Source organism: Sinocyclocheilus grahami, unplaced genomic scaffold (assembly GCF_001515645.1).
Source record: "Sinocyclocheilus grahami isolate Dianchi unplaced genomic scaffold, SAMN03320097.WGS_v1.1 scaffold21.1, whole genome shotgun sequence".
In the NCBI taxonomy this organism is placed as follows: Eukaryota; Metazoa; Chordata; class Actinopteri; order Cypriniformes; family Cyprinidae; genus Sinocyclocheilus; species Sinocyclocheilus grahami.
In genome coordinates, this window is record NW_015505200.1 from 5,592,563 (window position 1) to 5,664,401 (window position 71,839).

General features: G+C 36.7%; 5 protein-coding genes and 1 pseudogene across 12 annotated transcripts in view; 3 read left to right on the forward strand and 3 right to left on the reverse strand.

Moving 5' to 3' along the window:
- The window catches only part of LOC107559219 (NEDD8), an 8,500-nt gene extending 3,751 nt beyond the window's left edge, over positions 1 to 4,749 (forward strand). Inside the window, exons 1-4 of one of the 3 annotated variants that reach the window (XM_016242971.1) lie at positions 3,443 to 3,651; positions 3,856 to 3,903; positions 3,984 to 4,066; positions 4,148 to 4,740. In XM_016242971.1, coding sequence (XP_016098457.1) covers positions 3,634 to 3,651; positions 3,856 to 3,903; positions 3,984 to 4,066; positions 4,148 to 4,241 — 243 coding nt within the window. In that variant the 5' untranslated portion in view covers positions 3,443 to 3,633 and the 3' untranslated portion in view covers positions 4,242 to 4,740. Of the gene's footprint in view, positions 1 to 3,442; positions 3,652 to 3,855; positions 3,904 to 3,983; positions 4,067 to 4,147 lie in introns of those variants that run through there. The other 2 variants (XM_016242976.1, XM_016242981.1) reach the window with 2 other exon arrangements.
- Positions 4,750 to 5,204: 455 nt separating this feature from the next.
- On the reverse strand, positions 5,205 to 17,502 carry LOC107558053 (AP-1 complex subunit gamma-1-like). 6 transcript variants are annotated; one of them, XM_016241700.1, is made up of 22 exons: positions 17,487 to 17,502; positions 14,891 to 15,099; positions 14,571 to 14,695; positions 13,815 to 13,956; positions 13,590 to 13,686; positions 13,409 to 13,485; positions 13,223 to 13,318; positions 13,029 to 13,109; positions 12,839 to 12,937; positions 12,662 to 12,717; positions 11,613 to 11,726; positions 11,373 to 11,513; positions 10,872 to 10,926; positions 10,127 to 10,249; positions 9,814 to 9,903; positions 9,194 to 9,321; positions 8,143 to 8,247; positions 7,911 to 8,055; positions 7,695 to 7,827; positions 7,262 to 7,413; positions 6,022 to 6,120; positions 5,205 to 5,926 (listed from the first exon to the last, which is right to left on the reverse strand). In XM_016241700.1, exons 2-22 carry the CDS (start codon positions 15,089 to 15,091, stop codon positions 5,807 to 5,809), a joined length of 2,379 nt encoding a protein of 792 aa, XP_016097186.1. In that variant the 5' UTR covers positions 15,092 to 15,099; positions 17,487 to 17,502; the 3' UTR covers positions 5,205 to 5,806. The 6 variants fall into 6 exon arrangements, with proteins under 6 accessions (XP_016097186.1, XP_016097151.1, XP_016097168.1 ...); XM_016241665.1 differs by lacking the exon at positions 17,487 to 17,502 and adding an exon at positions 16,904 to 17,408; XM_016241682.1 differs by lacking the exon at positions 17,487 to 17,502 and adding an exon at positions 16,198 to 16,360.
- Positions 17,503 to 18,612: 1,110 nt separating this feature from the next.
- On the reverse strand, positions 18,613 to 28,715 carry LOC107558913 (large neutral amino acids transporter small subunit 2-like; annotated as a pseudogene).
- Positions 28,716 to 29,772: 1,057 nt separating this feature from the next.
- LOC107558089 (protein arginine N-methyltransferase 5-like) lies at positions 29,773 to 40,297 on the reverse strand. The gene is made up of 16 exons (XM_016241713.1): positions 40,050 to 40,297; positions 39,175 to 39,293; positions 38,390 to 38,475; positions 37,909 to 38,043; positions 36,898 to 37,010; positions 36,649 to 36,698; positions 36,387 to 36,550; positions 36,153 to 36,314; positions 35,972 to 36,049; positions 35,097 to 35,155; positions 34,853 to 34,975; positions 32,627 to 32,802; positions 32,317 to 32,520; positions 32,101 to 32,211; positions 31,762 to 31,826; positions 29,773 to 30,600 (listed from the first exon to the last, which is right to left on the reverse strand). The coding sequence occupies exons 1-16, from the start codon at positions 40,145 to 40,147 to the stop codon at positions 30,448 to 30,450; spliced, it is 1,896 nt and encodes a 631-aa protein (XP_016097199.1). The 5' UTR covers positions 40,148 to 40,297; the 3' UTR covers positions 29,773 to 30,447.
- Positions 40,298 to 41,490: 1,193 nt separating this feature from the next.
- psmb11a (proteasome 20S subunit beta 11a) lies at positions 41,491 to 42,663 on the forward strand. Its single transcript, XM_016242993.1, has one exon. It carries the CDS (start codon positions 41,491 to 41,493, stop codon positions 42,661 to 42,663), a length of 1,173 nt encoding a protein of 390 aa, XP_016098479.1.
- A 1,974-nt stretch (positions 42,664 to 44,637) lies between these two features.
- Positions 44,638 to 55,094, forward strand: LOC107558100 (proteasome subunit beta type-5-like). Its single transcript, XM_016241721.1, has 3 exons — positions 44,638 to 44,894; positions 46,780 to 47,086; positions 54,104 to 55,094. Exons 1-3 carry the CDS (start codon positions 44,679 to 44,681, stop codon positions 54,388 to 54,390), a joined length of 810 nt encoding a protein of 269 aa, XP_016097207.1. The 5' UTR covers positions 44,638 to 44,678; the 3' UTR covers positions 54,391 to 55,094.
- The last annotated feature ends 16,745 nt before the right edge of the window (positions 55,095 to 71,839 follow it).

Consider the following 71,839-nt stretch of genomic DNA (forward strand, 5'->3'; position numbering starts at 1 on the left):
GGAAGGCTCAAGTTAAGAAGGAATTAGTAGTAGGTGTGTTTTTCGATATTGAAAAGGCATATGATATGTTGTGGAAGGAGTTTTTTTTTTTAATTGAAATTGGATATTATGGGAATTAAAGGTAAAATGTATAACTGCATATTACATTTTTGTTTGGAAGAACAATACAAGTGAGAGTGGGTTCTGCATACTCTCGGGTTCTTCCAATAGAGAACGGAACTCCTTAAGGTAGTGTAAGTAGTCCTATTCTTTTTAACTTAATGATAAATGAAATTTTTTCTAATATTGACGTCTGTGTGAGCAGGTCATTGTATGCAGATGATGGAGCGTTATGGTTTAGGGGGCGAAATGTTTTGTATGTGGAAAAGAAAATGCAAAAAGCTGTAAAGGAGTTTGAGGATTGGGCAAGGAAATGGGGTTTCAGATTTTCTGAGGCAAAAACGCAGGTAATATGTTTTTCGAATAAGAAAATGAATCCTTCTCTGAATATAAAAATGTATGGGCAACAGCTAGAACAAGTTAATGTAGTCAGATTTCTAGGAATGTGGATGGACTCAAAATTGAAATTCAGAATACATATTCAGAAGCTGATAGAAAAATGTAAGAAAGGGATACACATATTAAGATGCTTATCTGGAGTTGAATGGGGGGCTAGGCGTCAATCAATGGAAAGAATATATAAAGCAGTAATAAGAGCCAACATTTATGGTTGTATGGTGTATACTTCTGCAAATAAAACTTGGATTAAAAAGATTAAGAAGATACAAACACAGGCAATGCAAATTTGTTGCGGAGCATTCAGGTCATCTCCTGTGGTATCATTACAGGTTGAAATGGGAGAACTGCCCCTAGAGTTACACAGACTTCAGCTGATGATGACATACTGGACTAGCATTAAGGGTCACTCGGAAAGTCACCCAGTCAAGAATATTTTAAGAGAATGTTGGGAGTATGAATGTAAAGAATTTATAAGTTTTGGCTGGATTGTTGGGAAGGAAGCACAGAGAATGGGTCTTGATGAGATTGCACCATCAGTGACGACTCCGGCGATACCTCCCTGGTTGTTTCCAATGCAATTTGTTGATTTAAACATTCATAAAGAGATAAAAAGCATCTACATGAACATCCCAATAGTATAAACAATATATAAATCAAACATATTATTCAGTATTGCAGATATACACAGATGGATCTAAACGGACCTGTCACCATAACAACTTTTTGTTGTGCGATATATTGCCCCAGAAATAATTGCGATAAGCAATATTATTGTCATTTTAAAGACCATTTTATGCCACTGAATATATAATCATAATGTAACGGCATAATAATGAAAGAAGGCCTACACACTTCCAAATGACACACAAACTTTTAATTTTTAAGAATATTTAGATCATGGAAATGAATTATCAATCAGATGTCCGTATGCACAAAGGCACCGATCCTTAAACAAGGCCATATCTGCAGATTAAACTTTTTTTGTAGAAGCATTTTTTAAATTTGAACTAGCACCAACTACACCACGTTATGTACGAGAAGCTGCAAAAGACACAGGTGCATTTTTAAGTAAATATAATGGGCGATATATTGCGTCACTAAAAATTATTGAGGTCATATACATATATTGCGCGATAAGTCAATATATTGATTATTGCGACAGGCCTAGATCTAAAGACCTAGGGACTGGAAGAACAGCAGCTGCTATATATATATATATATATATATATATATATATATATATATATAGCCAAAAGTGGACATTTGGCTTTTCATAAATCACATGTTAGTGTGATCACAGTGAACATATGCATTCTGAACCGTTTACAACCTACATTTTAGTTCATGTTGAAGTTTGTTTCTGCCCTTTTCATTCTGCAGTATATATTCAGTATATATATATATTTGAATTTAGGTGTATATATATATATATTCAATATCAAAGTTGCTAGAAGAGTTTCTGATCATGTATCTGTATATACTTCTGAATTATTAGCTATATGTCTTGCACTGCAGTGGGTTGAAGAGGTTCAGCCTAACACAGGTGTGGTTTGTACAGATTCAATGGCGGCTCTGACATGTTTATGGAGTGGAAAATCAGAAGCACGACAGGACATATTATATGAAGTTCTATAGAGTATTTATAGGATAAGGCAGTTAAGGTTATTGGTTTATTTTCTTTGGGTGCCGGCTCATGTTGGAGTAGAGGGGAAAGAGAGAGTTGATCAGCTTGCAAAGAAGACCCTGGAACAACCACAAGTTGAATTCCAAATTACAATAAGTAAAGCTTAAATAAAGAGATTGATATATATAGAAGTTGAAAAGAAATGGCAAAAAAGTTGCGAAAATTAAAGAAAAGGGAGGCATGTATTTAAGATCCAGGAGTGTGTTGCTAAAGAGAGAGTAAGTTGTGGAAATAGAAGGAAGGAGGTTATCTTATCTAGATTGAGAATAGGACATGTAGCATTAAATAACAGTTTGCACATAATAGGGAAACATGAAACAGGTAATTGTGATAAATGTGGTCTACCAGAAACGGTTGAGCATGTTCTTTTAATATGTATAGCGTATGAAAGCGAAAGACATCAGATGTTCCAAGAACTGGAACTGATGGGAATTAATAGTATATGTATCTCTAAAGACACTATTAGGTTATGAGGTAATGCAATCAAGAATATATGGAGAATTGTTTAAGTATTTAAAAAAGACAAGATTAATGGAGTTTTAAGTTTGGAATTTTGTATTTATTTACGTAAAAAAAAGTAGTTTATTTTATTATTATTTTTTTTTTTAAAAAGCTTAAATAAAGAGATTGATATATATAGAAGTTGAAAAGAAATGGCAAAAAAGTTGCGAAAATTAAAGAAAAGGGAGGCATGTATTTAAGATCCAGGAGTGTGTTGCTAAAGAGAGAGTAAGTTGTGGAAATAGAAGGAAGGAGGCTATCTTATCTAGATTGAGAATAGGACATGTAGCATTAAATAACAGTTTGCACATAATAGGGAAACATGAAACAGGTAATTGTGATAAATGTGGTCTACCAGAAACGGTTGAGCATGTTCTTTTAATATGTATAGCGTATGAAAGCGAAAGACATCAGATGTTCCAAGAACTGGAACTGATGGGAATTAATAGTATATGTATCTCTAAAGACACTATTAGGTTATGAGGTAATGCAATCAAGAATATATGGAGAATTGTTTAAGTATTTAAAAAAGACAAGATTAATGGAGTTTTAAGTTTGGAATTTTGTATTTATTTACGTAAAAAAAAGTAGTTTATTTTATTATTATTTTTTTTTTTAATTATCTATAATAGTTGAATAATTCATAGCTGAACCGTGTACGTTTCACACTCCAGACATGCACCTTGGTTTGCCAATCCGCCAAAAAACTCGAGAAAAGAAGAAGAAGCTTCGTGAAGCCGAACGCGCCCATCAAAGACTTCGAAAAGCGGAACCATCGCGTTTCTACCAAAACACCCGGAGTTTATTTCAGATACACGGGAAGTTAAGGAGCTTTTTCCTGCAGAAGCATTTTAGCCGGTTCATTTGCACTAGGTTTTTAACAATTACTATTGTTAAAAATATTATCTAATTTCTGTTTAATCTGTATGAGCTAAAATACAGCCATCAATATGTTGATTAAAGTTAAGGTAAGTGATTTTTGTCTTAGCTTGTAGCGGCCGCTATGAGTTTCAATAATCTGTTTTAACCTGGTTTATTGTGTCCAGTGTTACCAACACTGTTGGTATTTGATGTGTTGAATTTAATGAAAGATTAACCGACTTGTCAAAGTGAATTAGTAGTTGAGTGAATCCGGTGTATCGGAAACAAAACAATTTTGTATCGTTTCTCAGACACTCACAGGCAAAGAAATCGAAATTGACATCGAGCCTACAGACAAGGTATGATTGTTGTGCTTAAAATGTGGATCGTATTTCTTCATCTTTGGAAGTATTTGGAAATTAATTTTTTTACCATCAAGGTGGAGAGAATCAAAGAGAGGGTGGAGGAAAAGGAGGGGATCCCACCACAACAGCAAAGACTCATTTACAGCGGAAAACAAATGTAAAGTTCCCCGTTAATAAAAGACGTCAGTTTGAATTCAGCTATTGAAAAATCATTCTCACCTGTCCTTCTTTATTTCAGGAATGATGAGAAGACTGCTGCTGACTACAAGATCCAGGGAGGATCTGTTCTGCATTTAGTTCTGGCTCTCCGAGGAGGCCAAAACCTGCACTAGCCCTAGAGACACCCAGTGTCTTTCCTCTAATCTATTCTGTTAAGATTGTAAATAGAAATAATCTGTGTTATCATGTACATCAAAACAAACAGCAGGATTGCCAGGAGGCTCTGGTGTTTACAGCCAAAAGTGGACATTTGGCTTTTCATAAATCACATGTTAGTGTGATCACAGTGAACATATGCATTCTGAACCGTTTACAACCTACATTTTAGTTCATGTTGAAGTTTGTTTCTGCCCTTTTCATTCTGCAGTATATGACCGTAAAAAAACTAGTGCACTTAAAGAAGTGTTTACTTAAGTTTTAAGATAGACACTGCTCCCTTATATAGGCTCATAAAGAAAATTAGTTTGCATTATCCCTTGCTATTTTAAAAAAATAAATTGGACTCATTCTCCTCATCCAGCTCTTGACATTGTTTAGTACTGATAAACTATTGTAGTTCTTTAGTAATATTTTGAATTTAAAAAATTTTTTTTTTTTTTTTTTCATTTAGTTTGTTGTATGTCTGTATATTTAGTTTAGTACATCAAGCTAAACCAGGGGTGCCCAAACTCGGTCCTGGAGGGCCGGTGTCCTGCAGAGTTTAGCTCCAACCCCAATTAAACACACCTGAAACAGCTAATCAAGCTCTTATAGGTATACTAGAAACTTACCAGCAGGTGTGTTGAGGCAAGTTGGAGCTAAACTCTGCAGGACACCGGCTCTCCAGGACTGAGTTTGGGCACCCCTGAGCTAAACTAAATGAAAATGAGAAATGTTGCTATGGCAACTGGTTCAAATATTTTTTTTAACAATTTTATTTCAGGTAACAAAAGTGTTTTAGTTAAGTATAATGGTTTTAATTGTGGTCATAAAGGTTTGTTAACTAAAACAACCATGGCTCTTTAAGCCATGTTGTATCATTAAAGAGATGCTGACTAAACCATCATCTTCCTAAAACTCAAACACAGTGCATTACACCGTATATATGATTTATTGTATTTTGTTTGGATGAAAGAAGAATAAACAATGGATATTTGTGGTTTCACACACACACAATGAGGTTGAGAAATTTGAATCGTACATTCTAAATATGTGAGTTCACATTCACTGTCAATAAAATGATACAATGGTGCGCTAGGAATATCTCGAGACTCAAGAGGAAAAGGTAAAATGGCAAAAAATGATGACGAGAAAGGCTTGATAACAGTAATGCAATTGGAGCTCAACTGACTTCACAGCTCATGTTTGTTCCCAGAATCAGTTACAGAGGTACACATGAAGGATATCAGTAATTCAAGTTCTTCAACTTATTTAGAGACGGTGCATAAAGGATCTTATCTAATGATAGTGTACATTTGTTTGACTGTTTAATCTTGCGCAGTAACGACAGCACATGAAACCACACTTTGTTCTAGACAATTCAAACCAAGATAACACTTCATAAAAACCAGTTGTATCGAATCTGTGGCGGGACAGCGTTTAGTCCATAATAAGAGAGGTTGACAGATAGCTGCCTATTTCCTTAAATCTCCATCTTAATGGAAAAGATAGTTATGGAGATGCTGGACTCGTGTAGGTGTCACAATGGGCTGATTGATGGCTGACAGGCTGGGCTAGGAAAGGAGTCAATTTGTACGGTGTCTTGATGCATTGCACCCTGATTTGAGTAAGACACTCGGATCCGTATCTTAAGGCTGACCTATAGGGGGGATATAAAAGTATAGTCGTGCATAAATAGTGCTGATTAGTTCAGTGAGAAAGACAGCTGCACAAGAATAAGCAGGGTAGACTTGCCTTGTTAGGATTGTTGAGTACAACAGTCTGTGTGACTTGACCAAGGCCATGTGCTGGAATCACATTACCACTCGGAGCCTTCATTTGCAGCTGAACACTCTAAAGGGGATATATTATAGTTTTTAAGAGATGACAGCATCCAAACGCTTCTGAAAAATGTAATTTCTTTCTCAAGTTAAACGTGTACATAGATTTAAAAAAAATGTCAGCTCTAGGCATGACGAAGCAGATATCGTCCTCTTTTGGAAGACCAAACAAAGTAGTTTCACTTTCACAACGGAAAAACACAGCGGCCTAGCGTGAGCGAAGGCCCCGGCTTAGCGTGAGCTGAAGCCGGGCAAGAGTGAGAGCGTCTTCAGGACATGGCTGCAGCGGCAACAATACTACAGCGAGAATAAAAGTTACACCTTCTTTCCTTGCGTGAACATTTGGGCGGCGTTATGCAAATCTTCCCACATAGTGAGGTAGATATGTGGGGGCGTGTTCGAACGAGCCGTTTTAGGGGGGTGTGGCTAACTCTTAAATTTTATAAAGAATATCTCTTTGGATTTGAGACTTCAGTCTTTGCAACTTTACAGATCTTCTTTATGCACCAAGAGCTTGTAACACTCCAAAGAGAAAGAAAAAATTTAAATCGCATCATATGACCCCTTTAATAGAAATAGTAAGGCCTGCTTAATAACAAAACATTAAGCAGTTTTTACAGGGTATTTGTATGTTAAAAGAAATTTAAAGCAAATTAAAAATAATTAATAATCAAAGACCAATTTTCTAAAGTAACGATGATAAAAATCATAAGTTATAAAAATAGTGTGGTTTTAAAAGGAAAAAATCTTCAAAGCTACAATGTGTTCAACTGAAGGTAACTAGACAATAACAGAGTACTTCATTTTAAGAAATGCCATAAATTATAAAATGGTTATCAGGAATGCCATTTAAATACATCTAAAACTTATTGGGAATTTTAATGTACATGTGGTGGAAAACCATATTACATCCATATAGTAATTAATCTACACAGAGCGTAACCAAAACTCTGAAGTACAGAATATAATCTACTTAAATAGTTTGGATTCAGTGAGTTTTCCTGAGTTCAAAGTGCAGCATGAAGCAAAAAAGTGTTCAATGCAGAACTAATATTCGTGAACGGTGTGAATGCTATGAATGAATGAATGAATGAATATCTGCTGCTTGTGTGTGCTAAAACAGGGCTAAGTTTAAAAGTGGAGCAGGTACAGACCTTTGGCACTGCTGCTTGAAGATTGAAGTTGGTGATGTCATTCTGAGCGGAGTTAGAGCCAATAAGGGTGACCATGACCTCGGTTTCTGTTTGTTTGTCACATTGGATCTTCAGCCTCAATCCATTCTTCTCATAGATGGTCTCAGTGAGAACTACATGCACATAAACACAACAATGTTTTGTGGAAACCATGACACATTTTTTTCCAGGATTCTTTGATTAATAGAAAGTTCAAATGAACAGCATTTATTTGAAATAGAGTTTTGTAACACTGTAAATGTCTTCTTTACTGCCATTATTTGATCAATTTAATGCATTTTTGCAGATAAAAAAAAAATATCTTTATGATCCCAAACTTGTATATCTTTCAGGGAAAAAAAGATAAAAATGCAGTTGGAGGAATGGTGAGTTCTTCAGGTATCTATGTTCCCACCTGGTGTCAGCTCCAGTCCTCCCAGCAGGTCAAGAAGATCTGCGCTAGAGGTAGTTGTTGGAGTGCTGTTTGGGCCAGGGTTGGGCTGAAGAGGTGTGTCCGTCCCACCCAAGAGATCCAAAAGGTCACACACCTTTAACAGAAGTTTAAATACAAAAAAGATTTCACTACTGTTTAACAGTTCTATGTCTAAATACAATATCCTATGATTATTACCTGGCTTGCTGGTTCTGAGAGCAAACCTGCCTCAACTGGTTTGGGTTTGGATGGGTCAGGCTCCTTATTCTCTCCTGATGTGTCTCCATTAGTGTGGCCAGGTGAGTTCTTATCCATCACAGGCATTCTCTCCAATACTGCAGCTCTGAAAAGAAAACATTGAAAAGCAGCACCATTCATGCATGATGTTTTTTAATGAACAATAATATGCTATGAAAACACACGGCGGTACCTCATGTGGTCATATTTCTTAAAGAGTGCATTATATTCGACCGCTCTCTGCTGAAGTTCTAGGTCAATGCAGCTGCCGTAGATACTGACAATACTTCTGATTCGGCTGATTGAGAAAAAAAACAAAGATGAGAAAGATGTAAGACCAAACAGATAAAGTACAAATAAAGTATGTTTGTGTGAGTGATTTATTTCCCCTAGGGATGTACGTATTCGATACCATAAAAGTTATCAGCCTTTTTTAGCTGTACACCAGTGCTGCATTTATTTGATGAAAAATACAGTTAAGATATTGAGATATTATTACAATTTAAAATAAAAGTTTTATTTTTTTATATATTTTAAAATGTTATTTATTCCTGTAATGGTAAAGCTAAATTTTTGAATAGTATGAACAGAATAGCATCTATTTGAAATTGATTTTTTTGTAACATTATAAAAGTCTTTACCGTCACATTTAATCAACTGATAGTTAATAAAATAAAAAAAGGTCAATGCAGCTGCCGTAGATACTGACAATACTTCTGATTCGGCTGATTGAGAAAAAAAACAAAGATGAGAAAGATGTAAGACCAAACAGATAAAGTACAAATAAAGTATGTTTGTGTGAGTGATTTATTTCCCATAGGGATGTACGTATTCGATACCATAAAAGTTATCAGCCTTTTTTAGCTGTACACCAGTGCTGCATTTATTTGATGAAAAATACAGTTAAGATATTGAGATATTATTACAATTTAAAATAAAAGTTTTATTTTTTTATATATTTTAAAATGTTATTTATTCCTGTAATGGTAAAGCTAAATTTGTGAATAGTATGAACAGAATAGCATCTATTTGAAATTGATTTTTTGTAACATTATAAAAGTCTTTACCGTCACATTTAATCAACTGATAGTTAATAAAATAAAAAAAACTAATACATTAATAACACCATTAAACGTAATCTTTAGCAGATCTCAAAATTAGATTTTTTGATGCCTAAACTCACTTTCAGCCATCATTTTTAAATTCTGTCTAACTTGCCAGTATTTCATAAAAGCATGTCTCACTCGACATTGTCTGTGATACGAGTGCTCAGCTTCATGGTAGCAGTGAGTGCGAAGCCTCTGGTTGCGGGCGATGACATGTGAGACTGTAGAACTGTTTCCAAGGCATCCAGGACGTCATCCTCAGTAACCTAGCGACAGAAAAAGCCCAAAACTCAGTTTACTCTCTCCTTACAAAACAGTCACTTTGGTGGTAAAGGGGTGGGATCAGCTATTAGTACCATGGTAATTTCATACAGAGTGTAAAGAAGTACAAAACTGACTAGTTGGTTTTAAGGATAATTATAATTGGGTAGGTTTGGGAGACACAACTTCTCAGAAGGTTTTTATCTTACATGCAAAAAGTAAAGCATGCTAGTCTATTGACTAGTTAACGGCTCAGCCCTACCACAGTAACTAGAATATTCATGTACAATGATATTTACATGATACTCCAAAAAGAGAACAACTTGGCACCATTATGGTACTTGTTCAAAAAGTCATTTTGGATAATTTTCTGTAAGCGACTTACAACATAAAATACACTATATGTATCAATTTATCTGTCAGATTCACACTGATTCTATAGTGACACTGATTGGTGCTCCACAAATGCCTTCTATATAATTTTTATATCTGTTTACCTGCACAGGCTCAATCTCCTCACACTCGCCCTTCAGCAGCAGGTCTCCATATTCTCCTATACACCAGCATGCAACTTGGACCAAGGGTTGCTGTGAAGATAAACTGTCTATTACACACAAGCACTTACAAAGGGCATATATAAATCAAAAATGCTTGAAAAAATGGGACAACATCCTAAAAATGTTGTATTCATGGTCCAGAGATGCTCAACAGCTAAAACACACAAGATTCCAGAATGCATCTCTTGTAAAAGAGCACTTACACATGTGTAATATTGTTTACAGACTAATAAGCAAATAAAAGTGTACTTACCTGTGAAATATCTTTTACAAGTGCTCTATAGAGTTTGTGAACAGTGTAACAGTGAAGCTCAGATGCAGTAGTGATGAGTTGGATTAGGTTGGGCACAGTCTCATCTCTTACATCGCCCCCCGCCTAAGAGAGGTGTACATCATTTAAATTTAAATAATTGATGGAATGAACGGCTTGAACGGAATGAATTATTGTTCAAACTCATTTTATAGAGCCCTGAACATGACATGCAGAGGAAAAATACATATTTTTTTTATTTGTGGCCATGATTTAACTGAAATGAGGGAACAATTTCTTTATTTGTGGTAACCATTTCCTAATTAGTGGCTATGGCGATATATTTTTGTCTGCATGTCATGTGCAGGGCTACGTACATTTGACGAGAAACATGAAAGTGAGTTTTCGGAGATTTTACCAAACAAGATTAGAGTCTGTTCCTCATACAAAGCTTCAGAAGACATGAAATAATGCACACCAATCGTATACTACCATTTACCAGTAAAATTTACCATTTATTTTCATTGCATGGAAATGTGAGTCAACATTGAGCCCAAGATGTCCAATTGTTTCATAGAAGAAAGAAAATAATACTGTGTTGACTGTTATTATGACATTTTTGGATGAACTATAACCAAACAATAAGGTTTTACCAGACTGAACATCAGTTTATTTGTCAATGGGATGACTTTTCATCATATTTTAGGAGGTATGTAACTGGTTTGGTTGCGTAGCAGTGGTTATTTACCGTGGTGAGTACATGCAGGATGGTATCAATGTGCCAGCGCTTAGAAGGGGAATACCTGTCCAAGACACAAAGACCAGTGCTGTTCAGTGCCTGTGACTTGCCACATACACAAAGATAGACAAGTTAACACAGAAAACAAAAAAGACAATGGCAATATATTGAGATTCCTACTTGATGCGTTTTAGAATGGGTGGGCCAATTACGGTGTGCTGAGATGTCACAAAATAGCAAAGACTGAGCTCATGAATTTTAATTAGCTTACACTGACATTGCCAGTTAATGAAATGATGGGGATGTGCATTAAACGTAGGCATGCCTTACAGAAACCAACTCACTGGGCATTGTCCTGTATGAGAGCAAACGTAACAGAGGTACTTGCTCAGATGTGAGTGTTCAATAGGAGAGACACATTGAAAAATGAACAGGGCCGAGCCACAGACAAATAGACATATAATGGATGAAACTAACAGGTAGATATGAAGTACAAAGGACTGCTGATACCTTTCAGCAGCGTTGAAGATGCCAGAAGTGGTTTGAGATCGAAGCTCTGGGGGACAGGTTGAAAGAAAAATTAGCAGCTCCTTCATCATTGAGCGAATGTTCACAGCAGACACAAGGGCAAGTGACAGTTCCAATGCACGACTGCAGTAGAAACAGAGCAGAATTAATAACTGTAATTACACAACCATTTGTATATGTCTGTAATTTCAATGCATCTTCACTTTTTAGAACTTACAGTACCGTTTCACTGAGGTGTCTTGATCTTTCAGACAGTCCACAATGGTGCCTCTGTGCCGCTGCACTGCATTGTGGTCCGACTGCACTATCTTCTGGAGAGATGTCATTGAAATATAGCTGTAATGGATGAGAGGAGACAGATAATGAGAGTGTACTGCAGTGAGGGTTGTGAGACTGAATTTACAATTGATATTTTCTGCTCCAAATTTACATTATACTTACATTATATTAGAAATATTAAAAACACATATTCTTTATCTAAAGCCACTACAGTCCACATATACCTATGTGAACTACAGACACCCAAATTTGATCTTAAAAATTACATAAAAATTCTGAAATAGATCTGCACTTATTCCAAAAGGACACTGCCTAAACTTGAAGATGCACTTCTGTTCAAAAGTTTGGGGTCAGTGAGAGTTTCAAAGAAATCTATTATGTTCACCGTGGGTGCATTTATTTGCTCAAAAATAAATAAAAACTGTCCTATAGTGAAATATTATTACAATTTCAAATAAATGTTTTCTATTTTAAAATGCAGTTTATTCATGTGATGGCAAAGCTACATTTTCAGCAGGCATCACTCTAGTCTTATAGAAATAATTCCAATATGCTGATTTGGTGGGCAAAAAAAAAAAATCTTATTATCAATGTTGAAAACAGTCATGCTGCTTAATATTTATGTGGAATCATTTTTTGTCAGGATTTGCTGATAAATAGAAAGTTCAAAAGAATAGTGTATTTGAAATAAATCTTTTGTAATACTACAAATGTCTTTACTCTCACTTTTGATCAATTGAATCCATCCTTGTTGAAAAGTAATTAAGTAATTTCTTAAAAAAATAAATAAATCTAGGCTAACCTTTTGCCTCTGCATAACATTCTGCTAAGCCAGCTCAAATATGACAAGAAAGTAGTGTTCAATCGGTTCACAGCAGTAGTGAACCAAAATATGTATGTGGTGTTAAATTATAAAATAAAATAACTTAGATCTAATTGAATTAAGATTTTAACTATTTTAAATATTGAAGCATTAAAATAAAGAAACTTACCGAATATTCCTGTCATTATTAAGTAGAAATCTGCCCAGAATATTTACAGCTAGCACCTTAAAAGACATAAATTAGATGCATTTAAAGACCCAAAATAAACTACAGTAACGCCAGTCCATGCTCCCATTTAAATCAATCCCTACTCAACATAAAACTGAATATGAAATTGTAACCAACCCTAAGCCCGCTCTCTGAGTTGATGTCCATGATAGTTAGGACTGTTTCATACAGCACAGCACTGCCTGCAGTCTTACTGCTGTCTGTATTTGTAGCCACCTGTGCATCAGAATCACCAAGATCAAGCATTATAAACTCTGCTTTAAATATACATAACTACATTACACAGGGTGTGTTTGTTCTGTTGTACCTGTGCCAACAAGTCATTCATGGCATCACTAGCGGTGTCATTATTGTGGCCCAGGATTCTTAGCAATCTAAGAATGCGAACCTGAGGGACAGAGAGAGACCAATCAAACCCTAATATTCAGAGAGTTTAGTATAAAATATAGAAAGTGTGTTGTAATAAAGAGTGATATTGAGTTTGACTGTAGCCAACAAGACCTGTAGAAAAGGGTCGCTGATACCAGCTACATTGTGCTCAGGAGAATAACTGGATGTCACAAGACCTTTCATAATCTGAACCAGTTCAGGAACAGCCTAATGAAATGGTAAGAAAAAAATAATAATAAAAGTCTGTGTAACTGAGTAATTAAACTAAAGGCTTTGGAGAAAATTCACTTGAATTACCTTGCGGAACTGATCAAGAGTGTCAGGATTATGCTCACACAATTCAGTGATAAGAACTACAGCCCCATGCAAAACCCCTGTGAAAAGAGTCAGGCAATTATTTAAAAAAATCATATTAAAAACACTGCACATAATATGATTTTTTTATGTTTATGCATAGGTTACAAAAAGAAACACTAACCATGGTTCTTTTCAGAGAGCAGAGACCTTGCTGAAGGAGTAAACAGCTCTGCAAGCTCTGGGACCTTTCTTATTATGTGGACAGCACACAGCGTGGCCTAAATCATTAATCATTATCAACAGTACACAGAAATAAAACATAATTTAACAGGAGTGTGTTAGTTTGGATGCTGACATGACATGACTTAAACTATATGTTTATTGACATAAAATGTCATGAACTGACCTTTTTCTTGATATAAGAATTAGAGGCCCTGAGGAGCCGTTCAATCTCTGGTGCCAGATCTCGACACATCTCAGCTGAACCCATGCAGGCCAGAGTGCATAGAGCCAGAGACTGAACATACTGACTGCTGTGGGAAAGGTCACTACAACATAGATAAAATGGCCAGTCAGAATAATGATTCAAAACTTGAATTACATTAAATAAAAGCAAATAAAAAAAATAAGTAAATAAATCAACGAAAATGTGTTTATATAAAATAAAAGCACATTTATTTAAATGGATTGTTCACTCAAAAAGTTTAATCTGCTGAAAACGTACTTACACTTAAGCCATCATATTTCTTCATCGGAACAGATTTGGAGAAATTTTGCATTACATTATTTGTTCACGAATGGATCCTCTGGAGTGAACAGATGCCGTCAGAATGAGAGTCCAAAAATAGGTTTTAAGTTTAAAAACATCATAAAAGACAAAGCTTTTTGCTTCACATGGTATTATTGATGGACTGGAGTCATGTGGATTATTGTGATGCTTTTATCAGCTGTTTGAACTCTCATTCTGACAGCACACATTCACTGCAGAGAATCCACTGGAGAGCGGGTGATGTAATGCTACATTTCTTTAAATCGGTTCTTATGAAGAAAGAAACTCATGTATATCTTGGATGGCTTGAGGGCGAGTACATTTTCATTTTTGGGCAAGCTATTCTTTGAAAAAAAAGAAGGCATTCTGCTTAAAAATATGTAAATTATTTACTTCTTGATTGAGTTGGTAATCAGTAAACTAGCATCCTGTTTCTCATCTAGGAGCATCATGGCTCCCAGGTAACCAATCCGCTTCTCGCTGTACCTGGGGCTGGCAATCAGACGTACACACTCCATCTGCAGGAGTCAATACTAAAGTTATCATCATATAAAGATATATAACAGGTGAAAAGACGATCAAAAAACATAATATGAGTACAGAAAGAGAAGGATGCACAGACAAGAAATAAATGAGGTGGTATGATGTGATGAATCCATAATCAGAGATCTCATTATCCATCGGTGCAATCGCACACACATGCTTACAGTTACCTGGCCGAAATGCGCAGGGTAGCCCAGCATGTGCACGTAAAGTAGTTTTGCCAGGCTGTGCGAACGCTCCCCATTGTCACTCTGGCGAAACTGTGCTCGGATATCCGCACACTCTTTTTGGATGATGCCCCTCTCCTCACCTTGCGTCCGGGCACTTCGGATGACCCGGATCATTTCCTGTAAACGCACTGAGGGAGTCATGACTGTATCTGTAATCAGAGAGATTGAGAGAGGCATTTCATAGAAATTGAAAGAGGAACCAGCACATACCCAGCACAAAGCAAGGACTTTGCATTGGCAGTTTCTTGGTACTTGATTCAATCGCATATATGTACATAAACTTGACTTCAATTATTTATTTATTTTTAATTAAAGGTGTCATATGATGCTATTTTAAAGATCATTATTTTGTGTATTTGGTGTAACAGAATATGCCTCTCTCAAACGCTTTGCTTTCTACAAAGTCCCCCCTTCCGACACGCGCAGTCTGCGCTGATTGGCCAGCTGACCCAGTGCATTGTGATTGGCCGAACACCACAAGCACGCATCGGAAATGTAACGCCCCTTACCATAATCGCGAGCTTCAAGCTTTCAAAGTAAATATCAAGACAGTTAATAATGTCGTTAGTTTTACCATCAGTTCAAGCCCGAAAGGGCAACAGAGTCGCGTGACAGACACAGTGATGATGCAGTACACAAGCCGCGGTTAAGACAGCTGACGTGCTATGATTTCTGACAGACAGTTCACTCTCCTGTGATATGACCGTTCCCCTCAAACACACACACACACACACGACGCGTTACTCTGCGCTGCGCAAAACTCCACATTTGAACAGTCAATAGCAAATACTTAAACTAATAACAAAACATAGCTACGCGGCCCTCAGTCGCTGACGTTCGTTCACATCAAAACGCATTCCACATCTCATTATCGTTTTGACATCTAACAATACAACCGTCATCATATATATTATTTACAGCGCAGTCCATGTGTTCATATATAGACAGTTTCCTCGATCCACCATCTTCAAACACAAACGCTGTGTGTGCAGCCAAATCAGATGCAATATAATACTGATGAAACGTCAACAGTCAGACGATAACGACAGGAAAGACATGAAACATGAAAACTGCGATAAATTAGCGCGGCATTTCTTGCTTTGTGGAACACTGCATCTGTTTGTGTTTAAATTGAGTATTACTTATACTTTTTCGGTGGCAAGTCGTTTGTTCAGGTCCCGAGTGTTGTCAACCTGTGTTTCTGTCCGCTGACGTTCCAGCATCTGATCTCCGGCTCGTCGTCTTACCTTTCGGCAGCGCAGTAATTACAATCGCCGAAGACTGCCGGCTGTTTAGTGCCTAATTCATCCGCTCCTCCTCTTCTGTTTAACCTTGCGATGTAACCGTTGGTAACCAGACGAGGTCTTTTACTGTGCGAGTAACTTTACGCTGTAAGAGTATTTACAAATGTGTCCAACGAGCCGTTTTAGGTAGTCGTGGTTGACTCTTAACTTTTATAAAGAATATCTCTTTGAATTCGAGACTTTAGTCTTTGCAACTTTACAGATCTTCTTTATGCACCAAGAGCTTGTAACACTCCAAAGAGAGAGGAAAACTTGAAATCGCATCATATGACCCCTTTAAATTGCAACTCTGTGGGTCTTACCTGGTTTCCCTTTAAATAAACAAAGAACTATTTGTAAGTAAATATGGACTAAGTGTTTGTTTTAAAGATGTATTTTATGCTCAGCAAGGTTGCATTTATTTGATAAAAATACAGTAAAACAGTAATTACTCCAGTCTTCAGTGTCATATGATTCTTCAGAAAACATTCTAATATGCTGAATTCGTGCTCAAGAAACATTTCGTATCATTATCAATGTTGAAAACAATTGTGCTGCCAAATATTTTTTGTAGAAACCGTAATACGTTTTTTCTTTTATGAATACAAAGTTTAAAAGAACAAAGAAAGAGATTTGATTTCTTTTGCAACATTATAAGTAAATGGCAAACCTTTTGAAGCGTGACAGCCTGTGGTCATTATATAACCTCATTGTATGAACAAAAACAGTGTTGTGTTCGAGAAATTTGTTTCATGTCTGCACTATTACTTTAAAAACTGTTCTGTAAGTAGTTTATAGATTATTTGGGGCTGTCACTTTACTTTCTCTTTGGCGCAGGTGAGGAACATACACCTGCTTTCACTTCAGATCTTCTCATGCTGATTACTACATTAATGCCCGCATGCGCACCGCGCGCGCTACGCGGCCCTCAGTCGCTGACGTTCGTTCACATCAAAACGCATTCCACATCTCATTATCGTTTTGACATCTAACAATACAACCGTCATCATATATATTATTTACAGCGCAGTCCATGTGTTCATATATAGACAGTTTCCTCGATCCACCATCTTCAAACACAAACGCTGTGTGTGCAGCCAAATCAGATGCAATATAATACTGATGAAACGTCAACAGTCAGACGATAACGACAGGAAAGACATGAAACATGAAAACTGCGATAAATTAGCGCGGCATTTCTTGCTTTGTGGAACACTGCATCTGTTTGTGTTTAAATTGAGTATTACTTATACTTTTTCGGTGGCAAGTCGTTTGTTCAGGTCCCGAGTGTTGTCAACCTGTGTTTCTGTCTAGACAGAACTGTGCAATGTGGGATTGAGGGAAGAACTCATTTGTTTTCCAAAGAATGGACATGACTGTAGTGAAATAAAGTCATACTGTTTGATCTGTAGAACAACAACACATTGTTTAATGTATTACAGTATATCATGTATTTTAACTGGTAGTTGTCACACATTTTGGTCAATTCTAACTACCAATAGTTGACCTAAATTTTTAACTTAGCTTTAGTTTTTTAATAATATGCTCAATATAAAAATACAAAATCATCCCAAATAGTGACAGTAACAATATTTATATTGCATCTAAAAATCTTGCCAATGGGTGGCAGTATTTCACCAAGAATGTGTAAGGCCAGTCTTTCAAATGAAAAATACTTTTTTAGTTATTAAATTATTCTCCACACTATGTGCATGTTGCCACTGAAATAGTGAATAGAAAAGAAAAAGTACTAATGAACCACTAGTGAAATTGTAACGGAAAAAAAAGAAGAAAACCTTGGATTACTTACAATAACAATATATAATATATAACTTACTTATATATATATATATATAGGTTAAAGGAATAGGAATAGTTAAAGGAATAAATATACAAATTTCATAATCGAGATCTTTTTATTTTCTCGGGACATTAATTTATCCATTGTTTGTTCAGGAGCTGAACTCTGCCAACTCTGCTTCTAGACAGAACTGTGCAATGTGGGATTGAGGGAAGAACTCATTTGTTTTCCAAAGAATGGACATGACTGTAGTGAAATAAAGTCATACTGTTTTAAACACTGTGTGATCTGTAGAACAACAACACATTGTTTAATGTATTACAGTATATCATGTATTTTAACTGGTAGTTGTCACACATTTTGGTCAATTCTAACTACCAATAGTTGACCTAAATTTTGAACTTAGCTTTAGTTTTTTAATAATATGCTCAATATAAAAATACAAAATAATCCCAAATAGTGACAGTAACAATATTTATATTGCATCTAAAAATCTTGCCAATGGGTGGCAGTATTTCACCAAGAATGTGTAAGGCAAGTCTTTCAAATGAAAAATACTTTTTTAGTTATTAAATTATTCTCCACACTATGTGCATGTTTTTTTTGCATTTTCAAAACCTACCGGACTCAAATTGCTTAAGTTTAGCTGATGAATAAATATCCATTAATGAATCAGGAAATGTACTTCCTGAAATCCTATCCAGCTTCCTCTTTATCTTCATTTCCATCTTTCACTGCCCTCAGAGGGATATACCACCATGAACAACTTCTGCCCCAAGTGATTCAGTTTAACTGTGTAGACAGACAACAGCAGATGGAATGTCTTTAGTAGCCTCTGTAGGCTTCATTCACAATCCGTTTAGTGCAAATATTGCAAATATAACTGACATTTGTACATCATTTTCATCCATCAATATTAATTGAGATTTAAGATATTATCATACCAACAAATGACTTGAAGCTCTTGGGCTTGTTTTCCCAATAGACGCCAAATAAATATACAGGAACACCTGACAACATGATGGCCAGACCTATGCCACACACCACAGGCTCCGAGTACAAAGAGAAGATCAGCAGGAATGTCCAGAAAACCAGGAAAATTACTGGCCATGCCAAGCTCACCTGTGAAGTGAAACCTGTTGATTACGTTAAAGGACTACAATTGCACAGTCCCCCTCCCCCCACCCAAAAAAGAAAATGTATAATTATACATCATTACTGTTCACAGCAAAGGCTGAGATCTGACAGCTCTTGAGGTTTAACACTGTAAAAACTACAAAATAAAGGATTCAGGACATTAGGATTCAGACTTACCTTGATTGGCCGATGTATGTTTGGTTCTTTAATGCGAAGCACAATCTGTCCAGCAACAGTGACCCCATAAAACAGGTAGTTTATGAAGCCAACATAGTTGATGAGGGTGTATATGTCACTGGTGCACAACATCAGCAGAGTTTATATACACTATCAAACAAAGCTGTATTTGATTTGAATATAAGCACCTACCAACACAGTGTATACCATTTACAAAAGCAAAGATTTTTAGATTATTTAAAGGAATAGTTCACACAAAAATGACAATTTTAGTAAAAATGTACTCAGCCTCAGGCCATCCAAGATGTAGATGAGTTTGTTTCTTTGTCAGAACAGATTCTGAGAAATTTAGCATTACATCACTTGCTCACCAATGGATCAACTGCAGTGAATGGGTGCCGTCAGAATGAGAGTCCAAACAGCTGATCAAAACATCATAATAATGCACAAGTAATCCGCATGACACATGTGAGAAACAAATCATTCAGGTATTTTAACTTTAAACAGTAGACTACGGCCAATACACCAGTCTATGGTCCATAATAATGCTTTCTCCAGTGAAAAAAATGTTACAATGCAGCTAAAAATGTCTTGATGATTTTGTTTATTACAGACAGGCAGCTTTTTGCTTCACAAGATGTTAACTGATGGACTGGAGTCGTGTGGATTACATGTGCATTACTCTGTTTTTATTAGCTGTTTGGATTTTCATTCTGACGGCACCCATTCACTGCAGAGGATCCATTGGTAAGCCAATTATGTATTACGAAATTTCTCCAAATTTGTTCTTATGAAAAAAATAAATAAAAATCATCTATAGTTAGAGTAAAATTTCAGCAAAATTTAATTTTTGGGCCAACTATTCCTTTAAGGAATGAAAGAAAGATCTCACAGTGAAAAGCAAAGCTGGGATGGGTGTACAGCGGTTCACATGAATCATTGCCAACAGACGGGGAAGATGCCCTTCCCTCGCACCTGCAAAGAATAACCTGAGAAAGAACAACTGTCAATCAACCTGATGATACAAAGAAATCCATTGACATTAAAATGTAATGCAAACTGAATGTGTAATTAAGCAATAACACGGCATAAAGACTGACCTAGATGACGTGAAAAGGGAACCATTAACCCCTCCGAAGTTGGACAGAGCCACAGAGATGGGCATGATCCATGACATCACCCCGAGCAGCTTTTCACCAAATGTCTGAAGGAGATTAAAGAGAAAAAGAAGGCAAAGTTTATACAGGTACACTCTTAAAAATAAAGTTTTTATTTATTTATTATTAATTGAAGCACCTTCCTGAGTCCCTTTACTTCATTTTTTTATTTTTGCAAAAAATAAGAAACAATCTTCTATTCTACTATTTTATCCTTTTTCTGCCTTTAACATCTGAAGAACCTTTCTGTTTGACAAAAGGTTCTTTGTGGCGAAAGAAGGTTCTTCAGATTATAAAAAGGTAAGAAAGAGATGGTTCTTTAAAGCACCTTTGACTAAATGGTTCTTTGTGGAACTAAAAATGGTTCTTTTATGGCATCGCTTGAGGAACCTTTTGAAGCACTTTTATTTTTAAGAGTGTAAGCAGACATTCAGCAAAAACGTCAGATGGGTCAGTCCGATCTACCTGATGAAGGAAGAACTCATTAAGCTTCTTAATGTGAGCAGGGCAACTCACCACAGCAACAGCATTGGAGGCCATCAGTTCCTGAGGGCTCATAGCTGTAACATATGCAATATTCGCACATACATAGACGAAAGTGGCTAGAGGGATTGAGATGAAGATTGCACGAGGCAGGTTCCTGTAAAGAGAGAACCTGGGCTGAATCTCGATTGTAAGTCTTGGGCAAACCTGTACTGCCCAGATCGGGAAAACTTTGGTATTTAAAATGATAACATTTATAGAATTTACAGCACCCCAGTAGTTGTACATAAATGATCGTTATACATAAATGATCTACTAACTTCTGCATATTCTCAGAAAAACAAAATGTTTGCCATTCACTTTTTTGTCTCAGATGTTTCTCAGGAGAAATAAAAACAGATACAAATGACTGATACACAATAAAAGCGAATAAAATGAATATGGACAGCATAATAACTTTCATTTTGGAAGAATTTGATGAGAAATATTTATGTAGGAATCTCTGTAGGACTTTTAATTTTTGGTATCTTGATAAACCTGAACAGTTTGATATACTTTTGAAACTCTATAGAGGACATACGTGAGTTTACTCATATGTAAAAAATTTTCCTCAGGAGAATAATCTGAATGGAAAATACTTGCCATTCTATTTCAATGCTGTCTAGGAGAAAAACTGAGACATTACGAATACTTTTTTCCCCGCAATTAATTTCAGTTGAACCAAGTAACCAGATAAAACAATGTGTATGTGGTTATGGTGTATGTTATACATGATAGTTTACATGACACTGTATTTATATTTATATTTATTATGGGGTTGGGAGAAATAATGTGTTATTTCTGCATTTTTAAAATGGGTTATTTAATGTGTTAAAATCTTGGCGTGAAAACCTTACATAAAGATACTGGTAATAAATGTTTATTTGTATTTTTTTATTTTTCACATATTTAGCAAGACAGTTATTGCATAAAATAATCTCAGAGAAACATCTGGAATTTCTCATTAAGATTTTTTATTTTGTGATAATGACTGTCTCTCGCTGTACATTTTCCCTGACAAATGGCAGTGTACCTGTAGGGGTCAATGAGCTCTTCTGTTACATAATTAAGAAAGTTCCAGCCTGCATAAGCGAAGGAGCCCTGGAGGAAAGCGAGTGCAATGCGGCCCATGTCATAGGGCTGGAGAGGATGAAATGCATGTTCTGGTTTCAACCAATAAAAATGACCTGGAGACACAGGACAGAGAAGCATTTTATGTGCTATGCCTGAATTAATATGTAGAGAGTATCTAAATGAATGGAAAAAGTTGTATTAACTACCGCATAATCAATTTAATTTATTTGAATTACATTTACTGCAGGAAAGCATAATATGCATTGTTAAGTACTCGTATTTAACCAAAGTATAGTTTCCATTATCAAAACCAATACTTCTTTCGTTGAGGCTTTTATAAAGAAGACATTCAACGTTCCTTTTTTGTCCTTGGGATATAAAAGCAAGCAGCAGACTACAAATAACCCAGCATGACAGTCAAATTCATATGTGAGCTTGAATGGATTTATGCTCTTTTGTTTATAGTGCAAAAATGTGTCAAATATGAAAAGTATGCCTACGTAATACTCTTAGCTTAATGCCCTCTTATATTCAAGCCCTTTATGTTCACATCTAAAACTGAGTTAAACAAGCCAAACACAGATTTCATTGTTTTCTTATACTGTATCTTTATGGCAGTAGTATAAAAGAATGATATTATAAGAACTATCTATCTATACGGATATACTGTATATGCTACCATTCAAATGTTTTTTAATACTTTTACTCAGCAAGGATGCAGTATGCAGTAAAGACATGTATAATGTTGCGTAAGATTTCTATTTCAAATAAATGCTGTTCTTTTGAACTTTTCATTCATCACGGCTTTCATGAGCTCTCTGAAAAATTGCACATATCTCACTCTCTATGAAATGCCAATATTTATATCAGCACATCTTCAAATGCCCACAATTCTATGCTGATAATGCAGAAAAAATTAAGGCACATGCTCTGGAAATGTCAAGAACGAAAACATTTTGGAATAAAACATTTGTGCTATTGTCATCAATTTTAAGGAAAAAACTCAACTTGAATGTTTGGTGATTTATGGTGAGGTTGATTTGAAAGAAGGAAAACAGATTTATTATTTATGACTGCAGCTAAGACGTGTAGTTTATATCAAAACATTTGGTAAACAGCAACTGAACAAAAGTAATGCTGGAATGAGTTATTGTCATATATGCAATCAAAATAAAAAATAAATAAAAGAGGCGACCTGACAAATCTGTTAAAGTATGGAAAACAATATCAGTGAAATATGAGTAAAATATGTTTATGAGTGATGTTAATGAATGTATGGATATAAATGCACTATGGACTGTACTGTTAGAAGTTACCCTTGCAAATCTGCACAATGCCCATGATGATGATGAAGCAGAGGGCGAGGAGTTTGCCTGTGGTGAACACATCCTGTACACGCGTCACCCAGTGGACACTGAAGCAGTAAATCCAAGTTAACAGTACTACAAGGAAAAGAACAAATTATAAGTTACACTGAATGAAGAATGAAGTCAGTCAAATGTTATAGGCTATGTACTCTCCGACTTAAAATTCAAACAAAACAAGCTGCTGTTTGAAAATACTTAATCAATACTGTTACGGCAACATTCACAAACATGAAAATAAGTGCTGTAGATTATGATGGAAAACAAAGCAAGAACAGCCAACAGGTTTAAGCTTCAACAATGATTAAAGTTGCCAGACAACATTGTTCCACGGCTTTGGAAAAAGTTAAGGACATGTGGTCTACAAACACTCTCAATACTGTATGTACAATCTGAGCTCTTGCAAGAGAACACCCTGCATGATTCAGATCTGTATGAACAAGCTCTTTGGAAACCCTCCCATCATGAGTCACAAAGCTGACATAATTCAGTTCATTAACTGCAATTATGTATTAATATAGTTTGTGTAGAGCTAACCTGTTCCTGAACAAAATGAGGTTATGAAAAGCTACGTTTCTGATTCAAAGTGCTTCCTGCGGTCAAGCCAAGGCATTTATGCATTTAGCAGACACTTAAAACGCAATGCTCTACCGCTGAGCCACAGGAATACTACACATAAACATATAATAACATTAATACAACATTACACATTTTAGATAACATAATCAGACTACTTTTTGATTACTTTTACTTTTGACCTAACTCATTTTTCACATTGATTTAAATAGGATAAGCTTGTACCATACTGAAGAAAAAATACAAGAGAAGGAAAATATATTCCATTCGTTGGTATTAACAACATGAACTGTATTAAACATAACATTACATCAAAGTTTTTAAGTGTAATGGAAGCCGAACAATTCATTAAATCGATTTAAGATAACAACAATCAAAATAAAAGACATACTAAAATAGATGAAATATTTTATTGTTCACCTACATGTCATGTGAAATCAGAGAACTGAGAGCATTCAACGTGACTTAACATGTGACTTAATTATTAAATCATTACCTTAAAATCTCAGGGGATACTGCAAGTAAATATACTGTGAAAGAGGTTTTGGCTGCCAAAAAAGTTTGAGGATCCCTGTGTTACATGTAAATAAGAAATAATGCATTTGAATGTGTCTGAAAGACAAAAGCCTTCCAAAGACATAGTAATACATGGTTAAATAACCCACTGAGTGTGTTTATAATCCTTACTTGGGCCCTTACCTGTGCTTCAACTCTATGCTGTGTTTGCTCTGCTAGGATGGAGTTAGCAATCATATGCTGTATTTCTCATTTATGTCATTTAAATATATAATATTTTACCCAGTATGATGATCTTTCTTCTGTGGAAGAGGATATTTTGAAAAATGTATTGGTGTTTGAAAAATATTGGACCCCTTTCATTTTTATTGTATGTACAAGTTCTTCAAAATATCATGAATATGCATCAACATCTCATCTTATATGAATTCAGAGGACACAAATTATAGGCCAGCTTTTTTATCAACTACATGCATTCTTCTACCATATAAAGTGCAAACAGAATAAAAAGAGGAAAAGTAAAGCATAAAACACAGACTTACCCACAATAATACCACATGCACTGAGGAATCCGATCTCTTTTTTTTAAGGCCACTGCTGGTTGTCTGTCGGTGTCTGTGTCCGGCACTGATGCAGCCCTGTCGGGCGCCACTGCCACTCATTTTAACAGACAGCAGCAACTCTGTGCTTAAGTGTTGATATTGAGAGTCTCCGTAACTTTATCCTCCCGCCCTAAACTTAATGTTATTCTGATAAACACAGTACTCTGGTTTGGTCTAGACTCTAGATTAATAGATGAGTGTAAAAGCGGCAATATTATGCAACTACAAAGAGATGTTGTATTTAGTAATTTGGTCTCCCAATGGAATCACAATAGTCTTTCAGCACAAAATCTCAATTTATGGTCAAAAGGAATAAATCTGGGTCATAATCAGGCAAATAAAATTATTACATTTGAATGTTTGTCCTCTTAAGCCACACTCACTGATATTAAAATTATAATAATAATATAAAAAAATTAAAACCTGTTGGGGTGAGGACAACTTTTTTTTCTATTAACAAAACAGGAGCAAAATATTATACAAAAATAATTTTGAAAAATATATTTAAAGGGGTCATATGCGATTTCATTTTTTCCTTGTTACAAGCTCTTGGTGCAGAAAGAAGATCTGTAAAGTTGCAAAGACTAAAGTCTCAAATCCAAAGAGATAGCCACACCTTCCTAAAACGGCTCGTTCTAACACGCCCCCACATATCTACCTCACTATGTGGGAAGATTTGCATAACGCCGCCCAAATGTTCACGCAAAGAAAGAAGGCGTAACTTTTATTCTCGCTGTAGTATTGTTGCCGCTGCCGCCATGTCCTGAAGACGCTGTGATTTTCGTTGTGAAAGCGAAACTACTTTGTTTGGTCTTCCAAAAGAGGACAATATCCGCTTCGTCATGCCTAGAGCTGATCCGTGCTGGTCGCTGAGAAAAAACTTCAACTTTATTGCTGTGGATCGCCGGCACATTTAATGAAAAAGCCTTCCAAAGACATAGTAATACATGGTTAAATAACCCACTGAGTGATAATTAAAATAAGAAGTGTTCAAATGCTTTGTGGCCTCTCAATTTTCCTGCGTAATTATAGCCACCTGACTAGTGACTGATCTTTGTGTAAATGTCCACAAAACTGGAAGACTTTCTGAATGTATATAAGGGTAGGCTATTTTAGAAAGGAAAACGTAAAAGATGAAAAAGAAGAATTAGTGAGAATCAATAAATTATGAATAAATTACAATTTATTGCTGTTGTGTGAACAATATGTAATAAAATAATAAAAAGAGTAACTGTAGTATGATCACGAGTATTATATGTAATTTAATCTAATTACAAGTACTTAATTTTTGGAATCTGATTACATAGTCCAGATTGCATGTAATCAGTTACTACCCATGTTCTTGGATAAAACGTTTTTGTCATGGACAATGCAACTTAGCCCCAAAGCATGTTTAAATTGTGAGCATTTACTTACACAGGCAGACGGCGGCGAGCAGACCCAGAGCTCTCTCTGGAGGGAAGCAGGAAGGGAAGAGAGGCTGCAATGCGTAATTGGCAAATGTGAGGGCAATCACAGCCTGGTTAGTTGGATAGATCACCAACACTGCAATCCACAGCCTTAGAAACCTATTCAGAAGACAAGTCCTGTCAGTCCTCACATTACATTACATCTAAATAAATGAGTCAGTCTTACCCAGCTAGCCTGCCAAAGATGTCCTTAACATAGGAATAGTCTCCGCCTGACTTTGGGATTGTGACTCCCAGTTCAGCATAGCACAGAACACTGATGGCAGTGATGACACCAGTGAGAGTCCACACTATGAGAGCCAGACCCACTGAGCTGGAATTTTCCAAAACACCCTTTGGACTTACAAAGATCCCAGACCCAATGATGTTACCTGGGAAAATGACAACAAACAGGCAAGAAGAGTTAATGGCAAATAAAGGAGCTCATTGATGATTGTGTCTGAAAGCAAGTAAATGCCCACTGCCATGTTTCAGTATTTAAAAGAAAGCCTTGCCAGATAAGTGGAAGCAATTAGTCCAACTCTCAATTAATGCACAACCCCGTGGTCCAGGGGGATTTCTACTGAGGGACCACTTGCTGAGGGCCCCCAAAACACTAAACACGCCCCTGTGAACAAGCACATGTGGGTTATTGGATGTTCATTGCACAACCATTCAAAAGTTTAGAGTCAGATTTATTGGGATTTATTATCCTTTTATTTGAAATAACTGAAAACTGATGCATTCACTGGACAGCTGGCCAATCACAGCACACCTCGCTTTTCAGACCGATGAGCTTTGTAAAAATCTACATGTTTCAAAAAGGCGGGGCATAGAGGAGAAACCATAATGTACAGTATGTGTTTTTTTAACTTTAAACCGCATAAACACATTTCATTACACCAAATACACAAAATAATGTTCTTTTTAGCAGCATTATATGACCCCTTTAAAGTAATGAATGATGAAATGTTAGTTCATAATATAGAACCCCATTTCCGCCACCTAAAAACCGCTTGCATTGATAAATCATTATTATGAAATCATTTTTATTCATAAAAAGTCATAATCATGACATAAGTCAAAATTATGATGTGAAAATTTGACGGCAACATTTTGACAAAAAGAGAAAAGTCAAAATTGAGATTCTGAATCATAAGACAAAAAGTCTAAATTATGAGACAAAAAGTCAGTCAAAAAAGTTGAATTATCATTTTCACTTTTGTCATAATTGACTTCTTTCATAATTGAATTGAATCTCATAATTCTGACATTGCATAGTTTTCTCAATTTCAACTTTTTTCATAATGGACACTTTTGTCAATTTTGACTTTGTTGTAATTATGACACTTCTCAATTTTGACTTTTTGTCATAATTATGACTTTGTCAATGACTTTCAAATTTGACTGACTTGGTACATCATAATTATGCTTTACCAAAGCATTTTTTTTCTCATGTGGTGGAAACGAGCCTCCATATAGTCTATAGAGATGAGAACAATTTAATTTGGAAGTCTGTGATACATTATGATCTGAACATTGATTTGTAAATATAGAGAGACACATAAACTTGCATAACAGGGCTGTAACTATTTTTTTCAGCACTTCAAAAGGCCACAATTATGTTTGCTATAGGGGCCAAGTGACAAAAATTAGCTCTCTGGCCAAAGAACAAAGTTTCTCAGTCAGCCATGCAAATCAATAAGCTTTTTCCTAAAGCTAAATTTTGATTTATTTGTATAATGCTTTTCACAATGCATACTATTCCAAAGCTGATTTACACAAAGCAATGTCTTACATGCACCCCAGTGAGCTGCCAAAGATATCAGTGCCAGTGAAGAAACTCCCTAAGATGTTCAAAGTAGCTCGGAGTAGAAGAAACCAAGACTCAGCAGGGGAAGCCCACCTCCTCAGACTGGCACATTTTAACAATGACCTAAACGATGCAATGGCTTGTAAAATTTAACTCCAAAGAAATTTGTGCTTCAGAATAACTGAATAAAATACGAAGCAATCACCTTCTGTAGTGTCTTCCAAAGTTGCTCACCAAGAAGACCAGGATCACAATCATTGGTGCTTGAACGGATATTTGTGAAAATTCCCTGCATGATAGGTTCAGATGTCTTGGCAGAAACTGCTGGAGAAATCTTGTTTAAGCTGTGCTCTCTTAATGAGTGTTCAGGAGTAAACAGAGAGAACAAAATCAGCGCTGATGGTTTCCCTGCCTAATTATTTAGCTACAAATTACTTCTGTCTCTTAAATACATTCAACAGCTAATGTGACTGTTCTTTGCCTATAAGACATTTGGATGTTTATCTACATTTTATATAATTTATTCAGCATCAAAATGTTCATGTAAACACAGTGGCTCTGTTTGAGCATCCTGACCAGCCCCACACAGCAATATTGGCTCAACTACGGCTGTCACAATATAAGATGTCATAATGCATATAGAATATGAAATAATTATGACAAAAAGTCATAATTGAAAGATAAAAAGTTTAAATCATGAGATACAAAATCATAATTGAGATAAAAGGTCAAAATTATAACAAAAATGTAGACAAAAGTAAATTGTCATATAAGGCAGAATTTAACAATTTAATTTTTCATGTCATTTTATCTCATAATTTTGACTTGGGTCAATTATGACTTTGTTTCACGAGTTTTGATGATCTTTTAAGACTTATTATGAAATTATGATTTACAATAATTCACTATAATGATAAAAAACTATTTAAATGATTCTTTAACTTTGCGTTTTCTCTTTTTTTGGCCAATGAATTACACGCAACTGTACATAAAAATAATCAAATTAATGTTTTGTGTTTATCGGCAATTCCTGCAGACAGAATGAGTGTTAAGGTGCAATACTGTCACCTACTATGGTGGAGTGTCGACTAGAAATAATAATTATGACAAAAAGTAATAATTATGAGACCAAAAGTTAAAACTGAGACAAGTCCATTTTCATGTAATAATTGTCTTTTTATCATCACGTCATAATTGTGACTGTATAACATTAAATTTTTTTTATTTCATAATCTGCTTCATAGCAGGTGCAATACTACCACCTACGATACTGGAGTGTCAAATAGATTTACGGACACTGGATTATTTACGATATAATTGTGTGTGTGTGTGTGTAATATTAACACAACATCCACCTTTAATTCATTTATTTTTTAAATATCATGGTCATCATTAATAACTGTATATTGCAACACCCCTAGACTCATAGATTAATTAAATGGAGTGAGTTTGTCCTGGGGCATTTTATAAAATATAGCAGAGAGAAAGATCACATAATTTTGTACCTTTTTTTATTCACGTTATATGACAACACAGGGGGAAAAAAAAAACAGTATAAAAGTATGGAATATGTTTCCTAACTGGGGAAATTATACTATGATTATTCTCATCATGGGGCATTGCAGGGCACTGGTGGACAATTGGAAAATAAGGCTGATGCATTATGTAGAGTGACAAAAATAAACTGCCGGATTCACAATAATTTCTAGAAATAATAGTATTAAAAAACGAACAGCTTTTGCGTTAATATATTTTTTAAATATCAGAGGAGTTTGAACTAAGAAAGAGCACCAGGGCATCGCGCATTGCTTTAAATTATACCTCATAAGTGCGGTTTTAATTTCCATCCTTATGAACATTACAGAAATGGCTAAAGATACATAGCTGTCATAGTGAATGATCTCCTTGAGTGTAGTTGAAACAAGATATTTAAACCTGCCGCTTGACTGAATATCTGATTGTTTATTAAAAAAAAAAATAAGTCAGTGTAACCCCATGTGTCAGTAGATGTCAGCATGTGAGTCTTGCTACAGGCCGATGGTGTAAGAGCGCCCAGCAGGGTTGTGAATGGCGGAGCATACAGGCTCAGTCACAGCCCATTCATACCAGACCTTCTTTCCATTGTTACACCTCCAGAACCTCACACTCACGTTATCGCCACAGGACAGCGAGATCGGCTGCTGCATTGGGGAAGAGAGAGAGGGGGGGAAAAAAAGGTGTTAGGATTACACTCCCAACGTGACTGTACACTTCAGCGCATTAACTGTGGAGTCGATAAACTGCCACGCTTTGACAGTGCTTAGCTGGCTCCTTTCAAATGGAAAGTGCTAACTGTATTTATGTCCATGGCAGACGTTCACACCAAATGGTTTTACAAGAAAGTGCATACATTGTGTGATGGATAGCAATCAAGTACTGAGATAAAACACAGCAGCATTAACAACATAGTATCAGTGGAACTGCACTGTTTGATAGAAGTCAAATATAAAGATAAGCTGAGAGCTAAAATGAAGCATACTAGCACTCACTGAGAAGGCATTCCCGGAATACACAAAAATGCACTCCTAACTTCTAAGTAAAAAAAAAATTAATTCCAAAAATGGCTAGTTATGAACAGTGAAATCATCCAAGGTGGAGGAACTACTATTATAAACAATAAAAATTTAATTATAATATGGGATCATTCAGGTTTGTTTTTTAAATAAATATCTTACGTCATCAAGGCTAAATTTTTTATCAAATAAAATACAGTAAAAACAGTAATATGGTAAAAACAATTATAACAATCTAAAACAACTGTTTTCTATTTTTATATTAATTTGAATAGTTTAAAATTTTAATTTATTTCAGTGATGGAAAAACTGAATTTTTAGTAGCATTTCTCTAGTCTTCAGTGTCACTTGATCCTTCAGATATCATTTTAATATGCTGATTTGCTGCTCAAGAAACATAGCTAATTATCATCAATGTTGAAAAAGCAGCAGTTCTGCTTAATATTTTAATGGAAACAAAGATAATTTTTTTCAGGAATCTACGATTAATAGAAAGTTCAAAGAACAGCATTTATTTTAAATAGATTTTTTTGTAGCAAATGTAAGTCTTTGTCACTTTTGATTAATGCAACCTAATATTCATTACTTTTATTAGTAGTGTATGCTTTTATTTCATTCAGTACACAAATATAGTAGTAGTAAAGATTTTAATGCCATGTCAGCATCTGAAGCTATCTTTAAAAGCAGATTTACAAAAACAACAAAGTATAGAGAGAGAGAGAGAGAGAGAGAGAGAGAGAGAGAGAAAAAAAAAAAAAAAAAAGAGTTCTACTTCTTTCATGAACTTACTTTCAACGGGAATAGAATGGGGAACCAGGAGAACATCCCAGGAGAGTGTGTTTCTGGTTTTATACCTGCAAGATGAAAGTGCCACACAAAGCAAGACACAATACTCAATACAGATAATTTCAACACTTAGTCTACTATTTGGATGGAAATTTAATTGTTTTCTTTGTGTACATGATTTTCAATTGCCCTCTCCTGATAACAATGCAATTTGTGGCCATTATTACAGAATACACTCAATGTGGTAACCCAGAAATTTATGAACATTGCAAGCCTTACATTGTGAAACAGGCTTAAAACTGACATTGTGTGTCACAAACGCTGCTACTACAAAAGACTTACTGAGCGTGACATCTTTGTAGAGTGTGGCCTCGAAGTATCCAGCAAAGCCGTGAAGCACTGAATTACATCCAATGGAGAATCGTAGACATTGATACCGGTTATTATTCATATCTGTACAGGGTAAAGATCAAAAGTTAATGGCTTCATAGAAAGGGATTTTTGCAGTACATATGGTCTTTTTGGCATCTATGTGTCTGTCTCTGCATGATCTTGTACCTGTGGTGGGATGTACAAAGGTGAAGCAGGGTTTGGGGTCTGCAAGTTGGTGGAAGTTGTGTAGTCTGACAACATACGGTGTCTCAAAATGGCACTCGGGGTCTTTGTCTCGCTCCCGACACCCACGCACTTCATTATAAAGTTTAGAGGAGGACAGCGGAGCCAGGAAAGACGTGTAAGAGCAGGGAATGCTTATGCCATCATCTAAGAGAAAACAAACATCCATGAGCTGATCAAAAGATGTAAAACAGGGCAAATCAAAAAATCATAGAATTTTGAAAGAAAAGACAAAGATGATTTCATATCAAACCTTTGAGGAAGTGCTGCGCTCCATCAAGGCACTCGGGTGAAAGCTCATTGTCTCCAAATGACCCTAAAAGCTCGCTCACAATGATATCTGCTTTCTCTGGAGCCGTCCATTCCCTCATGTCACATGACACAACAGTCACCTGATCACCCCACTCCTCAAATTTCCAGTTCTCCAGCCTTAGAAAGAGAAGGGGAACACCAAAGGGCTGCTGATTTACATAAAAAATTACTACACCTGAAAACAAATTACACACTTCATCTTTAAAGCAGACATCACATCATTTACTTATTCAAAAAGTTTAATGTATTCAAGAAATATATATATATATATATATTAGGGATGTGCATCTCATGACTGAGGCCGATACGATACGCATCTTGATGCAAAGCCAACGATACGATACATTAAAGATACATATGAAGCAGCTACCGATGCGATTCACCCCTATTATGATGCAGTGGGATCGGATTTCGATTCGATTCAACACAATGCGATTCGATGCAATATGATGCAATGGAGAAAATATGATCACTTTTAATGCCTCAAGGCCTGTTTCATAAAACAAGTTAACCAAATAAGCCAGGCTTATTTCAATTAGTCTTCCATAAAGCAAATTTAACATAGATCAACTTCAGTCACCGTGGCAACTTATGCTGGGAAACTAACCTGGTCTAAAGCAGGTTAACTATCAGACTAACCTGAGTTCCTCTAACACTGACCAATAGGAACGCTATTATTTGACTTTTTTTTTTTTTTTTTTACAGTAGCCAAGCAGAAAGGCTTTCTCTGCTTTTATGACAGCTGTAAGCTACCTTTGCAGAACAGATAGCAGAACAGAACATTACAATCAAAAATTGCTCTTTAAAGCATTAAAATTATTGAATTAAAAGTTACCCTTTACAGTTACTGCTATCATAAAAATACACTTATATGAAGGTTTAAAATTCTACAAAAGGCACATTTAATGTCTAACAACAAATATTTGAGCAAAATGTATATTTTACTCAGAATTATTGCGCTCCTATTCGATTGCGCTCCTTCTGTTTAGCGTGCATGCGCGCAGCAGTGCTCGTTCACTCGCGTGCCTCGCCCACTCCTGACAGCAAAATGGCTATGTTTGCATGACTTTCTAACATTTACAGATGAAAAATATACCTGTGACATGTCAGTTATGCACTGAGGAAAACACAACGTCTCAAATGCATTAAACAGCACAGATATATTCACTGTTTGTCATTGTGGATCGATTTGATCCATGATCGACATTAAGGTCTGCTTAAGAATAAGCGTGCACATATTAGTGAGATTGTGTGAACTTAATTTGTCGTTTATGGCACTGCTTTAGCCCCGATTGATTTGTTAGGTTATTTCAAGTCCGGTTTTGGACTTCAATCCCAGTTTTTTCTCGGGTCTCCGTGGTGTTGTGATTCGTCATATTCACGCAGCAGCAGCGGTGATGAGAAAACGTGCTTGACAAACAAATACATAGATCACAGATTATTGGTCACTTTCTAAATAATAAAAGTATAGTGCATCCACTAGTAATTATATATAAATAAATCAGTTTTTACCAGTGCAAATATGTTAGAAACGATGCAACACGATATAAATGCCGACTTGTAGCCGATATACACTTTTTATGCCGATGCACCGAGCGAATCGGGGAATCTTCCCATCCCTAATATATACACACACATATAAATATTCATATACGCTTTAAACGTTTGGGGTCAGTAAGATTTTTAAAAGAAATTACTTAAATAATTTTCAAATAAATGCTGTTGTTTCTACTGCTAATCTATTCATTCATCAATGAATCCGGAATAAATAAGCACAACGGTTTTCAACATAAGAAATGTAATAAGAAGATAATAATCAGACAAAATGTTTCTTGTGCACCAAAATAGCATATTAGAATGATTTCTGAAGGATCATGTGACACTAAAGACTGGGGTAATGGCTGCTGAAAATTTAGCATTGCCATCACATGAATAAATTAAATTTTCGAAATTACATTAATACATTTTAAAATAAGAAAGTGTTTTTAAATTGAAAAAACACTTCACACAATTTTTGCTGTATTTTGGTGAGCATAAGAGACTTCTTTCAAAAACATAAAAAAATCTGCAATTATAGTATTGTATTATCAAGAAAAGGGGAAAAAAGAAAGAAAGAAAGGAAAAAATAAAAAAAATTTAATTCGCACTCCAACGTTAAGTTACTTACGTGACAACAGCATTTGGGTTCTTCTCGACGGCATACACGCGCAGTTTCCTCTTAGCCTGTTTTGCAGCGCGAAGCGAGGCGTTTACCAGTGGACCACGGCCTGCACCTAACACCATCAAAACCCTGAAAAGAAAACTCAGTGTTGACATAGTCTGCCAAGCAAACAGCATATCACTGCAATCTCTAGTTCATTAATAACTGACAATGGGACAATGGCACCTTGGAAGTGTGTGAAGTCACTTACTGCACATTGGTTTCCATCTGTTCTTCAGGAACTCGGTCCAGCAGACATCTATATACAGCCTGTTGGGAAAGATAATTCAAGATAATTTTTTTTTGTTTTCTCAAGTGGTGGCTTTCCTTCACTACAGTGATGGGTATTGCTACACTACCATTTACTAGTTATGAGTCCGTAAGATGCTTTTATTTGATAAAAAATACAGTTAAAACAGCAATATTGTGAAATATTGTTACAATTTAAAGAACTGGTTTATATTTTAATATGCAATTTATTTATGTGATGGCAAAGCTGAATACTCAGCAACCATTACGCCATTCTTCGGTGTGAAGTCTTCAATGATTTTGTGCTCAAGAAATATTTACCATCATTATATATATATTATTATCAAGGTTGTGCTGGTTAATTTTTTAGAATCCTTCAATGAATAAAAAGTACAGAACAGAATAAAACAGAGATTTTTGTACATGTAAGTCTTAACTGTCACTTTTGATCAATTTAATGTGTCCTTGCTGAATAGAAGTTAATTTCTTTTGGAGTAAAAAATCTTACTGACCCCAAGCTCTTGAACAGTAATGTATATGAATCCTAAGGTGCTCAAACGCTTGCTTAAGTGTTTTTAACACATTTCTATGTGGTTGCTAGGGTATTTCCTAGCTAAATGAACAAATTAAATACTAAATTAATAAATGTAAATGTAAAAGAGAACCCCCAACACTGTCATATTGTGACCCCTAGATATGCCTCAGTTTCCCCCTTTTGCCTATTTTACCATTTAACATAACATTTAATGATGCAACAAACACCACCAATGAGCATGAATAACTGTTGACCAAATAATGATAGATTCTGCTTTCCATTAGCAAATCGTTTTAACTCACCTGTTGGTACTGTGAATATTTGATGGGATCCTTTTCGAAAACTTCATACGTCTGTGATTCCAAATTGTCCATTAAAGGCTGATAAAACAATTAGGCATGACATTAGCATAACTGAAACCAAAAGAATCAATTCTGTGCTGGAAAACTCACTAGGCAAACGTTTATCCTTTGACAGACTGACCTGCAGTGGTGACTGAAGGTAATCTTCATAGCCTTTGGCGAAGTGCTCATAGGCATTAGGCGCTGGACGGTTTTGGTTGAGGTACTCCAGATACTGCAGGTACGAGCGCAAGTCTTTCTCATTGTGGCGGTTTTCCCCTGTGAAAATAAACTGAGCCTCCAGCTAGGGAGACCCCAGACTGTTAGATAACCTCCCTGAATAGAATGAATGTGACATAATATTGGTAACATTTACCTTGAAGAGGCGGAAGATGATTCGCTGGTGGGCTTTTGAAAGCACTGGAAACCCTTTTTTATTGGTTAGAAATATGCTGGTGGGGAGAATGGCTGCTTTTATTGGCTCTCCAAGCCACTTGTCAATCAACGTGTCAGATGGCAGGTCTGCTCCAATTTCAATAGCTTTACAAAGAAGAAAAAAATATAAAACTATTAGTATTCACCGCTTAATTTTTCATAGGCAATTATAAGCACTTCACTTTTGAGTTTTTTGCTCTTACCAAGGCATATCCTCTTGTTATAATCACAGAGTGTTCTGAATGAGTGCCACCTGAAGAGGAAAAAGGAAATTAAATGAACAGAGGACAAAGATTGCTTTGTTCTCCATGTAGTTGAGTGAATTAATCACACAGTAGACCCAAATATGGACTAGAGAGAAAAAAAATCATATTCATCCATGGGTTGTTTTAATTAGATATTTAATATATCTTTATTTAATTGAACAAATGGCTTTTTTTCAGCTCCCTCACCATGCCCAGGTCTTCTCATCATTGCTGCCATCCTCCATTTGTTTAAATGACTCGTTCTCGATGAGATCTTCACGCGTGTCCTCGGGAGCTAACAGTGGAACGCTTATCCAAAACTATGTAATTAAAAACAAATCAACACTGAACTAATTCATTCCTAATCAACAAAGAAAGCAGCATTACAACCAATTGAAAGAAAAGCAAATGGATTTGTTTGTGCTTGCACACTGATGCTTTACACGCGGCTTAGCATTTTAATTGAGTTTATACTGTGACCTTATTGGAACAGAGGTTGAGTCTTTGTATTTTGTACAAATGTTTCTAATAACTTACTTTCTGTAAGCCAGCATGATAGAAAACACTACCACTTAAAAGTTTGGGGTCAGTAAGATTTTTGCAATGTTTTTGAAAGAAATCTCTCACAAAGGATGTATTAATTTAATCAAAAATACTGTAAAACAGTAATATTGTAAAGTATTATAATAATTTAAAATACCTTTTTTCATAATTTAAAATGTAACTCATTTCTGTGATGCAAATCTTTTTTTGCATCACAAAGTTTTCAGCAGCCATTACTTCAATCTTCAGTGTCACATGATCCTTCAGAAATCATTCTAATATGCTGATTTGCTGCTCAAGAAACATTTTTTTTTACTATCAATGTTAAAAACAGTTGTGAAGCTTAATATTTTTGTGGAAATATATATATTTTTTAATAATTAAGCACTTTATTGCGTTAAAATGACAGCCCAATACATTTTGCAAAAGGATCAGATCACTTCATCACTCCATGGATAATGCATATAGTATTATTTTAAATAATAGATGGACAGCAAGTGAAGATGATAAACAGTCTGCTCACACCACTAATTAAATTTCCATCAGCGAAAAAAAGAAAGGAAGCAGCAGGGATGAAGATTATGCATAAATGATAGGCCCTTGGTGTATAGATAAACAAATAATGGAGTGTTCTGAGCATATTTGTTTTCATTCTGTGCTACAGATTGCCATTACCATGCAAGAGTGGTGTCCTGTGTGGATGTGGTTGAGCAGGATTCGAGCCAGGTTGGCACAGTGTGGACCCCTTAGGGGGATCATGAAAGCTGGCAGCCCCAGATAAGCACAGAAATTGAGCTCCTGTACCAGTGCCTGCAGCAAGGGCACAAAAGACATTAGAAGGAGTGATCACATCGAAATAAACAACAAATCTGCACGGCTTCCTCTTTGTTGGGTAGATCTCCAATAAAAGGCCCTCGTTTGCATCTGACTCTTGATTAAAGCAACAATGACACTGCAGAGTGTTTATCAAAAGCCCAACAGGGTCATTGCATCGTGTATGCATCATTTGTGACACAACAATAGGTAACAGCAAATTAATAATATCTGCCTATCAGATTAGACAAGGAATATATTTAAAGAATCTCAAGAGAAAAATAAGGACCTCAAATACATAGTTAATTACAAAATAATAATAAACAAGACATTGTGAACGTACTGCTTCTGAATTCCTGCGTTCTGTGGTCAACTCTGAGTCTGTCTCAATCCAGGGTGACAGCTTTCCCACGATAAGAGTGTTCCAATCTAATAAAGAAAGAATGGACATCTTATTACGAAGATATAATCGTAATGTCTAAGTGTACTGTATGTAATTCTGTAAATGTAATTGCACAGAGTATCATGGACAAAGAAAATGGAGAACACGTTTGCTATTCAGTCTTTAATTTTTTTTAAAAGAAACTTAATGAGGAAGTGACATGATTTAGGTTTCATAACCACTTTCCACTCTCTTTCTGACCCTTTTTTCCTATCCTATCTATTCTTTAATAGATTGCTTTTAAGTCAGTCTTTGAATGTGAAATGTGACTTTATAGCATTTTACTCTTATCATTCATTCTTCTGGCCTTAATACTATCTATTTGACTTCCTCTAAAAGATCTCACCATCATGGGTGGGACAAGTTTCTGAATACCAAATAGTCATTATTGATGTGCAAACGTAGGGCTGCCATGTATTAGTAATTTTTTTTTCTATCTGACATCCGAAATATGCAGATGTTTTGCTTCAACAAAAAAGTCTTTTTGGACTAGGTAGGAAGTTTTTGAGTTCCGACAGCTCCAATGTGTTTTATATGTTTTCAAATTACATTGATCTATCACGTCAAAAGGTCAAGAAAACTTTCTTATGACATGATCCCTTTAAACCTCAAAAACGTTTTTTCCCCCTCAACTGACAGTATTGGATGAGTGAATATTTAGATGCACAGATTTTCTTATATCTCACCTCTGCCACATAACAGCAGGTCAGAGCGTGTTTGGGCTCCGGGCCGTGACTTAGAAGGGTCCAGTTCATTCTCCCTTCGGAACCGCGGGTGGAAGAGCGGCATGCACAGGAAATCAAAGCTATAGGACAGAAATATGCATTTAGACAAACAGACCACACAAAGAAAACAGATACTGGTGGTATTTCAAGTAAATGCCAAAAGTCTTCAATGTCATCAAATTTTGTCTTAGACTTTATTGATGCTTGCTTAGGAATCAGTAAAGTACATATTTTTAATTCAGAAACACCAAGCTTGTGTGGCATTACAAAACAAAAAGCGTATAAATACAGTGATAAATAATTTATAATACTATGATTTAGATTTTATTCAGCTGTCAAATGATCAGCCTCTCCCGTCAGGCTAACAATCCCATCAGTCAATGAGGCCAGATCTTTAAACATAATGCATGCATCTCTAATCGCCTCCACTTTGAATAATAACTGAACAGACGTAAATTGTAATACGTCAGTATTCAGTAATAATTCTGCAACAATTTTTGTGCTGGAAAACGAACATGTCTCATCAACAAGACTGAATGAATCCACTCAAAAACATAAATATTAAGACGAACCAATAAAAAAATATAAACATCTATTCTGCAGCTGTTATAAAGGTTTCAAAAGAAATCCGAATGTTATTGCCGAAAACTGGCGTGCAAACGCATGTGTGAGTTAAAAGCAAATCTGAAGAAGCCGCTAACAGCTAGCAAATGCTCATGTGCATCACGTGCAGCGACCTAGCCGAGCCAACTTGAAACTGAGCACACTTCACTTCATTTAGCAACAACGCTGATATAATTTGCCTGGTTACTGCGCCGAAAGCTCCCTTTGCTTACCCTAATTTGGCGACCGCCGCGAGGGTATCCGCCACTTCGGGAACACAACTCAAATCTCTCCCGCAGGAGACCCTGCTACCTGCACCGCCAGACGCCATCGTTAAGAGACGGGATGGGAGGGAAAATGAAACCGAGACAGGACTATAGAGAAACTGACGACATTTTGGCTCAATACAAGAGTGCTTGCATTTTAGCAACAAATGGGGGATAGATCCAAAATGGCGATTGCTTGAAACGCAGTTTCTCTTTCTCGTACGACTCTCTCGCGAGACTTCAGAACGAGCTCAGACTACGGGGGCAGACGTGATGCTGCAGAAAACCCAAAGAGATGATGCGCTCGCTGACGAAGTCGAATTTGCTCCAAATAACTTTGAGAGAACGTTTAATTCGTTTTAAGGGGTTGAGTCTTTTATGTAAAAAGCAGCTTGTTTTTGATACAACAGGATCATTCATTATGAATTGAGTAGCGATATCCACGGCAACGAATTATTTTAACTAAACTGAGCTCTTCTTATTTCCAGATTAAACCTGTGTGCAATATCCAAAACAGATTGAATTAGTTGCTCACATCTCTTACCCCAGCCACAAAATGATCAGAACCAAATCACAAGAAATCACTTATCACTTAGATTTAAATACATTTATTAATAAATCTGATTCTGCAACATTGAATTGAAAGCTTATGACAGTCAATCATTGTTTGTGTATATCATAAAATTGGAATAGAAATAAAAACACAATTCTCAGAGTGTATTGTAATGTATTCAAATTTGAAAGACATGCCTCTTGTCCAGTGTGCCACCCTCTTTACACTTTGTTTTGCTAATGGCTCCTGGTTGGAGGAAATAATTTATGAATTAAAACCACAAACAATCTTAAAACATGCTGTTAAACCATGGTATCACCAAAATACTTTATTATTGTAATCAAATATTTGTAAATCATGAAAAAATATTTAGGGAAATGGCAATACTCACCTGCATAAAAAAAAAGCATTGTAAAAAACATTTAATCAAACCATTAAATAGTTCCATACACATTTCGTTTGAATTTAATGTTGTAATCCATATGGTTTATTTCACTATACATAAACCTTTTAGAAAATATTTTGTGAGGTTTGTATTTGAGTCCTTGTAGCCTATGTGTGTGTGGAAAAACAGACTGAGCACATTACACTCTTATCTCAGCATTTTCATGATTATGTTTGAAGAGTCGCTTCACTGTTGTGCCTCAGTGGTGACCATAGAAGCATATCAGGTATAGCCTAGTGTAGCAAAGATTTTTGCTGAGACATCACATGTGTATGTATGTGTGTGGGTGTGAATACTCTCCACTTCATATAAAGCCTTAGAGGAGTCTTTTTTGTAAGTACGACTTCCATGGCTTCCAAGGCTCAACTCTGCACCAAATTTCTAGCCATTATCTCACTATAAATGGAAAAATGGCTCTTCAGGATGTTTGTGGTTTCCTGGAGACTCTTGATGACATCAGCCCATGCACTTACCTACCAAACGAGATGGGATACATGTGGAGGACACCGTTTGAGTTTGACGGAGATAGTGCTTTTCATTTTCTTTTCCCCCCTCAGCAGTGCAGCAGAAAAAACAGAGCACCAACTCTTTTCTCTTCAACTTTCTCCAGTCTGTCACCTCATCAACAACCCTTTCAGCTATCCCATGGTACCACAACTTTGGGTTTTATATTTCAGGATGGCGTGATAGCTGCTGCAGACACTCGTGCCAGCTGTAAAGGTCTAATTTGCTGCCCGATAAGTCAAAAGATTATGCCTATCCACTCTCACCTGGTGGTCAACACCTCGGGCAGTGGTGCCGATTGTATGCTGTGGGAACGGATTCTTACCCGTGAGATGAGGCTTTACCAGCTTCGCCATCGCAAGAGACTAAGCGTCAATGGGGCTGCAAAACTGCTCTCCATGATGCTTCATCCATTCAAAGGCACTGATGTGTGTGTGGCAGCTACTCTATGTGGATGGGATGGAGAAGAAACTCAAGAAACACTACAGTCCTGCATGGAAATCGCAGATGTTAAGGAAGCAGTGGAACAGGATAGCAATGTATCCGCAATTTCAGATGAATCTGCTCAAGGTAGTGTGAAAATGGCCTCTATAAATGAGCAGGACGAGATCTCAAAGGACACTCAAGCACTGAATCCAACTGTGTCAAATCAAAATACAAAAAACGCTCTGTCTACTTTTGGAGAACGGTCTGGTCCCAGGGTGTGCTACGTTTGCAGTGATGGCCTGCAACTGAAAGGAGAGATAATATCAGTGGGCTCAGGGTCACCCTATGCGTACGCTGTGCTTGATGATGGTTGGAGATGGGGAATGACTGTGGATGAGGCAGTGGCACTGGCCCGGGAGGCTGTTTTCAGAGCCACTCACTGGGACGCCTACTCTGGGAATAATGTAGACCTTTTCCACATCACTGCCCATGGCTGGCGACGCAGAGACAGAGAAGATCTGAAGGAGGAGTACTACAGAGAGAGGGAGAGAGAGAAGAAGAAGATCAAGGAGAGGGAGAAAGAGAGACAGAAAAGAGAGGGGGATGAGCTGGTTGAAGGGGAAGGTGATATATATTCAGTACACTGTGGATAGGGACACAAACTGTGGAAATACAAAAAGACATGGATGGAATGTGTATGTGATGGACAGAAATAGCAGTTGTTGTGAGTAGAACAATGTCAGGCAGTTCACTTGATAGCACAGATAAAAAGAATCCACAATGCACAGGGAAATAAAACAAGTTCTCATAAACTCTTTGTATTTCAACCAAAAAATAAAATAGTTATCAATACACTGCATTTTTTTCAGATAAACAATTGTAACCACAAACACATTGGATTTAACTTGATATTGTAGCTAAGCACCAAGAATGGATTGATTTTGTATTTTAAATCAATATTATTCCACTTAAAAAATAAATAAAAATATATGAGTCAACAAATTTAGTCCATGTACAATAATTGACAATGTAGCCTAAATGTGCAATAAATGTTGCCTTATAAGTTAATGTGTGACTCAGCAATATTTTGATAAATCAATGAAACAACAGATTTTTAAAAAGTCTAAACATTTGGATAAATGAGATAAAAAAGAATGAACAATTTGATAATAAAAAATATGAAAAAAGATCAAAAGATCATAAAAAGGCCAAACAAACCCATTCAGATTTTTCATGCTATGATCTGTCTAACCCTTGGAGACCCATTGATACTAATGATACATTTTTTTTCTCATTGAAAGTGTTTGTGGGAATATATATATATAGTTTTGTAAAATTATTAAATGTCAAATAGTTAAAGACTGCATTTGTTGACACTATAATGTTGTCAGTGTAAGCGCTTGTATAACTTTATTAAGCTGTGACATTCAATGTACTTTTTTCAAGTCAAAAAGTGTCACTATGACACATTACAGAGTGTCAGTCACTTGTATGAGTAGTTTAGGCATATTTAGTAAAAAGTACTGTTTAATTGCTTTAAAGGGGTCATATGATGCGATTTCAAGTTTTCCTTTCTCTTTGGAGTGTTACAAGCTGATTGTGCATAGATAAGATCCCTGAAGTTGCAAAGACTAAAGTCTCAAAACCAAAGAGATATTCTTTATCAAAGTTAAGACTCTGCCACACCCCCCTAAAACGGCTCGTTCTAACACGCCCCCACATATCTACCTCACCACGTGGAAATATTAGCATAATGCCGGCCAAATGTTCACGCAAAGAAAGAAGGTGTGGTTTCAGTAACCGCAGTTAGTGTTGATGCAGCATGTCAGGGAGATGCTGTGTGTTTCTAGGCGAAAGCAAAATCACTTTATTTAGCCTTCCGAAAGTAGATGCATTTAGGAATCTTTAAGATTACTTACAACAGAACAGCAATGCATTTTATGGACGACCGTTTCGTGAACCTAGGAGAGGAGGTAATTCTGACTTTGCTATGACAATCTGGCGCTTCTGAATCAGCTACTGTTTTGTTATTAGTTTAAGTATTTGCTATTGACTGTTCAAATGCGGAGTTTTGTGCATCGCGTGTGTGTGTGTGTGTGTGCACGAGAGAGAGAGAGAGAGAGACAGGGTCACATCACAGTGGAGTCAGCTGTCTTTACCGTGGCTTGTGTACTGCAAACACATATTCATCACTGTGTCTGTCACGCCACTCTGTTCCCCTTTCGGGCTCTGTCTTTACATTTATTTTGAAAGATGAAGCTCGCGATTATGGTAAGGGGCGTTACATTTCTGACGAGTGCTTGCGGTGTTCAGCCAATCACAATGCACTGGGTCAGCTGGCCAATCAGAGCAGACTGCGCTTGTCGGAAGGAGGGACTTTGTAGAAAACGAAGCATTTGAGAGAGGCGGGGCATAGAGGACCTACAATAATGTACAGCATTTGAAAAATAATGTGTTTTTTGAACATTAAAGCATGTCAACATATTCTGTTACACCAAATATACAAAATAATGATCTTTAAAAAGGCATCATATGACCCCTTTAACAAGAGTCCCGCTTCTGTCGGTCATCCTAGGCGTTAGATGGCGATGCGGTGCCATAAACGTTTGCAACTTCAACATGTAACATACAAGAAGCGGAACACCGCTTCTGGTCAATTCTCCGAAACATGGCGCTGTCTAGTGTACTGAGGAGTGAGTCTGCGGATTTTACAGATCGCTTTAACCAGCCCTTTGCACACGGTTGTGGCCTTAACCAGACGGATCTCGGCTTTGGAGCAGCACTGGATGAAAGTCTGAACTTCGCTGTGAAACCGCTGGATGAAGGGGATGAACCGGAGAGAAAAATCGAGTTTCTTCACGGCACGACCACCTTAGCATTCAAAGTGAGTTCGTTTAGCCAGCAGCTAACAGCATCTTGCCAGTTTAAAAAACAGTTTACTCTACCTTACAATCAATATCGTCGTATCCTAATAATTATGACACATTCAGAAGCGAGTGGCTTTTATAAAACTACCTAAATGTTTATGCAATGTGTGTAATGAATAGAAAAAGGCTGAATGGAAAACCTGACTAGAGCAAGAGCCTTTTTAGTTAACGTTAACGTACTCACAAACGCTAAGTACGTCAGTGTTTCCTCATTTACTGGTTTATTTACTCGCGTAGTACTTTTGACAAGTTATTATTGTATGAAGAGTGCTATGCACTGATGAATGGATTAAATGAAGTGGTTTTGTCTATGACTCCTCAATGGCAGAGCCCCATTCATTTCAGTCACAGTAACCGCAAACTTAAACAGAATTAAAACGTGTTTATAGTGCTGTGAATTCTGTAAAAGTCTATATGAAAGTTTAAATGTGGGCTGATTACAGTATGAATTCATACAAACTTTAGCTTTGCTCCAGAATGGCAAAGTGAAGATATATATATATATATATATATATATATATATATATATATATATATATATATATATATTATACATACACACACACACAAACAAAGAAAAACAATGTAGAAAAAAATAGATTTTTTTTTTTTTTAAATAAAGAATAAAAAAATTTATATAGATGAAGTAGAATTAAAATAGAATAGAAAGTGTTAGCGTTAGAGGGTCAAATATATGACAGATAATGACACAGCAAAATGTGCTTTTTCATTGTGGCCTATTAGTGTCCAGTTGTCGCTTGTTCGTAAGTACGTGATCTTGTCAGAATCTTATGCATAGAGAAATTACACGTTTAATATACTTTTTAATTCTAGTGAATACATTTATTAGTAGATTAGAACTGGGTTTGAGTTACTGACAAATGTGTTATATAATCACGACTCTGTAGCCAAACTGTTTACATGTTAAAACTGTTAAGATTTACTCTAACTGCCAGTTAATTGTCTTCAGTGGCATAATGTATATTCATTTGAGTGATTGGCACTAAATTGCTTTTTGACTTAATAGATTATTCCCAAGCATGTGCTAGTCTAATAGTTCAAACAAACAAATTATGATTTGTTAATTTCATCAAGTGTCATTCTATGTATTTTAAAGGGATAGTTCACCCAAAAATGAAAATTCTGTCATCATTTACTCACCCTCATGTCGTTCCAAACCTGTATGAGTTGCTTTCTTATGTTGAACACAAAAGAAGATATTTTGAAGATTGCTGGTAATCAAACAGTTGGTGGTTGCCATTGACTTCCATAGTAGGAAAAAAAAATACTATGGACGTCAATGGTAACCACCAACTGTTTGATCACCAGCAATCTTCAAAATATCTTCTTTTGTGTTCAACATAAGAAAGCAACTCATACAGGTTTGGAACGACATGAGGGTGAGTAAATGATGACAGAATTTTCATTTTTGGGTGAACTATCCCTTTAAGGCAACGATATTCTCCCAGATAATAGTGACGTGAAAAACCGCAGACAGGACAGTATAAATCTGTTTTAGGTTTTTAAGAGAATTTCTACAATTTTATTTATTGCTTTTTTTGCTGCATTAAGACAAATGTCTGTAAGTGGCAACTTTTGAATTGCTCACAATGGACAAAGATGCTTTATAGGACCAGATGGATTAGTTTCATAATCTACCAGCTAATTGTACCACACTGTACCAAACCTTGACTACTTAGTAAATTGTTAGATTAAAAGACATTATACATCAGCATTTTGTCATTTTCCATAGTACCAATAGTAATAAAATGTAAAGAGTAGTCATTTCTCCATTAATATTAAGTTTGCAAGCTTCACCCTCTTATTTCTGTCATCTCTCAGTTTCAGCATGGCGTCATTGTGGCTGTGGATTCCAGAGCGACAGCCGGCTCCTACATCGCTTCACAGACAGTGAAGAAGGTGATTGAAATCAACCCGTACCTGCTCGGCACCATGGCCGGAGGAGCCGCAGACTGCAGCTTCTGGGAGCGTCTGCTGGCTAGGCAGTGCCGCATCTACGAGCTGCGCAACAAAGAGCGCATTTCTGTAGCAGCTGCCTCCAAGCTACTGGCTAACATGGTGTATCAGTACAAAGGCATGGGCCTCAGCATGGGCACGATGGTCTGCGGCTGGGACAAAAGAGGACCAGGTAAATATCTTATGCTTGTGTTAAGCAGACAGTTCATCCAAAAATGAAAATTCGCTCATGATTTACTCACACCTCAAGTTGTTCCAAACCTGAATGAGTTTCTTTATTCTGCTAAACACAAGATGATGTTTTGATAGATATTGGTAACCAAACTATTGATGGTAGTCATTGACTTCCATATTTTTTTCCCTCCATACTATGGTAGTCAGTGGCTACCGTCAACTGTTTGTTTATTAACAATAACATTCTTCAAAATATCTTTTTTTTAAATAATTTTTTTTTAATGATCAACAAAAGGAAGAAACTCATACACGTTTCCTTTATCCCTTTAGGTGGATTAAAACTTGATTAGACAAAGTTCTTCTAATTGGTCAGAAGCATTTTTGAGCCTTGTTGCATTTGGCCACATATATAATTTACATAAAACATAAAACATGCTGGTAAAATATTAACATAATTGCTTTAGTACTAAGCTTCTTATAATAATTTATGTAATTCTTACATAATATATAATATGTACAGATGTGTTATATATGTATATATATTATTATATATAGTAAAATATAATAGAAATTTATAATTTATGTTAATATAATTGATTTAGTACTGCTTATGTATTTTTATATATATTTTTTTGGAACTGCCACTAATAATGCTTTGATATTGTTATGATTTTTTAAATTAATCATATTATTATGATTTCTAGGAAAATAAAATAATTAACTAACATTATCATAAATATTCAAATTAAAATGCTAATTACATATTTCATAATGGTATTTACAATAATATTTGCTTTTAATTAAAGGTGTTTTTCTGCTTTTAATTCCTTTCTGCTTCCATCAAAAGCGTTGATCAGAAACATTCCAGCTGTTATCTGCATCTGCAATAGCTTTGTGATGTAAAAGACTGTTTTGACTGATTGCTGCAGTTGGCATGGGGACAAATTATGTGATTATTTTCTCTGCTGATTTGACCCTGCCTTTCTGCTGAAATAGCTTTGAAAAAATAGCTCTATTACCATAATTTCCTGCCAGTCTCCACTCTCCAGCAGTTTTAATGGTTTTAACTGGTTTTAATGTGCAGCACCATGATTAGTTTTTTTAGATGAATCACAAACTTGCACATTAATGGACTCTCAAGACCTTTGCTTTTCTAGACCATGTTTGATATCCATTTGTCTTAATTGGACATTGCATTTAGATCTATAAGAGGCTTTTAATCTAATGGCCTTAATGGTGAGCTCTGCCCATTTTAGGTTCATTTTGTTTCTTCCTAACATGAGGTGTGCAAGCCTAAATGAAGCAAAACTGACTGAGAAAGACGAAGATAAATTACTGCTACAAAATGTGGTTCATATCATAAGCATGAGTGTGCAAACCAGGGAGTTGTTTTAGACAGTACCACCAGATGGCAACATAGCGCTCTCTGATAGTGATGCATCCCTCAATTGCAGACACTGGGTTGCTGTAACCGCTCTACATCACGGGCGATGTGTTTAAAGAGGCCCTGCACAGTGACACAGTAATGGGAAATCAATATGCCGGTGACTGTGGGCCAGGAGGGAGCAACACCATGATGGACGTGGCTCTCAGCCAGGGCAATCGGGTCGCATGCAAAATCCCGTCAGCTCGATCAATTGGGGTTTATGCAGTGACACAGGCTAGCGTTGTCCCAAAAAAACAACCTTTGCCTAGCAGGCAAACAAAAGTGTGTGGTAAATCTTCCAATCAATTTTGCAAGTAATGATTGCTGTTGGAAGTTCAATAGTACACTGTAAAAAAAAATCCGTAAAATTTACGGTAAAAACCCGGCAGCTGTGGTTACCGGAATTTTACCGTAAAAAATACGGTAGCAACGTTTTAGGTTTTACGGTTTTAACTTAAATTTACAGTTAAATACCGTAATTTCATCAACTGATATAATGTTAATATACCAACCTACTGAAGTAGTGAAATCTGTTTTGTACCTTTGTAATACACTGATAACCACCAAATGCAGGTGGTGATGAGAAAGTCACATGATGAATCAAAGCCCATCACAAGCAGCTTTTATATATTAACATATATAGAAGGTGCACAGTGTCATTCACACAAACGCTAAACACCATCATGGTAACACACATGAAACTGAAATAATGCAATAAACATTCATTTAACAACATTAGGTGTAACACACAACCCTAATATACAAAACTGATAAGAAAAAACATAGTTATTTCAACAAAACAACATCAAATTTGAAATGTAACGCAGGGAATTCTGGGAATGTCAATTTACGGTTATTCACTGTAAATTATACGGTATTTTTCACTTCCAAAAACGGTATACTACCGTAAAATTAATGTCCAATACATGTAATGTCCATTACAGTTTTTCACCGTATATAGTAGGGGAATTTACCGTTAACCATTTAACAGGTTTTTACTGTAGCATTTTTACAGTCTTTTACCGTTAAATTCACGGTAATTTTTTACAGTGTAGCACTGGCTGTAACAATGAGTTGTGATTCAATAGAGAGGTAAATGATGTGCAAATTAAATCAATCTTTATTAAATGGACTACATTTACTCTAACAATGTCTGGCACCCTTATTCCCGTGATAAAGTGTCTATTTGCTTTGAGGAATAAATTTGATTTAAAGAAACTGTGAGATGGTTCTGACAAAGATGGTAATAATACAGTTTAATGCAGTGCAACTTCTGTTGAGACCACCTTCGATGCGTCTGAGTTTTAGTCTGTGTGGTGTTTAGGGCTGTTCTACAGATGCATTCGCTCTTTGCTGGTTGAGTTATGTACTCTGGTATCAAAATTTGTGTCAAGTGATCTGATAACAACACAGTGCAGTCCAAATGTTCTACTCTGAGGCGGTTAGCAGTTAAGCATTTAGCTAAACCAACAGTGTAAACATCATATGAAATATTTTAAAAACTATTGAAAATTTGAAATGTTGCTATAAACTGAAATAAAATAAGTACTAAAATTACTAATAATAACTGGATAAATAAAACACATAGCAAAATTGTTAAAACCTAAACTAAAAGTAAAAAAGAAAACGTAAATATGCTAAAATAACACTGTTGCCAGATTGCATGATATAAAGTGGTTATATGTGACCCTGGACCACAAAACCAGTCTTAAGTCGCTGGGGTATCTTTGTAGCAATAGCCAAAAATACATTGTATGGGTCAAAATGATCGATTTTTCTTTTATGCCAAAAATCATTAGGATATTTATTAAAGATCATGTTCCATGAAGATATTTTGTAAATTTCCTACTGTAAATATATCAAAACTTAATTTTTGGTTAGTAATATGCATTGCTAAGAACTTAATTTGGACAACTTTAAAGGCGATTTTGTCAATATTAAATTTTTTTTTTTTGCACCCTCAGATTCCAGATTTTCAAATAGTTGTATCTCGGCCAAATATGGTCCTATCCTAACAAACCATACATCAATTGAAAGCTTATTTATTCTGCTTTCAGATGGTGTATAAATCTCAATTTCGAAAAATTGACCCTTATGACTGGTTTTGTGGTCCAGGGTCACACATTTACATTTATTCATTTAGCAGATACTTTTATCCAAAGTGACTTACAAATGAGGAATACAACAAGCAATTCATCATAAAGAGGCAATTAAACATGAAGTGCTTGCAATACAAAGTTTCAGATATCATTTAGATTGCTAGAATAAGGAAGGATTACGGAAAAGTGAAAGCATCCATAGAGTGATTTTGTGCCTCTCTGTGACGGTTACATGAGATGCATGTTGAGACACAGGTGTCCAATGTGACCCACTGTCTAAAGTAATTCAAGTATTTCATTAGTGATCTGGTTCCTGTTAAAACAACCATTATAATCTGTATTCTCTTTCTGTATATTTCTACATTACACATTCATTTTGTATCTATTATAATTTGTACTCCGATAGCTTGTTGTGCACCTACTTTGAAGTATAGACAACTTCTGTCCTGCCAGGAGCTGCAAATATCAGCAGGACTACTATCTCAAAGATGTATGAAGCTCTTTCAACTGGCAGCTTTTCATGCCGATGTGCATGCATGCTTAGACGTCTGTACACAGAGTCGCTTTGCTTTCTGAGCAGCTGCTCTCATCAGTGGCACTCTTAACCAACCATGGCTGTGTGACAATCAGCAAAGCAGTCAGCCAATCACCTGTGTATATTCCTTCCTTTTGTCTTGAAGTTGCCTTTCATACATGCAGACAGCCACATTTTTAGTCTAGCACATCTAACTGCCTGTCACCTTTGTGATGGAGTGCAAGGAGCCAGGCTGTCGTAACATCCAGAGATCGCTCCCGCTTCAACGCCTCTGCTTTACGAGGGCTCGCAAATTCAAGTGCCTCCTTTGTTCACCTTTACTTCCCTACCCTTTCTCAGCGACGCAGGTAGTGTGCGACGTCCGTTGTGTGATAAAATGATCCCAGGTGTTGTACGTTAAAAGAAATTCCAGTCTGCTGAAGTACCCTCGCACTCCGCTCCTAATGAGAACCGGTGCCTTGTGGGTGAAAGAGACGTCCTATTGCATTTTTAACCTGTTTTTAGTCATCACACTTGGCTATACAAAATGGTAAATTGCCCTGTATATATTCAGGGTGCTGTAACGATTATCAGGTCGAGCTAACGATGCATACAGAGGGTGTAATTTGCTTGAAGACTTCTGTGCCTCATTGTCCTTAAAATCTCTCTTTGAGCCTATGTCGGGTCCTTGAACTTTACTTAAAGTTTCCAGAGTACAAAGGAATATTTCAGATTGCATTTTCAGTGCTAGTTATGTTCGAACTAGTCTGTCGTACCCAGACCTTTAGACTGATGGCAGATGGCTGTCTGACCAACATGTAAAACAACCAGTCACTGTTTGTTTTGTTCAGCATCATTAGGGGCGTGAAAATGTAAAGTTGCTGTTCCTACAATAACAGACTGGCATGCATCATTCAAGAATGATGTCTTTAGCCGTCAAGAAGAAGAGTCTATGCAGTGAGCATCACATATTTATAAAAATCCAGTGTTTAGTTGATCCTAATCATTGTCACCGTTGTAGACACAAGAGCTTTCTTCTTCCTTGAGGGGGTTTGGTGTCACGTTTGCTCACTTTACTCACCCAAAATGTAGATGAGTTTGTTTATTCGTCAGAACAGATTTGGAGAAATTTGAGCATTACATCACTTGCTCACCAGTGGATCCTCTGCAGTGAATGGGTGCCGTCAGAATGAGAGTCCAAACAGCTGATAAAAACATCACAATAATCCACAACATTAAATAATGTGTTTGTAAGAAACAAATTATTTACGTTTAATAATTTAGCGGATGCTTTTATCCAAAGCGACTTACAAATGAGGAGAACAATAGAAGCAACGAGAACAACAGTATACAAGTGCTGTGACAAGTCTCAGTTAGTCTAACACAGTACACATAGCAAGTTTTATTTATTTTTTTTTAAATAAATGAGTGAATAGAATAGGTAAGTGCTAGTATTAGTTGGTCAGGTGCTGGCAAAAAAGATGTGTCTTTAGACGTTTTTTTGAAAATGGCTGAAGACTCAGCTGCTCGAATTGAGATAGGCAGGTCGTTCCACCAGCTGGGAACAGTCCAGGAAAACCGAAACTTTACCTTAAAGGAGTTTTACCTTTTAAAAAAAACACTTTTGGCCAAAATACCAGTCCGTAATTCATAATAATGCTTCCATCAGTGAACAAGTCCATCCCCTGTTGTCCTCTCACATAAAAATCCACTCATATTTTAGTTGTAAGCAACGGTTTGAAGTGAAAAATGTCTTAATGATGAAACACAGCTTTTCGCTTCACAAGACATTAATTGAAAAACTGATTGATGGACTCGTGTTGTGGATTATTGGGATGATTTAATAGCTGTTTGAACTCTGAGGGAAGAACTCTTGGATGGCCTGAGGGAGAGAATTTTTAGCAAATTTAAATTTTTTTGGTGAGCTATTCCTTTAAAACAGACTTTTCATTACTTTTATATTAAAATAATTCAGTCATCGCAAATGTTGCAATAATTTGTGATATTTCTGTTTCTAAAATCTTTTATTCACCCTCTCACCTAAAAAAAAAATATTTACTCACCTTCGTGTTGTTCCAAACCAGTATGACTTTGTTTCCACTGCAGAACAGAAAAGAAAAGTAGTTTTTTGTCCATACAGTCAGTGGTGTCCAAATGTTGTTTCGGACTCCCATTGACTTTAATTGTGTGAACAAAAACAGTTGAAAAATTCCAAATTCCTTTTGTGTTCCAAAAAGTGAGTAAATGACAATTCATTTTTGGGTGAACTGTCCGGTTAACAGTCCATCTGCAGCCTGGTTCTGCTGGCGCACAGATGGGACATAGTCACCATTACTGTAGGAGTGAGTTTCATCATTGCGCGGCCTCACGGACACTTGAAACCTTGAGGTGATCTGCTGCTGGACCAGACAGCGACCCACCAGATGCACCGATTGTGATCTGCATCGTCCATCATGTTTGGTGAGAGGTCAGATCTTCAGGTTTAGATCAATAATTAATTCTGTTGTTTTTGGAGCGATCAATAGCATAGCACCTCAGGCGGTGCCCCAGGATGGATGCTGTGTTTGCCCGTGCCTGGTCAGCAGCTTGTCCTTAGCTTTCTGAATATTAGCTAAATGTAAGCTCTCCTTCTGTAACTTTGATGCTGAAGCCCCTAGGTACCCCCAATACCAAACTCCATCTACCAAACATCCGGCTGTCAGAAAAAATAATCAACCAACCTTTCCCATGATTCATTTTCTCACGTGTACTCACCTAGATGGATTTGACCTTGTATTGTTCAGAACATTATTTATAACCTTGTGTTCATAACATTACATCTATCAACTGAATTCTCTCTGAAGGGTTTTGCTTCTTTTTTTTTTATTTTTACGCTTTCATCTCCCATGGAGGCGCCTGACTTTTTAACACAGCAGGACGTAAAGCAGTGCTGATGGTCTCTTTCTTCCTCTTCCTTCTGCTTTCCTCTGATCGCAGGGCTCTACTACGTGGACTCAGAGGGCAACCGAGTGTGTGGAGACCTGTTCGCAGTTGGTTCGGGATCCATGTACGCCTACGGTGTCGTCGACAGCGGCCTTCGCTACGACCTGACTGTAGAAGAAGCATGCGACCTGGGCCGCCGCGCCATCCACCAAGCTACTTACCGTGATGCCTACAGCGGAGGCCAAGTCAACCTCTACCACGTCCACAGTGATGGCTGGGAAAGGGTCTCGCAGGAAGACGTGCTTCAGCTGCACCTTAAATACCAGAGCGAGAAAGCATAGAAGGAGGGGTTGGGAGGAGAAAAGAGATGAGGGGAAAGGCCACAGCGGTAGCTGGGTTTCAAAAGGAAGGATGAAACCAGTTAGATGAGGAATGAATTGCAGATTAGTGCTATAACCTGAAAGGCACTTCGGTTAACTTAATGAAATCAAATCTGCTTCCAAGAAAGTTAATGCCAACTCTTTTGTAAGAGCTGGCTTGTCTGCACATGAGAACACGAGCAAGGCTGTCTCTCTCCCTCTCTCTTTCTCTCATCTCTCGAAGTTAGACCAGTTTCCGTTATTTTTCTCAGTATAATATTCGTTGAGTTTTCAACCAGTTTCAGTAGCATTACAACCCCAGCCATTGCAGTTTCACTTGTTGATTGTGATTATAAAATAAGGGGGCGCTGTATCCCAATGGACACCGTGACAAGCCAAAACTCCAGTTGGCCAGCTCTCACTGAGTGGGTATGGGCTTCTGTTCTTCTCATCTCACATGTATCTGCAGTTACCAGAGTTACTAAACCTACTCTCAATAAACCTTGGATTTTTGCTATTTAAGTGTTATTTTTTTCTCCTTGATCCTGATGTATCGGTTGGTAAGTGTTTTGACAGGTGTTTACAAGTTTGTGCAGTGGCCCCAAAATGTATTTGGAATCAAACTGATGTATGAATGCCATTGCATTAGATAACAAAATATCAAACTAGCTGCATCTGCACAGAGCCAGCAAATATTCTCAGAACTACTTGTCCATTTTTGCAGTTAATTGTAGGTAGATTTTTTCTAAATTAGATAGATATATAGATAGATATAATAATGTAATGTCAAAATTACAGCAGAAATAACAGAGGCAATATCTTAGGCCATATAGTTTATTCACATTACATCAAATATTGTGCTGATTTGAGAACCACTCTTCTTAAGTACAGCTGTCTTAAATTTCGACAGTATATTTGTTGTATTATAATTTTGAATACTTCTTTTTGGGAAACCAGATAAACTGTTTGTGCTATTTTTTTCATTAAATGTCACTTTGTTTGATATTTTATCAAATTAGGGCTGTCAATTAAATTGATTTAATTATATACAAAAATGTGTTTGCAAAAATTTATATAATTAATCATGCCCCCTGACCCGTATGGAAATTCCTTAAGGGATTTTGCTACTTTGGGAGCAGTTGAAGCTTGATACCACCGTCATGTTTTTGCCTCAATAATGTCATGTCTTGGAATTTATCAATATTTTCTGTGAAAACCCCCCAAATTAACATATTTGCTCTTAAATGGGAATATATATATATTTATCAATTGAAAACCTGAAAACCCCCCAAATTAACATATTTGCTCTTAAATGGGAATATATATATATATATATATATATATATATATACACTGCCATTCAAACGTTTGGGATCAGTAAGATTTCTTTTTCTTTTTTCTTGAAAGAAAAAATACTTTTATTTAGTGTGTGTGTAAAATTTTTAAAAAGTGAGCGTAAAGACATACATTGTTAGAAAATATTACTATTTTGAAAAAATGCTGTTCTTTTTTAAAACTTTATTCATCAAAGTAACCTGAAAAGTATCACAGGTTCCAAAAAATATTAGGCAGCACTACTGTTTCCAATGTTGATAATAAATCAGCATATTAGAATAATTTCTGAAGGATAATGTGACACCGAAAACTGGAGTAATGGCTGATGAACATTAAGCTTTGCATCACAGAAAAAAATTATATTTAAAAATGTATTAAAATAGAAAACCATTAATTTAACTTGCAATATCATATCTATAAAACTTTTTTTTCTGTATTTTTGATCAAATAAATGCATTAGTATAAGAGACATTTTTAATGTCAGCTCAGATGGGTTTGTTAAAAAAAAAAAAAATGTTGTATTGGGATCCGTTTTTGACCATCTTGCCCAGTTGTCTCCATCAGCACAGGAACTCTGAATATTTTCCTCTTCACTTTTGCCTGAGGCCCTGAATTAAGTGTCTTACTTTTTCCTTCCTCTTGCCATCACCGCTTTGTAATAGTATTTTAGAGATGCAAATAGTGCATTGTGTCTTTGTCTGCATCTGTCTTGTCTTGTGGGCTATTAGTGCTTGCGCTTGCTGAACTGAAGTAAACAATCTCTAACACCTTAAGCTGACAGGGAAAATAGTGATAGTATTTTGTGCTGTTCTCCAATTGTCCTCTGGCTTTCGGCTCTATGGACTTAGTCCTTTGGATGCCTTTTTTTTAATTAGAAGGGGAATTTATTTCAGATTTTCATTTCAGCACACCTAGTTTCCCAACACCAAATGTGCTCTATCACGTTGTTTTACAATGCAAGGGTTCGCTGTTGCCCCCTCAGTAGTTTTATAGCTGAAAATAAACACTAATAAAGGCTATGGGACGATGTGATGGCCCTGAGCCCCAATGATTGTTAAAAACTAGTTTCACAGGTGGCTAGTTGGCAGATGGAAAGCAAATGGGATTCCAATAAATGTAAATTGGGAGTTCTTCTCCATTACTTTGCTTGGAGAAAATGAAGAGATGAGAGAGTTGCTTACAACATGACTACAAATCACATTTGCTAATCATGTTTTTTAAGTAATTTAGTTGCAGAATATCTGCAGCATCGAACACGTATTCGTTTCGAGTGATGAAATGAGATGTCAGACAGGCCACTCTTAAAAGCATTTTGAATACTCATCAACTATCTTTATGCGTTAATGGTTTGCTTTTAGAAAGTGCAGTTCTCAAGATATAGCAAAATATTGTTGTTGGGTGCATTGCAATGGGAGAAGCACTGGTTAGCCTTGATGACCCAGTTACCATTTGTCTCTCTCATAAATAATAATTTGTATGAACCTCCACTTCAAGGTTTAAAAATGTAGCAAGAGCTACTTGAATTTCAATCGCAGCGTGTGCGCCGGTGATATTTATGGATCATCTTCACACTATTTGTCCTGTGATTCAACAAGCATTGTGATACAATCCACGTAAGTCTGCAGTGATTTGGATAGTCAAACTGTATCTTAACCAAAGCCAAACCGAAGAATAGGATTGTGTGAGAGACCAGCTGGTTAGTTTGTTATGTGTCAGCGAGATGATTTTCACAGTGTCAAAAAATAACCCCAATGCACCCACGTGCCACCATCTGTCAGGTGGCCATAGTATACATGATACATCTCTCTTGTTTTAATTTGATCTGCTCTGAATTTAATTTGTTTGAATTTTACAGAATGTGCCCTGATGAAAAAACATCTTGGACCAGCTTAAGATGGTTTGCTGTTGTTAGATGATCTCCAAGGCTGATCATATTAGAGCGGGATGTAGCATTTTACAGCAGATTCGTCTGGGAGACCAGCTTAGATCATCTCCCCTCTACTAATACAGTAATTTTTTTTAACACTTTGTGAATTTATTTCAGCTTTTCTTGATCTATTATTTGGTTTTATTTGGTGAGGTGATCATTCTAAACCAACTAAGACCAGCTTAAACATTCTACATTCATCAAACTTTCAAAGTAGTCAGACTCACATGGTCTTCACGCTGGTCTGTTGGCAGATTTGAGACACTTTTTAGATATTCAGTGTGCTGATCTTAAATCAGCCTAGGCTGGTCTGCTGGTCTCCCTGGCTACTTTTAGAAGGGTTTTTGACACATGGGTCAGGCTGGGAGATCTTAAACCATGGAAATTTAGAAAATCAGCTTGGCCTGGTTTAAGCAGGCTTTTTCAAGCAGCGTAGGTTAGACCAGTGGTTCCCAACCCTGGTCCTGGAGGCACCCCAACACTGCACATTTTACATGTCTCTTTTCTCCGACACACCAGTTTCAGGTCTTGGAGTCTCTACTAATGAACTGATGACCTGAATCAGGTGTGTTTGATTAAGGAGACATGCAAAACATGCAGTGTTGGGGTGCCTCCAGGACCAGGGTTGGGAACCACTGGGTTAAACCATTATATGCCAGCTAAGACCAGCAAGCCATCAAGCTGGTCTAAGCTGTTTTTCATTAGCATAGTCAGGTCTCAAAATTTAATTCTGCTAGATGTAAGCACAGATCAAATAGAAAAATATAGTGAGCCTTGGTGTAAGTCTGTGGTTGAACTTGTGATTGAATGTACGAAAATAAAACGGTTTTCCCCACTTCCACAGCTGTTCCGGATCGAAAACAAATGAGAGGTCAATTTAGCAGGAAATCGCTCTCGGTGCGATGCAGCGTCCACCTAAAGACTCTCGAGGCTTTGTGTAATCAGCGTGCTTCAGTCCTTGAGCTCGCCACTCACGCATCCTTCTCTCTCCCCTGCGCGCGTGAGGAGGCTGCCGCTCTCGCCTCGTGGTGAGAGGTGCCGTTTTTCATCTCTGCACGCGACGGACATGCTCTTGTCATTCCTGTTGCATGTCCCATTCGCCCCCTCCTCGTTTCTTCTCCTTCCGTTTCACTATAATGTTTCATTAATTGCGGTTGTGCTCATTAATTCCAATAAAAAGACGTTTAAAAATAAATCTGAAAACCTTGCATGATCAGGCGACCTTGGGCCAAACTCCCTGAAATCTTTGTAACGCACAGCTGGCCAGTGTGGTGGGGCTTCAGTCATCCCGTATTTCAACTCATTCTCCTCAAAGTATCTATCTATCTTTAACATTTTGTAAAAAAAAATATTATTCTATTATAGCATGTATTCAGCTGTAAAACCATTTAGATCATCGTTTTACAGCCAATTTAGGGCATACAGTGTTATAGTGTCATATTGACGTGCATATATAAAATATTTTGGAGAATGTGGTTAACCAAACAGATGTTGGTCCCCACTGACTTCCACATTCTATGGAAGTCAACATTCTTCAAAATATCTTCTTTTGTGTTTAGCAGAAAAAAGAAATTCATACAGGTTTGGAACAACTTGAGGGTGAGTAAATGATGGCAGAATTTTCATTTTTAGGTGAACTATCCCTTTAAAGCCAGATCCCAAACTATTCAACTGTTATAGAGAGAAAGAGAGAGACCCCACTACACTTATGAATGGATGTGTGTGTATAAATGATCTAGACTACATATTTATTATATATGGACTGTATACATTTAATATTGACTATAGAATCATTGATTCCAAAATGAAATATGTATTTTAAAATGTAATGTATGCACCTTATAGCAGGCAGAAGCAGACACCTTTGTGATTGTTGGTCAAGCTTAATGCCCGTGAAATAGTGTTTGATGATGGAGATTTCTGATGATAATGATAAAGAAGAATTAGTCATTACCTGTCTTCTGAGTGGCTATTTCTACACAAACTGTTCACCTCTGTTCATGACACTTGACTCTAAAAATGCAGCATATCTGTTTGTTTTATTATCAGTGTCTCTATTTCAAGTGGAGCGGTGGCCCTGGGAGGGAGACGGTGAGGCGGGCGATGCTGTTGTCAGAGGAGCAGCCTTTAAGACTGATGTTTGCGGCTGTGGTCACTTTGCTTTTGTATATTTTTGTTCCTTTGCTCTCGGTGTCCTTTTGAGCATGCCCCACAGACACGACCAGCAAAAAAAAGCCCTTTTATTGCTTTTCACAGCAGGTCACGGAGTATGCAGTGCTGTGCATCAAGCTAAATCGCATAGGCTGGTTGGAGGGACAGGAATGGTGTGAAGTTTTGCTGCCAGCTAAAGAAAGTAACCCACTTAGCAAAACACCACTACTATATTGCTATTCTTCCTTTATAGATTGAGTGTATGTGATGGAAGTGATTTACGTTTAACATTCATGAAGTACTCAAATAATTATTTTTTTCCTGTATAATCAGTTTTTAGGTTATTTGTAAAATATAAATTTTTTCATGTTAATCTTTCTCATGTTAATCTTTCTCTCTCAGATTCGAAACACCCTATGCAACTATCATGTCAGAACATAGTTTAAAGAGAGTCTTGCTGTATCAGCAACCATACACACCTCTTATGATTTCTTTTCTTCTTTTGCCTATTTACAGAGCTATAAAAATTTATTTAATCTTGCAAGTCGGTTTCTGCAGTCTCTGTTGTGACTCTGATAGAAGTCGTGAGTGCAGTTTAATTTCTAGTTACCTTCTAAAATTTTTTTTGTTTTCAAAAGCAGTTACTTTTCCACAAAGGCAATAGACGTAATTGGTGACAATGAATTTTTCTCTGGTGTCCTTTGAGAAATATACATTTTATCAGAAAAGTAACATTTAGAGAATGGGGGCATCAGGATGGGGCAAAGGCCCTGTTTGCACCTGCTAAAATGCGATTTGGTAGATCGCATCACATTCCCTTTTTTCACCTGCTGTTTTAATCCATCGCTTTTGTCCACTTTCGACCACTTTCCTGATTTTTTTTGAGGGGAGGATCTATCGGCGGGTTTAAACGTGGGCTTTTTCTGATCCTTCAAACAGAGCACTGTAATGCATAAAATAGTCTACCTCAATTGTACCACATGTGGTTTAACAGACATTTGAAGGCAACTCTGCCCCGCCACACCCTTAAAGTTGGCATAAAATAGTAATTCACCCTATCTATTTCCCTATGATTTATCCATGCTTGTTAAGTTTTTTTGACAGACATAATGACAGACTCTGCTGATGTATACCAAACCTCTCCAATCATTAAGTTCACTTAAACTATAAACATTTCTTACAAACAATATTATAAGCTCGCATTCATATCTGCCTCAACAGCCGATGTATAGCAAGTGTTTATTTTTTTTTTGGATAATCTTTTTTACTCTGTAGGGCTGTCAAATCGATTAATCACATCCAAAATAAAAGCTTATGTTCACATAATATATGTGTGTGTACTGTATATATAAATACACATACATGTGTGTATATATATATATATATATATATATATATATATATAAGAAATATATGTATATAGAATATAAATCATACATAAATACGAATATAAATATATATTTCTTAAATATATTATATTGAGTATTTCATGGGTATAGAAAAGAATCACTCTTTAAAATAATCACATTTTGTTGCTTTGCAGCCTGAAATGAAGACTGACAGTTTTTGTTTTATCCAGCTGTATTTACTCAGTGAAACATATAACATCTAAGTGAAAGATATAACACCAAGATGTCAGAAAAAAATAAATAAACAAGAATAAAAACCAGAATAACAGAGCTGGAAAAAGGATCACCCCCCCTCCTAAAAATGACTTGTAAACTCAATCAGGTGTAGCTAATCACCTTCTCAGTGGCACACAAAGACATTTCACTTTCAACACTCAGCTGTGGTCATTTTGATTAGCTCAGCATTAAAAGAGCTTTCCTGGAGCATTTCAGTCCTTACCTGAAGCAAACAATCAACTATGGGTGTAAGGCACTGTCAAAAGATCTCCGGGATAAAGTTGTGGACAGGCACAAATCAGGAGATGGATACAAAGACATTTCAAAGGTGTTATCAATGCCTAGAAGCACAGTGAAGTCTATTATTAAGAAGAGGAAGGTATTTGGTACCACACAGACCCTTCCTGGATCAGGACGTTGCTCCAAACTGGATGAAAGCGCCACAGAGGCAAACCAAGAGGCCTACAGCAGTGTTTCTCAACCCTAGTCCTGGGCACCCCCAACACTGCTCATTTTGTCTCCCTTATCTGACACACCCATTTCAGGTCCTGGAGTTTCTTCTAATGAGTTGAATCAGGTGTGTTTGATTAGGGAAACACACAAAAGTGTTTGGGGGCGCCCAGGACCAGGATTGAGAAACACAGGCCTACAGCAACTCTGAAGCAGTTGCATGAATTTATGACAAAGAGTGGTCATTGTGTGCATGTGACAACTATCACAAATTTTCCACATATGTGGCTTGTATGAAAAAAGGCCACGTGCAGCTACGACTGAGCTTTGCCAAAACACACCTTGAAGATTCTGAGGCAGGTGATACTAAAATGTATTATTTGGCCTCAACACCAAAATTTATGTCTGGTGGAAATCCAATACAGGTCGTCATCCAAATAACACCATTCCTACAGTAAAGCATGGAGACGGTTATATTCTGTATGGGGGTGTTTCTCAGCAGCAGGGACTGGATGGAAGGGAAAATGGATGGGGCAAAATAGTCAAATTCTTGAGGAAAATCTGCTGCCCTCTGCCAATATGACAATGACCCAAAGCACACAGCAAAACTGACCACACAGTGGTTGAAGGAGAAAAAAATGAATGTCCTTGCATAGCCTAGTCAGAGCCCAGACTTGAAATTCTGTGGAATGACTTGAAGACAGCAGTCCACAAACGGTCACCATCAAATTTAACTGAACTTGAGCAGTTCTGCAAAGAAGAATGGGCAAATATTGCAAAGTCTAGATGTGCAAAGTTAGAAGAGACATATCCTAACAGACTAAAGGCTGTAATTAAAACAAAAGGTGGATCAACAAAATACTGACACAAGGGGGTGACCTTTTTGCAGCTCAGTGACTGTTTTTTGTTGTGTTTAAAAAAAAAAAAAATTCTGACACATTGGTGTTATATCTTTCACTTGGATGTTATAAGTTGCACTGAGTAAATACAGCTGGATAAAACAAAAACGGTGTCCATCTTCATTTCAGGCTGCAAAGCAACAAAATGTGATTTTTTTTTTAAAAAGGGGGTGATTCTTTTCTATACCCACTGTGTGTATATATATGTATGTGTGTGTGTATATATATATACATAAACAGTATGTCTACACAGTCTGATGTATCATATTTGACACAAACATATTAAAAAGATTTTTCTAAGAATGATTCATGGATAATCAATAAACATAAGTTGCTTCAGTCCAAAAAGTGTTAATCCCGAAATATTACTAACAATATAAAAGTTTTTAGAATACTCCCTTTTACTTGCTGAAAAAGTATAAACTATCAGACGAAAGAAGGCATGTAGTAGATACAGTATAGTTATAGTAGCAACGTTTTGATCATATTGCTAATTTAGAGGCCTTATAAATTTACATATGCAATATGATGCAGTAGGGTTTGCAGGGTTAAATACTGAGGTTTGTGGTTGTTACATGTGTGTATGTTCAGTACAGCAGCACCATTTGCTTGGTCAATCATTCACGTCTGTGTACTTCCACAGTGTGCATTTCTTCCACTACTGTAGTTCGGATAGTTTAACATCTTTGTGGCTGCTGTGACAGGGATGTTAGTTATGCAGAAGCAGCCTCCTGCTCACCTAAGGCCCGAGTCTCTGAGGCGTGAAGTCCTTTCCTTTCCTGTAGTTTCCTGTTTCTCAACCCTAGTCCTGCGCACCCCCAACACTGCTCATTTTGTCTCCCTTATCTGACACACCCATTTCAGGTCCTGGAGTTTCTTCTAATGAGTTGAATCAGGTGTGTTTGATTAGGGAAACACACAAAAGTGTTTGGGGGCGCCCAGGACCAGGATTGAGAAACACAGGCCTACAGCAACTCTGAAGCAGTTGCATGAATTTATGACAAAGAGTGGTCATTGTGTGCATGTGACAACTATCACAAATTTTCCACATATGTGGCTTGTATGAAAAAAGGCCACGTGCAGCTACGACTGAGCTTTGCCAAAACACACCTTGAAGATTCTGAGGCAGGTGATACTAAAATGTATTATTTGGCCTCAACACCAAAATTTATGTCTGGGTGCATGAATTTATGACAAAGAGTGGTCATTGTGTGCATGTGACAACTATCACAAATTTTCCACATATGTGGCTTGTATGAAAAAAGGCCACGTGCAGCTACGACTGAGCTTTGCCAAAACACACCTTGAAGATTCTGAGGCAGGTGATACTAAAATGTATTATTTGGCCTCAACACCAAAATTTATGTCTGGTGGAAATCCAATACAGGTCGTCATCCAAATAACACCATTCCTACAGTAAAGCATGGAGACGGTTATATTCTGTATGGGGGTGTTTCTCAGCAGCAGGGACTGGATGGAAGGGAAAATGGATGGGGCAAAATAGTCAAATTCTTGAGGAAAATCTGCTGCCCTCTGCCAATATGACAATGACCCAAAGCACACAGCAAAACTGACCACACAGTGGTTGAAGGAGAAAAAAATGAATGTCCTTGCATAGCCTAGTCAGAGCCCAGACTTGAAATTCTGTGGAATGACTTGAAGACAGCAGTCCACAAACGGTCACCATCAAATTTAACTGAACTTGAGCAGTTCTGCAAAGAAGAATGGGCAAATATTGCAAAGTCTAGATGTGCAAAGTTAGAAGAGACATATCCTAACAGACTAAAGGCTGTAATTAAAACAAAAGGTGGATCAACAAAATACTGACACAAGGGGGTGACCTTTTTGCAGCTCAGTGACTGTTTTTTGTTGTTTTTAAAAAAAAAAAAAATTCTGACACATTGGTGTTATATCTTTCACTTGGATGTTATAAGTTGCACTGAGTAAATACAGCTGGATAAAACAAAAACGGTGTCCATCTTCATTTCAGGCTGCAAAGCAACAAAATGTGATTTTTTTTTTAAAAAGGGGGTGATTCTTTTCTATACCCACTGTGTGTATATATATGTATGTGTGTGTGTATATTCTTACTTTTTCCTTCCTCTTGCCATCACTGCTTCGTAATAGTATTTTAGAGATGCAAATAGTGCATTGTGTCTTTGTCTGCATCTGTCTTGTCTTGTGGGCTATTAGTGCTTGCGCTTGCTGAACTGAAGTAAACAATCTCTAACACCTTAAGCTGACAGGGAAAATAGTGATATTTTGTGCTGTTCTGCAATTGTCCTCCGGCTTTGGGGTCTGTGGACTTAGTCCTTGGATGTCTTTTTTTAATTAGAAGGGAATTTATTTCAGATTTTCATTTCGGCACACCTAGTTTCCCATCACCAAATATACTCTATCACGTTGTTTTACAATGCAAGGATTCGCTATAGCCCCCCTCAGTAGTTTTATAGCTGAAAATAAACACTAATAAAGGCTATGGGATGATGTGGTGGCCCTGAGCCCCAATGATTGTTAAAACTAGTTTCACAGGTGGCTAGTTAGCAGATGGAAAGCAAATGGGATTCCAATAAATGTAAATGGGGAGTTCTTCTCCATTACTTCGCTTGGAGAAAATGAAGAGATGAGAGAGTTGCTTACAACATGACTACAAATCACATTTGCTAATCATGTTTTTGAAGTCATTTAGTTGCAGAACATCTGTAGCATCGAAGACGTATTCGTTTTAAGTGGTGAAATGAGATGTTGGGCAGGTCACTCTTGAAAGCACTTTGAATACTCATCAACCGTCTACTTTAATTATCCGTAACGGTTAGCTTTTAGAAAATGCAATTCACACATATTATTGCAAAATATTGTTGTTGGGTGCATTGCAATGGGAGAAGCACTGGTTAGCCTTGATGACACAGTTACCATTTGTCTCTCTCATGAGTAATTTTGTATGAACCTCCACGTCAAGGTTTAAAAATGTAGGAAGAGCTACTTGAAATTTCAATAGCAGCGTGCTTGTCGGTGTTATTTATGGATCATCTTCACACTATTTGTCCTGTGATTCAACAAGCATTGTGATACAATCCACGTAAGTCTGTAATGATTTGGATAGTCAAACTGTATCTTAACCAAAGCCAAACCGAAGAATAGGATTGTGAGAGAGACCAGCTGGTTAGTTTGTTAGGTGCCAGCTAGATGATTTTTACAGTGTCAAAAAATAACCCCAATGCACCCACGTGCCACCATCTGTCAGGTGGCCATATACGCATGTAAATCTCTCTTGCTTTAATTTGATCTGCTCTGAATTGAATTTGTTTGAATTTCACAGAATGTACCCTGATGAAAAACATCTTAGAATGGCTTAAGATGGTTTGCTGGTGTTAAATGATCTCCCAAGTCTGATCAGGCTGCTCATATTAAAGGGGATTGGGCATTTTACAGCAGATCAGGCTTGGAGACCAGCTTAAGACCAGCAAATCATCTCCCCTCTACTAATGCAGTCACTTTTTAAACACTTTGTGAATTTGTGCTTCAGGTTTTCTTGATCTGTTGTTTGATTTTATTGGGCTAGGTGATCATCTCAGACCAGCTAAGACCAACTTAAACCACCTAAATTTAGCAAACTTTCAAGGTTCACACCTTCATACTAGTCAGTTGGCAGATTTTTATATATATTTTTTTGATATATATCAGTCTAGACTGGCCTGATGATCTCCCAGCCTGGTTTTGGACACATGGGTAAGTCAGGCTGGGAGATCTTAAACCATCTAAATTTAGAAAATCAGCTTATGCTGGTTTAAGCTGTTTTTTTTCCCAGCACCGCAGGTTAGGAGACAATCTTAAGACCAGCAAACCATCAAACTGTTTTTCATCAGTGTGACCATGTTCAGTCTCAAATGTGTTGTGGGTTTCTCTTCAAGGAAAATGTAATTCTGGAAGATGTAGTAAACCCAGGTCAAAGAGAAAAATACAGTGAGGTGTGTTGTAAGCCTGTGGTTGTGATTGAATATAGGAAAATACAACAGTTTCCCCTCCCCACTTCCACAGCTGTTCCGGATCGAAAACAAATGAGAGGTCAATTTAGCAGGAAATCGCTCTCGGTGCGATGCAGCGTCCACCTAAAGACTCTCGAGGCTTTGTGTAATCAGCGTGCTTCAGTCCTTGAGCTCGCCACTCACGCATCCTTCTCTCTCCCCTGCGCGCGTGAGGAGGCTGCCGCTCTCGCCTCGTGGTGAGAGGTGCCGTTTTTCATCTCTGCACGCGACGGACATGCTCTTGTCATTCCTGTTGCATGTCCCATTCGCCCCCTCCTCGTTTCTTCTCCTTCCGTTTCACTATAATGTTTCATTAATTGCGGTTGTGCTCATTAATTCCAATAAAAAGACGTTTAAAAATAAATCTGAAAACCTTGCATGATCAGGCGACCTTGGGCCAAACTCCCTGAAATCTTTGTAACGCACAGCTGGCCAGTGTGGTGGGGCTTCAGTCATCCCGTATTTCAACTCATTCTCCTCAAAGTATCTATCTATCTTTAACATTTTGTAAAAAAAAATATTATTCTATTATAGCATGTATTCAGCTGTAAAACCATTTAGATCATCGTTTTACAGCCAATTTAGGGCATACAGTGTTATAGTGTCATATTGACGTGCATATATAAAATATTTTGGAGAATGTGGTTAACCAAACAGATGTTGGTCCCCACTGACTTCCACATTCTATGGAAGTCAACATTCTTCAAAATATCTTCTTTTGTGTTTAGCAGAAAAAAGAAATTCATACAGGTTTGGAACAACTTGAGGGTGAGTAAATGATGGCAGAATTTTCATTTTTAGGTGAACTATCCCTTTAAAGCCAGATCCCAAACTATTCAACTGTTATAGAGAGAAAGAGAGAGACCCCACTACACTTATGAATGGATGTGTGTGTATAAATGATCTAGACTACATATTTATTATATATGGACTGTATACATTTAATATTGACTATAGAATCATTGATTCCAAAATGAAATATGTATTTTAAAATGTAATGTATGCACCTTATAGCAGGCAGAAGCAGACACCTTTGTGATTGTTGGTCAAGCTTAATGCCCGTGAAATAGTGTTTGATGATGGAGATTTCTGATGATAATGATAAAGAAGAATTAGTCATTACCTGTCTTCTGAGTGGCTATTTCTACACAAACTGTTCACCTCTGTTCATGACACTTGACTCTAAAAATGCAGCATATCTGTTTGTTTTATTATCAGTGTCTCTATTTCAAGTGGAGCGGTGGCCCTGGGAGGGAGACGGTGAGGCGGGCGATGCTGTTGTCAGAGGAGCAGCCTTTAAGACTGATGTTTGCGGCTGTGGTCACTTTGCTTTTGTATATTTTTGTTCCTTTGCTCTCGGTGTCCTTTTGAGCATGCCCCACAGACACGACCAGCAAAAAAAAGCCCTTTTATTGCTTTTCACAGCAGGTCACGGAGTATGCAGTGCTGTGCATCAAGCTAAATCGCATAGGCTGGTTGGAGGGACAGGAATGGTGTGAAGTTTTGCTGCCAGCTAAAGAAAGTAACCCACTTAGCAAAACACCACTACTATATTGCTATTCTTCCTTTATAGATTGAGTGTATGTGATGGAAGTGATTTACGTTTAACATTCATGAAGTACTCAAATAATTATTTTTTTCCTGTATAATCAGTTTTTAGGTTATTTGTAAAATATAAATTTTTTCATGTTAATCTTTCTCATGTTAATCTTTCTCTCTCAGATTCGAAACACCCTATGCAACTATCATGTCAGAACATAGTTTAAAGAGAGTCTTGCTGTATCAGCAACCATACACACCTCTTATGATTTCTTTTCTTCTTTTGCCTATTTACAGAGCTATAAAAATTTATTTAATCTTGCAAGTCGGTTTCTGCAGTCTCTGTTGTGACTCTGATAGAAGTCGTGAGTGCAGTTTAATTTCTAGTTACCTTCTAAAATTTTTTTTGTTTTCAAAAGCAGTTACTTTTCCACAAAGGCAATAGACGTAATTGGTGACAATGAATTTTTCTCTGGTGTCCTTTGAGAAATATACATTTTATCAGAAAAGTAACATTTAGAGAATGGGGGCATCAGGATGGGGCAAAGGCCCTGTTTGCACCTGCTAAAATGCGATTTGGTAGATCGCATCACATTCCCTTTTTTCACCTGCTGTTTTAATCCATCGCTTTTGTCCACTTTCGACCACTTTCCTGATTTTTTTTGAGGGGAGGATCTATCGGCGGGTTTAAACGTGGGCTTTTTCTGATCCTTCAAACAGAGCACTGTAATGCATAAAATAGTCTACCTCAATTGTACCACATGTGGTTTAACAGACATTTGAAGGCAACTCTGCCCCGCCACACCCTTAAAGTTGGCATAAAATAGTAATTCACCCTATCTATTTCCCTATGATTTATCCATGCTTGTTAAGTTTTTTTGACAGACATAATGACAGACTCTGCTGATGTATACCAAACCTCTCCAATCATTAAGTTCACTTAAACTATAAACATTTCTTACAAACAATATTATAAGCTCGCATTCATATCTGCCTCAACAGCCGATGTATAGCAAGTGTTTATTTTTTTTTTGGATAATCTTTTTTACTCTGTAGGGCTGTCAAATCGATTAATCACATCCAAAATAAAAGCTTATGTTCACATAATATATGTGTGTGTACTGTATATATAAATACACATACATGTGTGTATATATATATATATATATATATATATATATATATAAGAAATATATGTATATAGAATATAAATCATACATAAATACGAATATAAATATATATTTCTTAAATATATTATATTGAGTATTTCATGGGTATAGAAAAGAATCACTCTTTAAAATAATCACATTTTGTTGCTTTGCAGCCTGAAATGAAGACTGACAGTTTTTGTTTTATCCAGCTGTATTTACTCAGTGAAACATATAACATCTAAGTGAAAGATATAACACCAAGATGTCAGAAAAAAATAAATAAACAAGAATAAAAACCAGAATAACAGAGCTGGAAAAAGGATCACCCCCCCTCCTAAAAATGACTTGTAAACTCAATCAGGTGTAGCTAATCACCTTCTCAGTGGCACACAAAGACATTTCACTTTCAACACTCAGCTGTGGTCATTTTGATTAGCTCAGCATTAAAAGAGCTTTCCTGGAGCATTTCAGTCCTTACCTGAAGCAAACAATCAACTATGGGTGTAAGGCACTGTCAAAAGATCTCCGGGATAAAGTTGTGGACAGGCACAAATCAGGAGATGGATACAAAGACATTTCAAAGGTGTTATCAATGCCTAGAAGCACAGTGAAGTCTATTATTAAGAAGAGGAAGGTATTTGGTACCACACAGACCCTTCCTGGATCAGGACGTTGCTCCAAACTGGATGAAAGCGCCACAGAGGCAAACCAAGAGGCATACAGCAGTGTTTCTCAACCCTAGTCCTGGGCACCCCCAACACTGCTCATTTTGTCTCCCTTATCTGACACACCCATTTCAGGTCCTGGAGTTTCTTCTAATGAGTTGAATCAGGTGTGTTTGATTAGGGAAACACACAAAAGTGTTTGGGGGCGCCCAGGACCAGGATTGAGAAACACAGGCCTACAGCAACTCTGAAGCAGTTGCATGAATTTATGACAAAGAGTGGTCATTGTGTGCATGTGACAACTATCACAAATTTTCCACATATGTGGCTTGTATGAAAAAAGGCCACGTGCAGCTACGACTGAGCTTTGCCAAAACACACCTTGAAGATTCTGAGGCAGGTGATACTAAAATGTATTATTTGGCCTCAACACCAAAATTTATGTCTGGTGGAAATCCAATACAGGTCGTCATCCAAATAACACCATTCCTACAGTAAAGCATGGAGACGGTTATATTCTGTATGGGGGTGTTTCTCAGCAGCAGGGACTGGATGGAAGGGAAAATGGATGGGGCAAAATAGTCAAATTCTTGAGGAAAATCTGCTGCCCTCTGCCAATATGACAATGACCCAAAGCACACAGCAAAACTGACCACACAGTGGTTGAAGGAGAAAAAAATGAATGTCCTTGCATAGCCTAGTCAGAGCCCAGACTTGAAATTCTGTGGAATGACTTGAAGACAGCAGTCCACAAACGGTCACCATCAAATTTAACTGAACTTGAGCAGTTCTGCAAAGAAGAATGGGCAAATATTGCAAAGTCTAGATGTGCAAAGTTAGAAGAGACATATCCTAACAGACTAAAGGCTGTAATTAAAACAAAAGGTGGATCAACAAAATACTGACACAAGGGGGTGACCTTTTTGCAGCTCAGTGACTGTTTTTTGTTGTGTTTAAAAAAAAAAAAAATTCTGACACATTGGTGTTATATCTTTCACTTGGATGTTATAAGTTGCACTGAGTAAATACAGCTGGATAAAACAAAAACGGTGTCCATCTTCATTTCAGGCTGCAAAGCAACAAAATGTGATTTTTTTTTTAAAAAGGGGGTGATTCTTTTCTATACCCACTGTGTGTATATATATGTATGTGTGTGTGTATATATATATACATAAACAGTATGTCTACACAGTCTGATGTATCATATTTGACACAAACATATTAAAAAGATTTTTCTAAGAATGATTCATGGATAATCAATAAACATAAGTTGCTTCAGTCCAAAAAGTGTTAATCCCGAAATATTACTAACAATATAAAAGTTTTTAGAATACTCCCTTTTACTTGCTGAAAAAGTATAAACTATCAGACGAAAGAAGGCATGTAGTAGATACAGTATAGTTATAGTAGCAACGTTTTGATCATATTGCTAATTTAGAGGCCTTATAAATTTACATATGCAATATGATGCAGTAGGGTTTGCAGGGTTAAATACTGAGGTTTGTGGTTGTTACATGTGTGTATGTTCAGTACAGCAGCACCATTTGCTTGGTCAATCATTCACGTCTGTGTACTTCCACAGTGTGCATTTCTTCCACTACTGTAGTTCGGATAGTTTAACATCTTTGTGGCTGCTGTGACAGGGATGTTAGTTATGCAGAAGC

What these genes read in the sequence shown, in the direction of transcription:
- LOC107558053 (XM_016241665.1), bottom strand. Translation starts at nt 16,931, where the DNA reads ATGACCACAGGCTGTCACGCTTCAAAAG. An exon ending in ATTCTTATATCAAGAAAAAG is followed by an intron (nt 13,687 to 13,814) that starts GTCAGTTCATGA and finishes TTAATGATTTAG; the next exon opens with GCCACGCTGTGTGCTGTCCA. An exon ending in AGGAGATTGAGCCTGTGCAG is followed by an intron (nt 9,322 to 9,813) that starts GTAAACAGATAT and finishes TTCTGTCGCTAG; the next exon opens with GTTACTGAGGATGACGTCCT.
- LOC107558089 (XM_016241713.1), bottom strand. Translation starts at nt 40,147, where the DNA reads ATGGCGTCTGGCGGTGCAGGTAGCAGGGTCTCCTGCGGGAGAGATTTG. An exon ending in TCATCTTCCGCCTCTTCAAG is followed by an intron (nt 36,315 to 36,386) that starts GTAAATGTTACC and finishes GGGTCTCCCTAG; the next exon opens with CTGGAGGCTCAGTTTATTTT. An exon ending in CAGATGGAAACCAATGTGCA is followed by an intron (nt 34,976 to 35,096) that starts GTAAGTGACTTC and finishes TTTTCTTTTCAG; the next exon opens with GGTTTTGATGGTGTTAGGTG.
- psmb11a (XM_016242993.1), top strand. Translation starts at nt 41,491, where the DNA reads ATGGCTCTTCAGGATGTTTGTGGTTTCCTGGAGACTCTTGATGACATC.
- LOC107558100 (XM_016241721.1), top strand. Translation starts at nt 44,679, where the DNA reads ATGGCGCTGTCTAGTGTACTGAGGAGTGAGTCTGCGGATTTTACAGAT. An exon ending in CGACCACCTTAGCATTCAAA is followed by an intron (nt 44,895 to 46,779) that starts GTGAGTTCGTTT and finishes GTCATCTCTCAG; the next exon opens with TTTCAGCATGGCGTCATTGT. An exon ending in CTGGGACAAAAGAGGACCAG is followed by an intron (nt 47,087 to 54,103) that starts GTAAATATCTTA and finishes CTCTGATCGCAG; the next exon opens with GGCTCTACTACGTGGACTCA.